General features: G+C 36.1%; 5 protein-coding genes across 9 annotated transcripts in view; 2 read left to right on the top strand and 3 right to left on the bottom strand.

Annotated features, from left to right (window-relative positions):
• LOC106166098 (uncharacterized) overlaps positions 1-887 on the bottom strand; it is an 8212-nt gene extending 7325 nt beyond the window's left edge. Inside the window, exons 1-2 of the mRNA XM_013544530.3 lie at positions 713-887; positions 190-375 (exon numbers count right to left, since the gene is read on the bottom strand). Coding sequence (XP_013399984.2) covers positions 190-375; positions 713-887 — 361 coding nt within the window. The remainder of the gene's footprint in view (positions 1-189; positions 376-712) is intronic.
• A 2110-nt stretch (positions 888-2997) lies between these two features.
• LOC106166161 (putative ATP-dependent RNA helicase DDX23) lies at positions 2998-11783 on the bottom strand. 3 transcript variants are annotated; one of them, XM_013544634.2, is made up of 17 exons: positions 11625-11783; positions 10924-11109; positions 10511-10615; positions 10043-10145; positions 9734-9872; positions 8941-9062; positions 8596-8772; positions 8045-8124; positions 7608-7833; positions 7074-7219; positions 6543-6720; positions 6029-6118; positions 5565-5714; positions 5135-5286; positions 4774-4882; positions 3910-4084; positions 2998-3660 (listed from the first exon to the last, which is right to left on the bottom strand). In XM_013544634.2, exons 2-17 carry the CDS (start codon positions 11043-11045, stop codon positions 3434-3436), a joined length of 2301 nt encoding a protein of 766 aa, XP_013400088.1. In that variant the 5' UTR covers positions 11046-11109; positions 11625-11783; the 3' UTR covers positions 2998-3433. The 3 variants fall into 3 exon arrangements, with proteins under 3 accessions (XP_013400088.1, XP_086869543.1, XP_086869544.1); XM_087013417.1 differs by having other exon boundaries at positions 11502-11630; XM_087013418.1 differs by lacking the exon at positions 11625-11783 and adding an exon at positions 11370-11518.
• Positions 11784-11789: 6 nt separating this feature from the next.
• On the top strand, positions 11790-20595 carry LOC106166172 (BBSome complex member BBS5). Of its 3 annotated transcripts, none has more exons than XM_087013419.1 (11): positions 11790-11959; positions 12614-12696; positions 12943-13008; positions 13349-13398; positions 13673-13753; positions 14410-14448; positions 17268-17450; positions 17799-17957; positions 18476-18610; positions 19014-19100; positions 19713-20595. In XM_087013419.1, exons 1-11 carry the CDS (start codon positions 11904-11906, stop codon positions 19833-19835), a joined length of 1062 nt encoding a protein of 353 aa, XP_086869545.1. In that variant the 5' UTR covers positions 11790-11903; the 3' UTR covers positions 19836-20595. The 3 variants fall into 3 exon arrangements, with proteins under 3 accessions (XP_086869545.1, XP_013400100.1, XP_013400107.1); XM_013544646.3 differs by lacking the exon at positions 14410-14448 and adding an exon at positions 15280-15309; XM_013544653.3 differs by lacking the exon at positions 14410-14448.
• A 1319-nt stretch (positions 20596-21914) lies between these two features.
• LOC106166147 (integrin beta pat-3) lies at positions 21915-45030 on the top strand. The gene is made up of 23 exons (XM_087012934.1): positions 21915-22100; positions 24997-25071; positions 25441-25538; positions 28475-28585; positions 28808-28889; positions 29122-29253; positions 29839-29935; positions 30989-31073; positions 32887-32973; positions 33219-33302; positions 33812-33889; positions 34127-34312; positions 34882-34958; positions 37476-37527; positions 37998-38153; positions 38715-38854; positions 39044-39201; positions 39563-39666; positions 39968-40060; positions 40363-40489; positions 40940-41053; positions 42586-42752; positions 42938-45030. The coding sequence occupies exons 2-23, from the start codon at positions 25005-25007 to the stop codon at positions 43004-43006; spliced, it is 2364 nt and encodes a 787-aa protein (XP_086869060.1). The 5' UTR covers positions 21915-22100; positions 24997-25004; the 3' UTR covers positions 43007-45030.
• A 1473-nt stretch (positions 45031-46503) lies between these two features.
• Positions 46504-50514, bottom strand: LOC147761482 (uncharacterized). Its single transcript, XM_087013207.1, has one exon. It carries the CDS (start codon positions 50512-50514, stop codon positions 46504-46506), a length of 4011 nt encoding a protein of 1336 aa, XP_086869333.1.
• Positions 50515-51837: the final 1323 nt, after the last annotated feature.

The raw sequence follows: 51837 nt of genomic DNA on the forward strand, positions 1-51837 counted from the left end.
AAGGACAAAAGTAATGGACTTTCAATTTAGGCAATGAGCACAGATGAAACATTATAGAACCAGGCTAGGAAGATAATACCCTTACTGTGCATTAAACTTGCACAACAACTTGACAATTTTTAACCAATGTTCTAATTGTAATAACTGTGTTAGTTGTACTAACACAACTGCATTTACTGCCACACCCACCTTGCATTATGACATTATAGATAATTTTCAAGATGCTGAGTATCATGACCACACATGTAAAACCCACAATTGTCTTCTGGTTGAAGACAAGGGAGAGCAGTCCCCTGATGTAGGCCAGCCACAGTGGCCAGTTGGTGTTCACATACAGCTTGACTGTATGGTACTGAACCGATGCATAACAGACACCTGAGATTAAGTAGAAATATGAGTATTCAGTGTCAAGTATAAGTATATTCCTATATCATCATTTAGTCAATTTCTTTTAATTTCTATCTTTAATTTATTTCATGAATATTCACAAACAGAGGCCAGTTGATGTCCACATACAGCTTGACTGTATGGTACTGAACCGACGGGGGCGTCTTGTGAATCCGAAGGTTCATTGGTCCAAAAATCAATTGTATGAACCACTAATTAAGTTTATCTCCCAGTAAACTATACACTTTATTCATGCATTAATTCGGACTATCGAACCTTCAGGCAATTGGTACGTGCTTTTAAATAGTGAAATTGTAAAACTCACCTTCAGCTGTCAAATTCTGCACCCCCGTCCAAGTGTATCTTAAGCCCTCTTCCACCGAGTGCTGGACATCCTTGACCCATGTCCATTCAGTGTCCTTAATTGTCCTAAACACTTCACTGACCACTCTGGTCACCACTGAGCCAATGGCAGAGACACTTATATATAGGTACTCCATAGGTTTATGCTATCATGTAATGCTCATGTAGCAGTATCCCATTCGTAAGTGCAATTATGTAATTATTACCAGGAATCCATTGACTGTGGCTCATCAAAATATTAAAATGAATCCCTCTAAGTTGTATTACCTGGAATTAGATAAATCTTAGCCATGTTTCCCAAAAACTTGTAATAAAATGGCCAAAGTTGTCTCCTTGAAAGTTCTTGACAGCCTGGGTGACAAATACAGTAAATTCTGTAACGTGACAGAATTTACTATTTGTCGAACAAATTTAAATAAAAAGACAGTCAGGCACTGTGCTTTTGTTAAAGCATTAAACCATTAGCTACAATAATCATTCTGCAAACTTTGTCGATACTTTTCGTAGTTGAACTTGCAGTGAAACGAAACTGAAATAGACTGAAGTCAACTGCATTTTTAGCAGACGACACACGCACACATTTTTCAAAACCAATCAATAAAAGTATATTTCTTCGCCGTTCAAATCATCTTGAATACTACCCCATATATAAATAAAGTATACTTTATTTGAAGATCATTGATCTTGTTCAAATATTACTTACCATCTAGTTATTTAGTGTTCTGAAAAAGAAAATTCTACCGGAAGAGATTTGCAGCCGGTGAGAAACGTGCGCAGTCGACCTAGTGCGCACATATTAGTAGATTTCGCTTCCTGTGCAATATGAAGGCGAAAGAAAAAAAAAAAAACTTTCTTCTACCGCACACATTTTATGAACATTTGCTCTATGAAGTTTTTATAAACAATGAACTAGTTTACATTATGGGTCACGGGATATTATGGGGGCCGTAGCGATAGTCCGAAGGTTCAATAGTCCGAAGGTTCATTGGTCCGAATGTTCACTATAGAACCTTCGGACCAATGAACCCTTGATTAAAAAATCGATGAAAATGTTACCACTTTTCGGACCAATGAACCTTCGGACCAATGAACCTTCGGACTATCGAGACGCCCCCGATATTATAACTGAAACTGAAGTTTGAAAGAGTATTGATTTTACACTTTAAAAAAATTAATGTTTATTCATTTTCAAAAATTATTATTATTGTTTTTATTTTTAGGGGGTTATTCAACCTTTAGGAGTTCGGCCTTCACGTGATGCATGATTGAAATAGGCGCCGGCCTTAATTGAGAAAATTAATGTGAATGTGCATTTGACAAAAATGTGAATGTCATTAAGTTTTAACAATTTCGAACTCTTTGGCTAGCACAGAGAGTGACACTTTTTCGTTCAATATTTTATAAATTTAGCTCGCAATCATATGTTGCAGAAGAGTCTTAAAGTTTTTGGTGGAACTTTCTCTTTACGTCCCCGCATCGTTGATTCGCTACCACTGTCAAAAATGTTACAACAAGTAATTTTCTAACAGAAAACATTTCATACCCCCGACGTGCAATGGCACTTTCGTCACACTTATAGTCTGAAGGGAGGTGGCAGAAAATTGCAAATTAAAATGTGAATAAATTAAATAAAACCACTTGACTCTGGAGGCAACCCCACGCTCGTTCTCACTGAAATCCAAGGGAGCCCATGCACATCCCCGAATTTACAGATTTATTAATCCCTCAAGTTCCTCTCTCCTCCCTGCCAGATGTAGTGCACGGTAACCAGGTAACTCCACCCACATCCAACTTGTATAAATATAAAACCCTTTGAGAGACTTAAAAAAACTGGTTGCAAAATGCGTATTCACGCTTTTCTTTGGTTGCAAACTGCGACTTTTCGCAACCGACTGCGTGTTGCGACCGGTTTCAAAATGCGTAACTTAGTTGCTACTTTACAAAATGTTCCAAGAGGATCTGCGAGTTACCACTTGATCAGACTAGTGATAGAAGTTTAAACTCGCGCCAATGGAACTCTTTTTAAAAGGAAGATAATACCGATTGTACATGTACCACTAATCAGATGCGTATGATCTTTTGAAAGGCCTAAGACTGGTTTGCCCATTACACCTTCCAGTGTCAAAATGCAGTTAAAGCTGTTTATATTCCTTGCATTAATTTCAACAATTTCTTCCTTCCTTTTTTCACTTGTGACGCTCTTACTTTTCTTTATTATATGCTACAAAAATGACAGAGAATTGGCAATCTAGCTTAAAAGTTTTCTTTATTTTCAAATTTGGGTCACAAACCCAGACAACTGTTCTTTTTATTTCCAATTGACGTACCCACTTGTTCACATCGCAGAGAGAATCATGATCATATCCCAGTCTTCTCTGGAACGCTTTTCACTTTGCAACTTGTACTATTACATTTCCATTCTGCTCAATGCAGCTGTTCACAAGGTCAACTTCAGAGCCTTTGGAAAATCACAAGTCAACGTACGTCATTAACAATGGGGCTCAACCCCAATACGTCACTATATGATTGTTTCCTACTTTCTCGTTTTTTTTTGTTTTGTTTTAATAGGGATCTAAATTTTCACGTATCACAAACAACAGCATACATCATGCAGTACCCCTTCTTGCTCCACTTTCAAACCTCCCATTTCTGAAGGTGGTTCATTCAACAAAATGCCAGCAACCTATCCCATATATATCGTCTCTTCTTTTCTCTTTTTATTCATCACCGTCCCAGGTTTGTGCTGGGCGTCAGGATGGTTAGCCAGCTCAGGAGGACATACAGAGACCGAACTGGTTTGCAGTACCTGCTTGAGGTCGTAATAGACGCCAGAGTCCTCTTTAGTCAAGAAGGAGATTGCAATACCAGTTTTACCAGCTCGCCCAGTACGGCCAATACGATGAGTATAGTCTGGAATGGACAGAAACGAAACCATTTTTTTCATGAATGGTGTATCTGTATTCTGGAAGACTTTTATTTTAAAATTGCAAATCCAAATTATTAAAATGCAACTCTTTGAACATGTATCACATTTGTAAGCTATATTCAATAAAGTCAATAATAAAAATTATTCGTGCACTGTAGTACTGAGCTAAAAGCAAATCTCATGTCTCTAGCACTTACAAAAAATTAAAGAACAAATGGAAAGTGTACTCTTACCTTCAATATTTTTGGCCATATCGTAGTTGATAATGAGGGATACGTCCTTAATATCAATACCACGTCCTGCGACATCAGTGGCCACCAGAATGTCCTTCTCGCCTTTCTTCAAGCTGCCCAAAGCAAACTCTCGCTGCTCCTGACCCTTACCACCGTGCAGTGTGACTGCGCTGTACTGGAACAGATATAACAAGACAGTCATAGCATTTATCAAGTTTTTAGTTGTGTTCAATAAAATACAGAAAATTATTCCTGCACTGCAGTATTGAGCCAAAAGAAATTCTTGTGTCTTTAGTAAATATTTACTGTGTTTACAAATGAACCAAGATTAAGAAAGAATTTCCAAAACTGTTTTACAGTCACAGCAAAAAATTGTCAGCTTGCAGCTTGGTTTTGACCAAGCAATAGTCAAGAGGGGCAGGCTATTGTGATTGAATTTGTGCATTTATTAGCTAAAATGTGCTGGCGGAGCTATCTTATTTTCTCAAAGGGTTTAACCACAGAGCCATCCAGTAGTCATATGAACAGCCTGTGCAACCTGAAAACAGCCTATGTTACAAGTGGACAGCTTGTTAAAATTCTCAGTACATCCCCCCAAAAAAATTGATATAGCATATTGCACTTCAATACAGTCCCATTTTCAACAGCACATGCATTTGTTTTCAAATCCTGGCTAAACCCCTGAACTCACCCATCAGGAATATAGAACAAGGTCTAGAAGTGGTGGGTCGATAAGCAGTGACTGCCTCTCATTATATAGTCTTTAAGTCAATAACGACTGTTTTATTATCTTATCTAGAGAATATAAAAACCTTTTTTTCATATTAAATATTATGTGAAGTGTGACAGTATTCATCCACTTACTCCCATTTTCTCCAGTGACTTGGCCAGAATATCAGCTCCCTTCTTCTGGTTGACAAAGATTATAATAGGAGGGGTTATGCCTCTTTCTAGGATGGTCACCAGCTTCTTCCTGAAATTTCAATTAATAATAATATTAGTGTGTTAATGATGATGTAATACTTAAGTTTTTTTTCAAATTTCCATTCATCTTCAATAAAACTTTATATTCTTGATTTTTTCTCTCTTTGGCAAATCATCTGATGGTAGTATGACAAATTTCAAGTAAATACATTTCCTCTGGAGCACATTAAAATAAGTTCATAATTACAAAAATATCATAATCACATTATAAAACCACCTCAGGCCCAGTAAAAACTTTTACCTTTTCTCTGTCTCTGTCACCATGTATACAATCTGCTCCACTCTATCTATGGGTTTACCCACAGATCCTATATAAACCACGGCTGGTCGCCTTAGATAGGACCTGGCCAGTCTTTCTACTGCTGGAGGCATGGTGGCTGTGAACATGACAGTCTGAAATTATGAAGATATATTGATATATTAATGATGTTGTAAATCAATTGATCCATGAATTCTGTGTTGATTAAAGCAGGCTGTTTTAAGAATGCAATGATGCCAACATTTTGTTATTCCCTCTCTAAAATCATATCTAATACTTTTATATAAATTTCCCAATGTTAATTTTTATCAATCTGAATGTATTATTACCACTATAAACTATTAATATCATCATTATTATATTTGCATCATAATCAGCATTCAAATTTAGTAAGTATCAAATTAATTCTTACTTGTCTGTATTTCTTTTTGGATGCAAAATTTTCCAGTAGTTTCATGTCATCTTCTGCATCCTCAGTATCAGGCTTCTCATTGGTCACTGGAAGATATTCCAGAATCTTCTGTACGTCTGGCTCAAAACCCATGTCTATCATACGATCAGCCTAATTAATTTAACAAAAAAGAAAACATTAATCTTCGCATAAAGCCTGAAAAAATGAAAAGACGTACAAAATAGTCTCCATAAAATTTGTCATTTTCTTACCAGAACTTGTAAATTATTGCCACCAAGTAATCAAATGGGACAGACTTTCTTGAAGCATTAGCTGAAATCAACATTATTAAATATTGAGTAACACAAGCAAATTTTCTGGTCCCTCAGTGTCCCATTTATGCAATGTCTGCATGTAGCATGAAGAAACGAAGAAGTATTTTGATTGTGTTAGTTGTGAAATTCAGCACAATCTGTCCCACCCACCTCATCCATGACAACATATGTACACTGTGACAAGACCAGGTATCTGTTCTCCAACACATCAATCAGACGACCTGGGGTAGCTATAACTATCTGGAAAGAAAGAAGAGAAAAAAATTCAACAGAAGCAATTTTGTATTAATACATAAATTCTGATGAAGATAATAATGGTGTTAAAGAAGCAGATCAAATGAATAGCTAATATTATTAAGTTATGAATTGAATAACTAATGAGTATAAATAATAATTTCAATCAGTTATTTGACTAACTCCTGTTACAGCAGGACTTTTGTTTTTATTACTTTATTCTTTACAAGTAGACAAATATCAAACAAAAAATAAAATACACAATAATAAATAATATGAAACACAACTTCATTATGTACAGACTCAACATTCACAACAAATTGCAGAAAAAAAAAAGTTATTCCTTCATTACAAATATAAAAGAAAAACTTTTCGTTGGAGGAAAATCAACAGGCAGAGAAAAGTTCAGAACAGAACAACTGTATCCCACCTCGCATCCTTGCCGCAGCTTAAAACCTTGTTCCTCGCGAGATATTCCACCAATCACAGCCACTGTACGTATCCCTAGTGACTGGCCAAACCTCTGGCTCTCCTCCTCTATCTGCTGGGCCAGCTCACGCGTGGGGGCCAGGATCAGGGCATAGGGGCCTTGATCTGCATCTTCAATTCTTAAAGAAAATGATAGTGAGATTTTTATTTCAGCAAGAAATCAGATAGTAATATAAGAAGACAATTAAGGTAAAATGGATATTAGACCTTTTCATGAAAAAAAAAATCACTTTTTTTCTGCAAATAAAAAGTTATAAGTTTTGAATTATTAGTGGCATACTAATAATTCAGCACTTTCCATCCCTGAGTGACTCAAAAATAACAGTTAAACTTTATTGAAGAAAATTCTTCAATTTATCAATTACTTTCACATTATCTTTGCTGTATAACAGCCTAATGTGCACAGAACGTCTATAAATAATACACAGAATTCACATATACAGCTCTCTACTGATAAGCTAAAACATTTTACCTCTCTATCTTGGGAAGGGAGAGAATCCACACTAGCAGAGGAATGAGGAAAGCTGCTGTCTTTCCGGATCCCGTCTCTGCCACGCCAATGACATCACGATTCTGTAAACCAATGGGAATGGCCTGTCTCTGGATAGGGGTAGGCTCCTGAAAACATCCAAGGTGTAACATGATTTAGATGCAAGAAGATTTATAATTTAGCTGTTGGTGCAACTATGTAATTTTTTGACTTTTATCTTAATGTCACCTCCTGTGTGTAAGAATGAGACCCTAATCCTTTATAATACCCATGTTATTAAAGAGAACCTTATCGTGGAAGCCTTTACACTACAGTTATAGTATGATAAAATTATACCCTGTTGCATAAAAATATACTTTTTTGGCACTGAACTTTAGACAGAGATACTTTATGGTACACAAAAACACCACTGTAATGCAGCTTAGATCCACTTTTATATAGCCATCTACAATCTGTACCAGATAAATTGTAGACTTTCATCTCAACAAATAAAATTTCAGAATTTCAGATTCTTACTCTATAACCAATCTTATCAATAATCTCCAGCAACTCTTTACACAGGTTCCCTTCCTTCCAACTCCTCAGAGGGTTGGGGATCTTCCCTCCTTTGGTGGAGATCGTGTAATCTTCTTTGAAAATTCTCCAATCACGCTCTGTCATGGCCTCCAACTCTTTCTCTGACCAATGGCGGTCGTCGAACTTCTGTTTGGCTTCTTTCTTGGTCTCATTTTTAAGTCTCTTCCTTTATTGAGAAACATAAAAGAAATGAATGAATTACATTTAAAGTGAAACAAATTATGTGTCATCATTTTATCATCATATGTATCAATCAATTAATACAGTAATTTTACAGAAAAAGAATGGGATGTGACAAGAAAAAAAAAGAAAGAAATAAGATTGATCTCTAGCCTTTCAATCATATTCTTATTTCATAATAAAATAGTTTTTCTTACTTTTCTTGTTCTTTCTCTGCTTCTGTTCTTCTTTTTTCCATCAACTCTCCATAGAATTGAGACTGGTCTTTTTTCTGTGCCTGAAATGGGGTAAGAAGGAAAATTAAAGCCTGTGAATATATTGACTACAACATTATTACTATGTTTGTTAATTAAAAAAGGGAAAGATAATTTTTCTAGAAAAAGGCTCTGACAGCTCACACCACTGCCAATGCAACTCAATTCTCATTATTACATTAACTGTATGATTAACTAACAACCATCAAAATCTTATGGAATCTTAAGTTATCTCGTTTCTGACCTTTCATGAAAATTTATTAAGATATATTGGAAACTTTTTCAGTTAGGCTGTTAAGGGACAAACCATCAAAGGCAAATACATAACATCCCTGGCAGAAGTAAAAGACCTTAACAATGACTACGATATGATACTAAGTTTCACACTGCAGCTGATCAATTACAACAGTAACGGAAAAATTAAGTAAATAAACAAATAAATAAAAAGAAAAAGAAAAAAGACATTTGGAAGGGATGTGAGTGGGAACAATCACCTTCATATCAATCCCAGCAATATGTCCCCTGCCAAACAGCTGTATGGAGTGTCTCTCCTTGTACAGCGGGTTATAGTCCTGAGACGTGTCCTCCCCCGCGTCCCAGTCAAACACAAACTTCCTGTCATTGAGGCGACGCTGGCGTCTTTTCTTCTTTATCATCCCCAAGTATCTTTCCTGTAACATCAGAGAGATACTTTGAAAAAAAGTGAAAACATTGACAAATTTGATCAATCATTAAAGTGATAACAACTGTTTAAATCTCTCCCTTCTCTCACTGCGTTCACGTCCTCTGTTTAATTGTTTTTTGCCATGGGATCAAAAACAAAATTCGTTAACACTCACTTTAATTGCCTCCTCTTCCTTCTGCTTGTCTTTATCATGGATGGGATTCTCTCTGACACCAGCCTCCTCCTCGCGCTCTCTTCTCTCCCGTCTCTCACGACGTTCACGTTCTCTGGGGTCCTCTGTGTGACAGAAATAAAACATAATTTCACTTCTTACTATCTCAATTTTCTCGGAAAATGGTTTAATTGAAATTTCATAATTAACTAATTTTCTTCATTTTTTAGATCAATCACTCATTTAAATTAAATACTTATATATTTATAAATTCATGGCATTTACCTGTTAAACTATTATCAATAAGTATTAAATGATTTATATACTTAACATGTGTGTTACTCTTACACTATGTCACTTCAATTTTATAAAAGTGAATTTACAGACATGCTGAAAACTTTTCAGAATTGCCGGACATTTGGACTGGCAGTAATGAAAAATTTGCCGGACCAAATGGATTTTTGTCGGACCGGAAATCACTCTATTCGTTTGTAACAGATACCACCAGTACGATTAGGGTAGCTTACTTTGTTTGTGAATGTGATAGTTTTGAAATGGAAGGGAAAAAACGCTTTGGGTTTAATTAATTAATTAAATTAATTAATTTAATTTTATTAGTGAAGTATGTCGAAAGATGACTGTAAATTCAAAATTGCAGTTCTTAAAACTCTTGTCGGTCCTTTGGACCGACCAAGTCCAATTTTCTACCGGTCCAGACAAAATTTCCCGGTCATGACCAATCGGACCGACAGTTTCAGCATGTCTGATTTATCAACTTTCAACACTGGTGGCTCACCATTAGCCTCCCTGGCCTGTTTCAGAAATTCTCTCTGTTTTTGCCTTTCTTCCTCCATCTTTTTTCTCTGTTCATCTGCTGCTGCTTGTCTCTTCTTCAGTGCCTCTTCTATCCTCTGCTCTTTAGTTAAGAATTTTGGCTAAAAGTGGATACAGCAGAAGACATGTAAATACTTCAAATAACTTTCTATCTTTGAAAGAAAAATGGAAAAAGAAGATATTTACAGAGTAAATAGATACAAAGATATTTAAGATATTTACATAGTAAATAGGTGCAAAGACAACACTGTTGGAAATGACATTCACATACCTTGCTCTCTGCCTCTTCCATTGCTTTCTTTTTGGCCAAAAGTTCCTCTAAGGACAAAGGAACTTTTTTCTCTGGTTCTTCTTCTTTCTTTTCTTCCTTTGGCCTGAAATTACATGTACATAATAATACAGAACCAAGAAATGTAAATGTTGATAGTTTAAACACTCCCTTTTATTGACATCATACACTTGTATAATATGATACAAGTCATATAATAATTTATACAATATATATTTGAAGTAGTGGGTGAACATGCCTGTTTCATGTGACTAAATACGCAATTTGATCAATTCTTTTTTTTTTTCCTTATAAACCCAATCACATGGGAAATAATTAATCATCAAATGCACTTATTATCAAATTCTTCAAGTGATATGTGGCAGAAAAATACTACCATTCAACTGTAAATTTTAATATATTTAAAAAAATAATAAATAAATAAAATAAATAAATACAATATTGTCTCACTTGGACTTTTTGTCATCCTTCTTTCTTGGTGACCTAGATCTTGACCTATATTTGTCCTTGTTGCGTTTGGATCTGTCCCTGTCCCTGCTGCGACTCCTTCGCCGTCTAAAAGACCAACATCAAACTCATTAATAATGCTCTGATTACTTCAAATTACCTGACTACAGCTTATCACCTGTTCATCCACGTATCTCTCGCTTTAAGTGATAATGGAATTATAGTATACAAACTGAATTTGGTTTCACTTTCAATTATTTTCTGATAACTTATCACTGGTTAAGACTTACGTAAAACATCATTTGTCTATGACGAATTTTTTCATCTTTTCTATGGACAGTGCTAATAACAACAATTAATCAATTAACCATTAAAAAGTAAATAATAATAATAATAAAATGTGTCATTTTTCTCACCTGTCCCTGTCTCTGTCCCTAGAACGACTCCTGGACCTGTGTCTGCGTGACTCGCCGTCTCTTGACCTTTCCTGGTCTCTTCTGTCCTTCTTCTCCTCCTTCACTCTCACGTCCACATCCATGTCTGCTCAGGTTGGGGGAATTAAGTTACAGTGAACTTCCCTGCGGCAATCGCTCAATTCATAGCTAAAACATTTGAGAGATTTTTGCACGTCAACAACTTTCTAATTGAAACTAATGGGTGTTTTCTTGTCACCATTTTTAAAAGAAAATATACTGTATTCCAAACATTTTCATGATTTCAACTGGCAGTTCCATCAAAATCAAACTAAAATGTTAGTGTACCTTTTATCTTATTTTTCTGCAATTGTATTTGTAGATTATAGATTAATCTTGGTATTAGCATTAAACGTGCATTAACTGCATTCAAAATATGAAATGCACACCCTGGCCCACTACGTCTAAAGACTGACAAAAAAGCTTCACAAGACGGCAAAATACTGTATTTCCCCGGCGCCAGAACAGCGAGTTGTCGGCTCGAATCGTCGTCAACACATGAAACCAAGGCTCTCTCCTACCTGTTTTCGGTATGAATCCGTTTTCTCATTATCATTAAACGTTTAGAAAATGATGAACTATTCGGTCCGTATCTAAATATACATTTCTATCTTTGAAAGGTATTTGAAAAAATGTATACTTACGTAGAATTCACGTTTCAAGCACACGCCGGAAGTAATAAGCTTACGCATGCGCAGTGCAATTTCCGTTTCAATCTTCAAAACAACCTACGAAGTAATACCGTTTTTGTCCCTTTTTCGTGGAAACCGTAACATTTCCAGCATATGATTGCTCAAAGGGTTATCTCTGGAAAGACAGGGCCATTGGTTTAGGTTCGTCTATGAGAAAAAGCTTGACCTACTTCTTAACTTTTGACGCGTGGAATTGTGGGACATTTTTGCAACTACAACAAATCTGACAAGATGGACTTTCAGGGTCTGTGGGAAGATAGAGATGTCAGGTTTGACATAAGTCCGCAGTAAGTGTGTGTTCTGACAGGATTTTAAAATGCTCTCGTGGGGGTTCCCCCATTGATTTAATCACTTATGTGTCAAATACATCGGGTGAACAAAAAGCAAGTGAAATATTACTTTCTTTTATCAATGGACACATGTTGAAGGGTGGAGAGGGAAAGGGGGGGGGGGGTGTTCAAGATCGCATTGAAAAATATCACATAACAAAAAGTAAAAATTGCAAATATAATTTCAAGAATAAGCACATCATATTAATGATAGTGGAGTCAATCGTTCATCGGTGAACATATATAAAAACATTATTTTGAATTGAAATTTAATTTTGAATATAACTTTAGTAATTCAAGCTGAGCGTATACTAGCACGAAAATTCATGCGTTAGCACTCAGAATCACGCTAAGCGTATACCAGTAACTGGTACATGTGTTCTGTCAAAATATGAACATTACTAAAATAAACCCATCTCAGGGCCAGGTCAGATGTGTAGCTAAATAGAATAAAAATGGGGTTCATAATTATATTTTCAAAATGGACACCACAATGCTAGTATTTATTTGAACTTCAAAACAAAATTTTATGCCAATTTATTCACAATGCTCTACTGCATATGTGGTTTTTAAAATTATTTTTAACATGAATCTTAATATTTTATCTAATAGGCAAATGAGTCTTAAGCCAGGGGAGAAGATGATAGACAAGCTGGACTCTATAGAGGACACAAAAGGCAACAATGGAGACAGGGGTAGGTCTAGTGGGTGATTACATGGCCCAAAGATATAATAAGATTTTAATTGTTTCAGTTTTAATTGTGTCATTCAATTAATGAGAATCTGAGGAAGTCTTGGCCCCTGTTATTTTCTGTATGTGGACATCTAATAGCTATTTTGTGCCTTTAGGTAAAACATATTACATTAAAAATGATCATATAAAAAAAATAAAACAACAATAAACTCAATAACCTTTATATACTATAATGTTATAATTTCAGGGAGGCTCTTGGTGACCAACCTCAGACTAATTTGGCACTCAGCCAGTTTTCCCAGAGTAAATCTGTGTAGGTATTTATAAGTACACGGGAGAGTATCTTTAAAGATTTTAGCATTTAAATAAGTATAAACACAAGGTAGAAGTAACTTAATACATTTAAATGTTGATTGATGCTGTATGTAATGTAAACATTTTGGTCCAATAGACCAATTTTATAAAAAACAAATTCTATGAAATCCTGCCTTAGTCTATAATTTTTTTTTATGACTAGACAGTCTATAAAGCTGTTAAATGAAAAAATGTACACATAATTATTGTATTTTAAAAGTTTGGAATTATCCAATGATAGATCAGCTGCATGTCAATGTTTTGAAGTGCTGAATAGAATAATGATATTTTTTTCCTAGCTATTGGGTACAACTGTATAATCAACATATCAACAAAGACGGCTCAATCAGTAAGTAAAATATTATTTGATTCTTTTGCTGTATTTCATTTATTAAGGAGATGTTGTCAGATTCCTGTTTTTTTTTTTTTTTTAATTTTTAATTTTTTTTCCTCAGGAATTGTTTGTGAATATACTCTCACTTTTAAGATAGCATATATACAGTAGGTCATACTGGTGTATTTTTTGGTATTGTGATCTTTTTTTGTTCATTTTTTGTGGTTCATGTAGCATTATGTATGTGTAAAAGAGATATAACTAGAACCGCTTCAAAAAATCTTTTCAGAAACTCCGAGGAACAACTGAGGCACTCTATGTTCTGACCAAGTGCAACAATACAAGATTTGAGTTCATTTTCACAAATTTGGTAAGAGCACTACTTGCACAGTAAAAGTTGTTACCATACAATAAATATCACTCTAGCAGCATTCGGATTTATTTTAACAATTCTTTTTTTTTTTTTCTTTTTTTTAGTATTTTCTAACATCAGGAAGTATTTGTTTGACTGCAGCATTACTTCTATCATTTCTCAGTTAAAGGATGAGCATGTTTACATTTATTTTTATTTTTTCCTTTTTGAAGGTGGGGGGGGGGGGGGAGGAAATAGGGACCGCAATCAAGTGACTGCTTCCTGATGCTTGGATGAAAACATTTTTGTTTGACCAATCTGAACACATAAATTTTTGTTTCTCTGACTACAAATCATGTTCAAATTAAGGTCCGAGTTGTGCGAGTTTCAGATCCATTGCTTGCAGACTCTTTCACATTTGAATGTTCGTGATGTTTTCCACTGACTGAATTGCACTGTTGTTAAATTTGTAATTTGCAAAATGAATCTACCTTCTGATTGATTTTCAACAGCCATTATTAAGTGATATATCTTTAAGTATAATAATTATTTACGACAATAGAACCACAGTATAATTAAATCATATAGTATAATTACACTAATTATAAATATCCACCGCATGCAGGCTATTACTAGTAGATCCCATGTATACATATCTTCTCATGCATGCTCAGAATTGTTCCACACAACGCAGAATGAATGAAATATTGGAGGTAATCTCTCTGTTGGTGCTCACTTCAATGATGGATTAATATTGTGAATACTTGTGTTTTCCAATATACTTTTCCAGATTAAATGCTACATCCTATGATGACTCTGCAAACTAACATGATATTTGAAAGCTTTGTGGTTATGTGAAAACTTATGTGCATTGCATTGGTGTAATTATTAACAATATGTGTAATTATGTATCTGTGAAGAAAACCAGCTTAAATTAATCTAAATCCTCTTAGTTGTCTTGCACATTGACCAGTCTAACCCCCAGAAATGTATAGTGTTGACATGTATCCACAACCCATGCCGATGTGAGATCATTTTCAGTGGTCACTAAAGTACCCGGTACTGTACATGTATATACAGGTATATAGAGAGTGATGAAAGTCTTCAGGATTTATCTGGAAATCTGGATATTTGAACGTTGTATTGTCCCCCTCCCCCTATCACACCCACATCTAGAGTTGCCTGCAGTCTTTGGGGACTGCATTTTCAGGATTTTTTAAAAAGTTTGCTTTCATCTCTGTATATACACGTAGTACTGTGTATGGATTCATACTTGATTGCATAATTATCTGCAATATATGTTTGAGTTTTGTACTGTGTGATTTTAAATGTTTTAATTTTTGAATAAGTTAGATGAAACAGAAAATATTCTATTAAAATGTAGTTATATACAGCAAGGGACAGACTAAAGGGGTGAATTAATGTACTCTAACTACCTATTGTCTATCTTCCCAGTGATAACGAAGATGTGGTTGTTATTGTTACCATCCATTGTTATAAATTAAATGTCGTCTTTTTCCTCTGTATGCCGTCGTTGTCTCTAGGATCCTGCCAGAACACCTAGTCACCAAGGGGTAATGCATTCACATCCCTGTCAGTCGCACTGCTCAGTTGATTTTTTGAAACCTTACATCCTCTTTATTTATTTCATGCCTTGAAGACATACTGCTGCTGAACCATACTTAGATAAATTATTAGAAGCTTGCTCTTGTTATTTAAGGATCCCACTGAGAGAGAGCTGTAGTACTATGAATTATGAATCAAATACACACTTTGCATGTGCAATCAGTGGTATTTATTTATTTATCTTTGTAAATAAATTAAATGTTTTAATTTTCATCACCTTCCCTTAACTGTAGTTCTTCACCCACTGCAAAACATGTTGACCTTTTCCATCCAAAAGGGCAGTTTTTTTTTTTTTTTTGAACCCCTGGATCCCCCACCAACAGCTATACTCTGCATAAGGGCCTGTTCCACGAAACCATTTTATATCTACACTAATACTGTGCTTGTACCCCACCTAGGGTTTCAGAAGTTGCTGGAAACTCAGTGGACACATTCAGAACGGCGGACTAACAGATCTGTGGACCAAATATGGAGACCCACTATATATGCTTTCCCTATAATCTACTAGACACTGAAAAGATTCCCCATGGGGATTATGCAACAAGCATTCAAGTGGGTCGGACATATTTGATCCGCATATCTGTTAGTCCGCTGTTCTGAACGAGCTCAAAGAGTAGTATAATTACAGGATTCTAAAAATTGCACACTCAATTTCCAGTGACCTTTGAAACTCAAGGTGTCACACTCTGACTGTATCTAAATGACATAATGGCTAACTAGAATAATGCCTACACCAGCTACTGGTACATGTAGTGCTTTTTTGCTGCTTGCTTATGGAAGCTTTGCAAGATATTAATTGTTATAAGCTTGAAATGTGGAGTTATGAGATGTGTGCACACTTATAAAGATAACCAGCTTAGCTGAGTTTTAAATCAGTCAGAAAGTTAACAGCGCAGCAGTAGTCCACCTGAAAAGAAAGTGAAGGAAGGTACTTACTGCTATAATTATTTTAGTGTTCAGTTGATAGTCTAGTTTATTTGACCAAGGAATTATATCGGATATAATTCCCTGATTTGACCAAGAGTATCTTTCAGTACACACAGCATGTAATTAAAAAGATTTCTACAGCTTCATCAGCTTTCTGATTGCTTTGAATTAAGCCTAACACTTTTTTTGTGCATTTCAAATTAAGCACCCCAGCTTTAGTGTTAATGCTATTAACAAAAATATGCTTTATGCAGTAGTGCTATGCCAGTGCACAGGCCACATAAGCCAAATAGTTGTGATCTCGAGTCACAGACATGTTGCCAAGAACTGTGTACTAGTACAGCATACAGCATCACATTGCTGCCACATGGTTTTCTTGACTAAAAATTTAGAACTAATCAGTTTTTAGAATATGAGTGAAAATTAGCTAAGCATATTTTTTACTAATATTTATTTATTTATTTATTTATTTATTTATTTATTTATTTATTTATTTATTTATTTATTTATTTATTTATTTATTTATTTATTTATTTGCATAATATGAACTGCATTCTTTTGAAAATTTGTGTCATAAATATGCATGGTTTTAAATTTAATCAATTAGACTATAGGGCTTGCCATACCATTATAATTATGTTAGAACTGCACGGGTGATGACCATACAGTATATATTAATATATTGCTGGTTGCTTTTATTGCTAAAGACATTTTACACAGTTGCTACAGTGCATATACCATTATATAGCTAAGCACCTGAATAAGCATATTAATAAAATTGTGTCAGTATGCTCTGTTCAAGATGTTGAGAATAAACCTTTTATTAACAAGCACAGGTTTTGGTATAGGAGCTTTTGGTGCACTGGTTTTATTTGTTAGTGTGATATTAAAATTTTCCTTCTTTCACAGAAGTAATATACACAGATTTGTATGAAGTAAATTGATATACAGCAACATTTAAATTATTATGTGATCACAGATGCCAGGGACTCCGCAGTTATTCACGTCAGTCATTGCCGTCCACCGTGCATACGAGACGTCTAAAATGTACAGAGAGTTGAAGCTTCGTGGAGCGTTGATCACCAACAAGCAGCTGAGACTGCTGCCCCTGGAACAGGTGTATGATAAAGTCAACGGGGTCTGGAATCTGTCCAGTGACCAGGTAAACTAATGTATGCAGACATATAGCAAGCTGTTTTTAGGTAGTTTTTTTTTTTATAATTTTCCGAAATATGATTGTAAATGACCTGTAAATGACCCACATTGAGAAATGGCATTATGAAATCAAAATCAAATTTTCATTCAAAACCACTCCTCCCTCCCCCCCCCCCTTCCCCCACCCAAAACCTACAGGTTTGGCATGTGCGTTTCTGTATGTGAAAGGAGGAGAAGAGGTGCTTTATCGGCATTCCATAGACTGAATAGAAATGTGATTATATTGAATTAATTTCCCCCGCTGCCATTCAGTTTCTGTAACAGAGTTTTTAATATATTTTTTTCGCGCTGTCAGGGTAACCTGGGCACCTTCTACATCACCAATGTCCGCCTGGTGTGGCACGCTAATCTCAACGAGTCCTTCAACGTGAGCATTCCATACCTGCAGATGAAGAGTGTCAAAGTGAGAGACTCCAAGTTTGGTCTGGCTCTGGTGGTGGAGAGTTCACAGCAGGTAGGATATAGCAGTACAAGGGGAGTGGCAGTTTTACTGGGTTTAGGTGTGTGTGTGTGTGTGTGTGTGTGTGTGTGTGTGTGTGTGTGTGTGTGTGTGTGTGTGTGTGTGTGTGTGTGTGTGTGTGTGTGTGTGTGTGTGTGTGTGTGTGTGTGTGTGTGTGTTCACAGCAGGTAGGATGCAGCTGCAGTATGAGGAGAGTGGCAGTTTTGATGGGTAAAGGTGTCTTTGTTGTGCTGTGCTTACTTGAGGTAGAGTAGCCTGAATACTGCAGTATTAAAAAGAGTAGAGAATAAGTTCATCTGGATATATGATATGATATGATATGTTTTAGGGAGAGTTTATTTTCTCCATCCAGATTAATTGACAATTATGTAGAAATCAAAAGTCGTATTTACCATGAAACTATCATGATAATTAAACAACAATTTTGTGAACAGATCTGTCAGTCGTGAGCTGAATTGGAATCGCAGAAAGCTTGAAATGCTTTAATGATATGACCTTGACCCCCATTGCAGAGTGGTGGCTATGTCCTAGGATTTAGAATCGACCCCACTGAGAAATTACAGGAAACGGCCAAAGAAATACAGAGTCTCCACAAGGTTTACAGTGCCTGTCCTATCTATGGGATAGAGTTTGAGGTAGAAGATAAGGTGAGTTACCATATTGCAGGGGAGAAAGTCAATTTATTGGCCCTGAAAATGAATAAATGTAGATCAATGTAGTGTCAGTATGTCAGTATCTGATGATGTATTACATAAAAGTTGTGCTTAGCAAGCTTTGACTGGGTGGTTGATGTTGCAGACTTGCAATAAAAAGCAATGCAATTACCCTCATGAATTTTTTCTAAAGGACTTCTACAGAACTCTATAGGAATCCTATGCAGGACTCAGTAGGAAACCTACAGGAATCCTACAAGACTCTTTTAAGGATCTTACTGTACTCAGAAGGAATCCTACTGAACTCAATAGGAAACCTAGAGACTCTGTTGGGATCCTCCAGGCCTCTGTAGTATTTCTATCAGAACTATTTAGTCATCAAAATGTCTACTTCCAGCCGGAGCCATTAGAAGATTTGACTGTAGAGAATGTCCAGGATGATGTGGAGATAGAACAGACAGAGGAGCAGTCTGATGCTTTCGCTGTGAGTTCATGTTACAACAGGATGGGTCAATACCTGTTTATTTTCAACAATCTTGTTTATTTTATTTTGTATATTTTAATTATTATTTTTTTTAATTGTTATTTTCCCTGGCAGACATTTGTTGGCTTTCAGGTTATTTCCAGTGTCACAAACCACAATTAATTGTCAAGTAAACAAGTTTTTAGTAAAGTCTGTCACAACTACATTGTTTTAAAGAAGTGGTACATGAAATTAATTCATAACAGAGTGAAAAAAAACAATATCCAAATGTGTATTGTGAAATGCTTGATGTTTAGGATAAACCACTGAGCACATAAACTGAACTACTGGTAGACTGCACATAATTTGGAGCCTTTGGAACCATAGAATTTGTCCAAGCTAAACAATAATATGAATTAGGCAGTGTTCAAATCAACATCAGCTAATATCAGAAAAAATATTTAATTGCTCAAGGTAAAAAATCAGTAAAGTGAGAAGACAAGTAACCAGTTCGCAAAGTCTGCTGTATTTTAATACAATGTATATTAAAATAGAATCCTCAGTCCATGACAATGACAAATGTGTGTCTTTGTTATTCCAGTGATCATATTTTATTTTTTAATCTCTTTCCAGGCCTACTTTGCTGATGGGGATCACCAGAAGGACCGAGATCCCGTGTACTCAGAGGAGTTGGGGTTGGCAGTGGAAAAACTAAAAGAAGGATTCACTTTATCAGGTCTATGGGAGGTGTTATAGCAGGAGTTGACTGAGCTGCCATCTATAGTCTAAAACTGAAAACTGTGTGGAATGTGTTGTAACACCTAGAGTTGACTGAGCTGCCATCTATGAATGAAAACTATACTAAACGGAGAACTATGTGGAGGGTGTTAAAAATAACGCCTAATTTAGTGAGCTGCCATCTGAAAACACACTGAATTAAAAACTGTGGAGGACTGCACTCATGGAATGTATTTTTTTTTATTTCATGGTATTCATTGTTGTCATTCTCTTATTGTTCATCCTGATAGTGGGTCTGTTTGTTCAGTTTTGGTATATCTCAACTTGTTTAAATATCGCAACTTAATTGTATATTCTCATTATGAAGTAATGCTATCCGTCCAGTGAACAAAGACCACTTAATTGGCTACTACCCTGGAGAATATCGAGTATGTTGTTTAGGACATTGTACCATTGGCTGGTTTAAGATTTCATAAGTCTGAAGATAAACAGCAACTTGGTGGTGGAGAAGAACAGAATTTCAGTAAATGTGTGTTTGTGATGCAGCTGATATATAATATCCATTTACTGGGTAGATAAAGCATTCCAAATGCATTTCTTAATGCAAAGATGTTTTTATATCCAGTTATTTGAAAAAAAATCATGCTATCTGTTTTATACATGTATATTTAAATTATAAAATTTTGTATATTGCACTTTTATTAGCCTTAATAGGTGAAATGAGAAATTTTTATGTATATTTGTGGGTATTCATAAATACCTGTCTTTATAACAACAACTGGTTTATGTTTTGAATTGATAATTCATTTCTCAAAAGTGCACGTTCTCAAAATCAAGGGTCAACATGGCTCACAAACGTTAAATGTTTATATGTCCTTGAATAATTAATAATGAACATTTTAAAGACTGATTTAAAACCACTGCAACTGCTACAACACAATCTGGTTATTTGTAAGCTTACCAATGTTGTTTCTAAGAGAAAGATAAGCGATTTATATAACCCCCTCCCAAAATGAAAGTATTCCTAAAATTATTACTCTAAAATTATAATGGAATGGTGTGTTTTAAGACACTTGGTTTTAGAGTCCAAAAGCCCACTGTATTTTATGCTAATATTATACTTATCAGTTGAAATATTCACAGACAAAACAAGAGTGGTCCTTTATTAAAAAGCTGGTCATTTCACATTTTTATACCAACAGAAGTCGTACTACGTGCACATGATTAAGTTGTATCAAGTCTGTTATAACTCCTTGGTTGTAATTAACTCTTTATACCATTTGTTTAAAATATTCTTTATGTCTAAAAAGACTGAAATTTGATGATTAGTTACTATTAATTTTTAACATATTATTTATTCATTTATTTAATTTGAGGGGGTGGGGGGGTGGGGGTTCGGTTTCGTATGAGATCCAAAGGAGGAACTGTGGACCATCAAACATCGAAGCTTGAAATAGCTATCTAAATAGCCCCTAACGCAATGGCTGAGATCTCCTCTAACACAATGGCTCTACTTCATTCATTGATTGTCAGGTGCGTGTATATATAATGGTGAAGTTTACCGCAGTTTGCTCGGGCACATCACTGGTCCGGCTAATAATGGATGCAAGAATAATGTTTTTGGTATTTTAAAACTGAAATCTCAGAAACAGTGCTGTTTGTGAAATTAATGCAATGTATGCTTTCTCCTCCCTAATTTCTATTTCTTTATTTTTTTTCATTAGCATAATTATTTAATCTGATTTTATCGTAAATGTTTTATTTTTTCACAATATTATTTTTTATCTTTTTGCTTATTTATTATTTCTATCAGCATCATAATTTTTTACAATAGTCAGATTGTGTCAAGAGGATGTTCAATATAAACACAGGCACTGATTAAACAAACACCATCCCATTAGCCTACATGTATGTGATTCATTTCCTTAGAGCAACATAACCGCTTAACACAACCTAAACAGGAGGGGTGTTTAACTAACAATTTCTTGTTTTTGTTAAGTTTACTTCCTTATTTTGGCACATAGTATCATTTTAATATGATGAGGATATTTTATAATGATAACATTGTAAGAGATGAGCCAAAAATATTCATTTCGTGCAGATATTTTGTAGTATTGTAAGCGGCATTTAATCCCAACATCCGGCAATAAGGAAGCTCCTTAGAAGAGTAAGACAATAGCTCAGCGAGTCATGATTTTACTTTAATCCAGTATTCTTCCAGTTGCAAACATATTACAAAACCTTAGACTATTGAAAACACCACATTTTAGACATTTCTCGAAGGTGAGTTGATAATTTTTAGCAGTATTTCTAGAGGAAGCATGGAAATAGTTCCTGTTTAAGTGTAGTTAAGGCTGCTCCCAGTAGTATAGTAGCATTACGAGTTGAAATGCCATTCATATAAAACCTTAATGTCTTTAACATATCCGATACTATATGGTGTGGCAACTTGCAGATGATATGGTACCATTATGAAAAACAATGAAATCATCGCGGATAGGAGATTTGTGAGACTTTTTCTAGTTAAGTTTAATTTGATAACGCCTCTTTAAAAGTTTAATTAAATGTCGAGCGGATGAGTGACGGGCAGCTTGAGGAGGAACTGCCACTAAACTAATGGCATTAACATAGTCCCATAGGATTGTTACATACGTATCCATGTATGATATGATATAAATCCAAAAAACCTCATCTGGATATTTTCAACCTTGACAAGTACTTTTTTACACTTATTGTCCTCTAGCTTGCTCACTATTTGCAGACATAAGATTTACTGTGCAATCATGAAATTCCAAGATTTTAAACTAATTTGCCATGTATCATAAGCCTCTCTCTCCCCCCTCCTCCCCAGATTCCAGGTGGATTAAATGTTTTGTCCTGTGTTAAATGGTCTAAGAATATTTCAACCTAGTGTCCAAAAGAAAAGAAGAAAAAAAAATTGTTCCCTTTCATACATGTGACCTGCTGATCAGTGGGTGATTGTTATAATGTCACTTTGTCACCAATTGTTTATTTTATCATTTGGTGAAAAAATTAGAGGTCTTTTCAAAGCAGGGACACTGAAAACCCAGGCAGCCAGTTCATAACCACCCCCTTTTCTCCTCACCTTCTCTTCTCCCCCCACCCCCCACCCCACCCCAAATGCAGCCCCTTTCTCACTTGAGGATTGACCCGCATTTTAATTTCCAAATAATGGCAACTATGCAAAAGTTGGGCTAAATTCCAGTCCATAGAAGCCCTAGTTTAAACAGGCATCAAAAGTGAACCAAGACTCAGGTGAACAGAACTGATTACTAGTAAAGATATAAATCTCAGGGTCTGGGCTCACCCCTCCCAGGTGTGTTTTGTGTGTGTTTAATGTTATGGACAGGTGAAACATGGTTAATCATGGGCTTCAGGCCAGCTATGGATATTTTTTTCACTATCCCTATTTTTGGTGTAGTTTTAGTTCAGATTTATAAAGACTTTTTTTCAGCAATTTTGCTAAAAGGATCCTGAGTCCCAGAGTACTTCACCAATTTTGAAAGCTTACATATTTTTTGTATATAATATGGGACCAAACAATTAATTGGCCCAGTATCTTGGGGAGAGGGCAGCTGAGGACACATTATAAGAAATTTATTTAAAATTGGGAATCTTCAAAATTTGTATTAATTATACTAGTATTGTGTACAGTGCAATGTTTTAAGTTCATAAGAAAAATAGTACAAAACCTTGTTAAATTCGTAATGCCTTCAGTTAGCAAGGATATATTTTTAGCTGAATCAGCTCCTGACTTAGAACAATAACCCCAGTCTCAAGGTTAATATCTTAAGACAGTGCCAGTCTGAGAGTTAGGATTTAATTCCAGACGAGTGGCATCACTTTCCTGGGAAACAACTAGAGTTTATGTCAACAGTGACATCTATAAGTTAGTTTGAGAGCAGTTTGGAAAAATATTAAGTAAATCTGTGAGTTATGATTATTGCTACAATGCTAAAACTAATTAATTATTAATTATTTATTATTTATTTTTTATTAATTCAATTTTTGATATTATTTTCATTCATCTTATTTCAGTTTGTTTTCAGTTATCAAATATTTGTCTTTATGTTATTTATTTATTCTTTTTGTAAAATTGCTTGTACTAAAATAAGATTCTTTTATGTGAAATATGTATTGAATCCTTAAAGTAGACTAGTACTCGTACCTTTTGTAAACACAAGTGCAGGTCATGTCTTTGTGACTGTTTTTTGAGACCAAAGAACAACAAACTGAAAATTCAGTTAAATCACAAGGGTCTGTGCTGTCTGGTTAAAATAAGAATGATTTAAAGAGTATATTTAGGCGTTTGCTGTGACTTAAGGCTGGGGAAAAAGCTTGTATTATACATTGGAAACAAGAAGAGGAGTATTTATCTGTTAAACTGATTGCAATCAACAAGAGCCCCATGTGGTATTGGATCGATCTACATAGACCAATAGTTCAGTGGGAATTAGCCCTAATGGTCATTACTCCCAAATGTAGATCACACGGCTAATACTCTGACCAAGCTGCTGCCCATTGCTAAATGCCAGAGGGGAAACACTACACCATGTAGAAACTGAGCACTTCAGTCCATTATCATATAAAACATCCTGCATAGTAGAGAAATACTACCAGTGCAGGAAGTCAGAGGCACATATCAAATACAGATGTGGGGGGAAATTTTGCAATCCTTTTTTGTCATTTGGTCATAGAGGACATTATTGACAGAAAAAAAATCTATAGTTTAGATGTTAAGGTAAGCTGACAGACAGAGTTCAGATACCTGGCTAAGGCTAGGTGGTCAGTAGGCATTTACTAGTATGAAGCAAGCATATCTCCGATCCAGCTGGTCTAGGGCCACATTCACAACAGTGGACTAACTAGTCCGAAGATCAAATATGGCTGACACATGCTTGATTATGCTTGTTGCATAATCCCTGTGGGGAATCTATAAGTCAATGTCTGTAAAGGGATTGTCTTATTTGATTTGTGAATGCACCAAAAGTTTCATGCAGAATATAGTATTACTAAGTCTAGGTAATTGGTCATATTGGGCATGTGGAGCATTTTTATCAATTGGGTGAAATCATTCAAAGATAAAACTTTTGAAGCTACTCCCACATCTTTAATAAATTTTGAATTCTTCAATATTCTAAACTTCATCTACTTTCAGGAACCAACATGGAAGTTTATATATATGCAGTTGTTTGTGTGATTCTAATTGGATCAAGTTATGAACAGACACAGAGTAAGTCAAGTTTAATTTTTTTTGATAAGAAGGAAATTGCCAAATTTGATCAAAACTTTATATTGAATGATGATAAATGATAAGAAATTCGCAAAAAAAAAAAAAAGGTATATTCTTGTCTACAGTAATTTAAATACATTTTGACTGAAACATGCATTTAACTTTAAAAGCTGTTTCAGAAGTAGAGAATGTGTTCATGTTAAGTATACTATTAGCTATAAATATTTTCAAAGTTTCCACATGGAATTTGATGAGCCTTCTTGTATTTGTGGGAAGCATGCTATTAAAAATAAAAATTCTCACAACTGATACATTTGTCATTTGGACATTTGTTACTTGGAATCACATGTTGTGTTTCTCGATCTCTAGAAAATGCCAAGGAGCTCCAGCTGAACCCTTGCCTTGGCCAACCAAACTGTGGCAGCTGTATTGGTGCGGGACCGCTGTGCGGATGGTGCTATCAGGCAGTAAGTCTTGGACTCTAGCCTCAGTTTCAGTATAACTTCTTTGTTTTCAAATTGCTTGCTCATTTGTCGCATTTTGATTTCAGTGGCAATTGATTATGTTTGTTATGCAATTTGCAAATGTGAGTTGAGTCAGCCAACTAGTTCATATATCCTACAAGTCATGAAAGATTTCTGATTGAGCATTTGTGATTGGCATGGTGAACTATAATCAGATTTTGTGTTGAATGTCAGAGTAGCTAATTATATAAGTGTGCGCATATGGAGGTTGGAAAATGGAGAACCTGTCACACATCGAACCTGAATCTCAAGGTTACTAGAAGTTTTGATGTGATAAAAAAAGAAATGAATAAATTATAAATAGAATTTTTGGAAGGAAATAATCACCTTTTCATTCACTGTCATCAAAAGAAAGACATTTTACAGAATTATTGAACAAAAGTTGATGCGATACATTTTGGTGCAAAAAATAGTGCAAAAATATTATGATGTTAAATAAATTAAATAGTTTCAGCCAGCTCATATACACATCCCACTGATTATTTATTTGAAGACTAGATTCATTCTCTTTTCATCAGAAAAAGAGAATAATTTCCAGCATTTTTGTATGAAAAGAAAAAATCTTAATGACAAAAAAATGTGTGGGTCATTGCAAATTTTACACAGTCATGAATTCACCAATAATTATTTGACGCGAGGTTCATGCCAGTGCACTTAAAAAAAAAAATTAATCAGAACTCATATTCATCATGACTTTGTAAATATTTCAGTCATGAATGCCTGTGGTTTGGTTTTAGTATAGAAACGTGTCAGAAGTTATCTACATTTTGTTGAAACTGACAAAATAGCCATGTTCACTCAAACTTTGATGAACTATTTGACACTAGCATACCTTATTGTAATCGAACTGGTATTTGCACAGTAGCACTCCACAATATTAAGCATATATAGATCTTCACTTTTCCTAACATGCAAGTTGTGTGGGGAATACTTCATAAATGGTTTACAACTAAATTACAACAGGTAGCTTCTGCTGTATCATTTAGAGCTAGGACCCAACAAACTTATATGTATCCTATCCAGGGTTTTTGCGATTTTCTTTGAGAAAAATTCATTACTTGACCTATTCAGTGTTTTATATTGTTTCTAATTACTGGGAATTTTAAATTAAAGTCAATTAAGATGAATATTATTGAGTAGCTTTGTGGGGTAGACATGAAAATATGACTTACAAGGGTCATTTTCAGATGTGTAGGCATTACCTTTAACTTGTCTGATAGACTTTATTTAGAGTCGAGCAGATTTTGAACCTACTGTGAACATGACCTGTTATTCATTTGCCATGGAAAAAAAAAAAAGAAATGTTTTGGTTTTAGGGATGTGTTGGGGTGAATGAGTCAGGTTATTCACCGAGTGTGGAGAACTGATAACAACATCAGCACAGAGTAATATAGAAACAGTTGCATTTTGGTTTTGCTTGTATTTGGGTTGCTGCTTGAGCTGAATCAAAAATTTACTTCCTATTTTGCACTTGTTACATTATTTTATTAAATGATTGAAGAAAAGATTTGAACTGAAATATTTAAAGATAACTAGAATAAAATAAGATATATTGATGAAATGAATGAATTTTTGTCTTAAAGATTTCACTCAAATTATGTAAGGCAAATTTGAATTTAGTTAGAAATATTATTTTCAGTTGCACTCAAACAAGAAAATACTTGTTAAAGAAAACGTGGGATCCAGTCAAAAGTTCACCATGTTAACTGTTCTTGGTGTTTCGCACCTTTTTTTTGGCAGCTTCTTCCTGTATGAAATATTGAAAAATGAATTTAAAGCAGATGTGTGGTCCTATCAAATCATACAAGTTTCTCTTAAATTAATCGACATGAAAAAGTGCCTTTTCTCCCAAAATGATTTTCTGTGGGTAATGCATGTCGTTAAGTTGAAAGTTAATCTTAAGCATGTTGTGAGTTACTTTCTTGCTTACGGTCTTTCTTAAGAAAATACAGGCAATTTTGTTATTCAATTATCAGATGAAGTGTGGAAAGAAAAAGACAAAACAGTAGCACTAGTTTGCAATATTTTAAAGTTATTTTACAAAGTTACTAGTATGCTTGATATCACTTACTGGTTTCTACATAATTTGAAAGTCCATTATGAGTTTATTCTGTTATATTAATCAGTGTTTCTCAGGTTTAAGCATAGTTTAAGATAAATTTTAGGAATTTCCAGGTTAAAGTATTAGGTTGAGACATTTGGTTTACTTAAAGGGATAATAACTCTTCGTATGAGATCTATACATCACAATAAAAACATTGTGAATAACTCATAGAAATATAATATTTTCTGTTTTACCACAAAAACGGCGGTTATAGCTATTTTTTCTGATATCTGAACTTGTCTTCAGACCACGTGACCTCTATTGATGGCTATACTCTGTTAAAATCTCTTAAGAGATTTTAACCAAAAGACAAACTTTTTAGAAAAAAACCAGGGACTAACTTTGAATGTAAAAATGTATTCATTAACCATTGGTTAGTATGGGAAAATTGTTGTTTACTCCAGGAAAATTCATTTTTGGCCGAAATGAAGAGTTATTATCACTTTAATAATTTAGAAATTCAGGCAACAGGCCCATGTTTCTCTTTCACAAACTCATATGAATAGTGTGTCTGCAGGCTTTGAGGTATAATATTCAGTAACAAATTAGGCTACTGTGCAAACATATGTACTGTACTACACTTCCCAGCTGTCTGGGGATTTCAAATGCTAAAATCCTACACTGGGAGCCATGTTTCCTCTGCCATGCTTGATTTGTTAAAAAAAAAGGAAACAAATCAACCATATTCTGCTGAAATGTATCAAGTGTGGTATGGCATAATTAATTTTGACGTAATTCTTTAGATTGAAAGTATAAACATTTTGTAATTTTTCAGGGCTGGGAGGAGAAACAGAGTTCCAGATGTGACAAAATTGACAATCTCATCCACTATGGCTGTGATATGACCTTCATCGTCAGCCCAGATAATGTGGTCGACTATATTCAGGTTAGTTTTTTTTTCCAATTTTTTTCCATGTTGACACTGTATGTGTCTGCATTTTTTCTGACCTTGTGTCTGTTTGTGTTGTTGGGCACCCTAGAACTGCCAAACTGGTTTTGAGAATTGATTGGAATAATTGTCGCTTGGCCCTCACAATTATTATTATTATCATTATTATTATTATTATTATTGCTTTAATGATTTCACAGTCAGATTTATTTATTTCAGAATCAACCCCCCAAGGATCAAGACGAGGCTGGTCCTCCTATACAACTTTCCCCACAAGTCATGAATCTCGTCCTCAGACCAAGTTAGTATTCATCAGTGTGGACGCAGAGTCCACTGCAGCAGTAACACTGACCTGCACACATTTTGGCCACTGCAGTTACAAAGATGAAAAGTGTCCAGTGTCCCATGTTAACTCTGTGCCACACAAGTTTTTATTTTTGCCCAAATCCTCTTCATTGTAATTGGAGAGAAAAAAATATATTCTTATGTTTGTTTTTATATAAATGTCATTTTTTAAAACCAATTATTTGTAGACAAACCGGTGACATTTGAGCTTACGTTCCGACTGGCAGAAGATTACCCCGTGGATTTGTATTATTTGATGGACCTGTCTCAGTCTATGAAGAATGATAAAGACAAGCTGGCAGCGTTAGGAAACCAAATATGTAAGTACAGTAGCTTTTATATGTGTTTTTTTTTTCCTGGCTCAGTTTCAATTAGTTAAAGCTGTACATAATTTTCAATGCAAACAAAATGGGGAAGATTGTTAAGTGTGGGGAGGGGGAGGGCTCAGGGAACGAATGTTTTGTCTCTCTTTGCTCAGAAAAGTTTACTACACTAAAAAAGGAGAATTTCACTTTAAATTTTTGCCATTTTCCCTCTTTTTGGGGGTGAGTTGGGGAGGGGTAAAGAGAGAAAGATAATGGGGTGCAAACATTCTTCGTTTGCCCCCCCCCCCTTCCTTTGCAATGCCTTCAATAGAATCTAGTAATCAATATTAAAGAAATCTAGGAGTAATCTAAAGTGAAAGAGTAATAACTTACAGTCAGGGGTGGATTCAGAGTTATTTTCTGTCAGTCTTCCAAATTATCTTTGTTGATTCATCCTCCTTTTTTGACCGTCTTCCGTCAATCCGCCCCTGACAGTTACTGTACACAAAGCAAAATGAGTTACTAGGAGACCCCTGATATAGTTAAAATCTTCCTACTTAATTATAATAATATTTAGATAATTATGTTTTTCTATTTCAGCTGACCGTATGAGCAACATCACAAAAAACTTCCGTCTAGGGTTTGGATCATTTGTAGACAAAGTCACCATGCCCTGGATTAGCACTGTGCCAGCAAAGTAAGATTTGAAGTGGTGATGTCAAATTACATATTGCAGGTCCCAGGGCTTGCTGAAATCTAGGTGTATTACATTGCAGGCCCTGCCCAGATATTGCAGACCCGAATATTTTTCTGAAACAATCATTCACTGGTATTGGGGCCATTGTCCATTTGCTAAATATTCTGTTGAATATAACTGTTGAATGGGGGGTTAAAAAATAATAATGAAAAAAAATTCAGGAAGTGTACTAATTGACAAAACATTATGCTCATGTGGTAGTGGGGAGTTGAAAGTTATAAGGGGTCAGGGGCGGATCCAGAGATGTTTTCTTACAGTCTTCCAAATTGTCTTTTAGGCCATTCACATTAGAACGTTAACCGCGGTCGAGTTTACTCCGATTAAACCGCGGTCAACCAAACCGCGTCCATACTGCGTTCACACTAACACCGGCAGCGATCAGTAGCGGTAGAATCTCAGCAAGCGTACTTCCTGTCAAGCATGCGCTCTTACTAGAATCTGTGCAAATTGGCAAGAGCTCAAGTGACGATACATTTGTGCGCATGCGCTTCATATGTAGACATCCGGTCTTGACTGTGGTCAGGAGTTTACTCCAATTATACCCACCTCCCAATCTGGGTTTATTTCGACCGCGGTCAGGGCTACTTCGTCCTTTCACATTAGAAAAGTTAACCGCGATAGGACCAAGGTCAGGCCTTGACTGCGGTTAAAAGTGCTAGTGTAAATGGGGTATTTGTTGATCCATCCTCCGTTTCTGACCGTCTTCTGACAGAAAATATTAGATACCCGTCAATGTAAACTTGAAAATCTGACCGTCTTCCGGAAGACCCAGAAGACAGCCTATATCCGCCCCTGGAGGTCCATTTGAGTTAACAAATGCACAGATTTCATCATAACTGCCAGCAGGACTTCCTTGTTGCTTGGCATTTGGCCAGAAGTTATCAGGAATTGCCATAACTGAGATTTATGAATTGGATTTCTTGGCAGATCAAAAATATTCCAGATTTATAAGATATGAGAAATCATTATATCAGTATTGTTATGCTTTTCCAGGCTCATTTCTCCATGTGATGGATGTGCTGCCCCCTATGGGTTTAAAAACCAACTACCCTTGACTGTGAATACTTCCCTGTTTGCTGTAAGTACTCTGTTATTTGATAAAGAGTTAGAGAGAGAGAGAGAGAGAGAGAGAGAGAGAGAGAGAGAGAGAGAGAGAGAGAGAACCAAAACAGGCAGTTAATCATGGATATCATATCATGCTTTTGTAAAAATCAGAGACAACTTTTTCTGACACAATCTACAATGAATTTTGATTTTCTTCTGAAGTTGCCATCTGTTTTGGTATATAGAAAACCCATCATTCTTTAAGAGAGCATGTAAATATTATATTATATTATTTCTGTCTTCCAGGGTGAGGTACAGAGGGCTCCAGTATCTGGTAACCTGTATATATTATATTATTTCTGTCTTCCAGGGTGAGGTACAGAGAGCTCCAGTATCTGGTAACCTGTATATATTATATTATTACTCTGTTCCAGGGTGAGGTACAGAGAGCTCCAGTATCTGGTAACCTGTATATATTATATTATTTCTCTGTTCCAGGGTGAGGTACAGAGAGCTCCAGTATCTGGTAACCTGTATATATTATATTATTTCTCTGTTCCAGGGTGAGGTACAGAGAGCTCCAGTATCTGGTAACCTGTATATATTATATTATTTCTTTCTTCCAGGGTGAGGTACAGAGAGCTCCAGTATCTGGTAACCTGTATATATTATATTATTTCTATGTTCCAGGGTGAGGTACAGAGAGCTCCAGTATCTGGTAACCTGTATATATTATATTATTCTTCTGTTCCAGGGTGAGGTACAGAGGGCTCCAGTATCTGGTAACCTGTATATATTATATTATTTCTGTCTTCCAGGGTGAGGTACAGAGAGCTCCAGTATCTGGTAACCTGTATATATTATATTATTTCTCTGTTCCAGGGTGAGGTACAGAGAGCTCCAGTATCTGGTAACCTGTATATATTATATTATTTCTGTCTTCCAGGGTGAGGTACAGAGAGCTCCAGTATCTGGTAACCTGTATATATTATATTATTACTCTGTTCCAGGGTGAGGTACAGAGAGCTCCAGTATCTGGTAACCTGTATATATTATATTATATTATTTCTCTGTTCCAGGGTGAGGTACAGAGAGCTCCAGTATCTGGTAACCTGTATATATTATATTATTTCTGTCTTTCAGGGTGAGGTACAGAGAGCTCCAGTATCTGGTAACCTGTATATATTATATTATTTCTCTGTTCCAGGGTGAGGTACAGAGAGCTCCAGTATCTGGTAACCTGTATATATTATAATATTTCTCTGTTGCAGGGTGAGGTACAGAGAGCTCCAGTATCTGGTAACCTGTATATATTATATTATTTCTCTGCTCCAGGGTGAGGTACAGAGAGCTCCAGTATCTGGTAACCTGTATATATTATATTATTTCTCTGTTCCAGGGTGAGGTACAGAGAGCTCCAGTATCTGGTAACCTGTATATATTATATTATTTCTCTGTTCCAGGGTGAGGTACAGAGAGCTCCAGTATCTGGTAACCTGTATATATTATATTATTTCTATGTTCCAGGGTGAGGTACAGAGAGCTCCAGTATCTGGTAACCTGTATATATTATATTATTTCTCTGTTCCAGGGTGAGGTACAGAGAGCTCCAGTATCTGGTAACCTGTATATATTATATTATTTCTCTGTTCCAGGGTGAGGTACAGAGAGCTCCAGTATCTGGTAACCTGTATATATTATATTATTTCTCTGTTCCAGGGTGAGGTACAGAGAGCTCCAGTATCTGGTAATCTGTATATATTATATTATTTCTGTCTTGCAGGGTGAGCTACAGAGGGCATTAGTATCTGGTAACCTGTATATATTATATTATTTCTCTCTTTCAGGGTGAGGTACAGAGAGCTCCAGTATCTGGTAACTTGGATTCTCCAGAAGGAGGCTTCGATGCCATCATGCAGGCCACAGTGTGCAAGGTTGGTGTACTCCCTACATTGGTATAATTGAGCTTTCAATATGTAATGCTGTATTACGATATATGATGCATGATTTCATGACTTATAACAGCAACCAAATGTGATAATGCAGTTTTAATGACCCACTTTCATCTCTGGTAAATTACATGGTCTAATGCATGTGCACGCTGTCTACAAGCTCATGGTCCAGTTTTACCTGTAAGTTGTCTTGATATTAAAGCATGTTGTATTATATCGTGTTCTAGGAGCAGATCGGGTGGAGAGACCAGTCCAGGAAGATGTTGTTGTTTTCTACAGATGCTACCTTCCACTATGCTGGGGATGGAAAGGTATTATGGACGTTCTTGTATTGGGGATATTTTTGGTTATTATGTTACAGGTCTTTAAAATGTTGTGTGACATCTTAAATTCTTTGGATTCTGTGTTATGAAAATGTGTGTTACTGGATGGAAATTAACAAATTAAATGACTATGAATATTATTGTGCACCATTCAAGTTGAGAGAAAGAAAATCTGGTACCTCCTTACTGCTTACTGCTAAATATTATGACTGACTTAACTTAGTGAACAGAGTGTGCCATCTACAGTGGAAAACAGCCTGTTCTCTCAGTATGTTCAGTCTTTTTTAGCCAAAAAAAGTGTCAGATAATATTTCTTGCAACAAGTGAAATGTTTTTGTTTTAGAAAGATTTACATTTATTTTACAAATTTTAGAAAAGTTACATAATCTTGAAAGGTTGCTTCCAGTGCCCGAGATTGAAATAGATTAAGATTCTGATTTAGTGGTTATAAGTTGTTTTAATGTGTGTTTTAAGAGGTCTATTTCTCCGTATTCCAGCTAGGAGGTATTGTCACCCCCAATGATGGCCAGTGTCACCTTGATGGCACGGGGACATACACTCACAGCACTCTCTTGGTAAGACACAGCTTTGATACTGATTTTGAAGTTGAAACCTTGTTAGAATAATTGCCAGTTTTGCCAATTACATCTCAGTGGAGAGCAATCAGACAAAGCTGCAACAAAAGTTGGCTCTTGGAATTATCATTCACAATTACCCTTATCCAGTTATTGTCACAGTGACTGCAATAACTGTTAAGCTAAGTTGCCATTTTGCTTTTCATGTTTGTTAACCATGTCACGCGACATTTCTAGGATTACCCATCCATCAGTCAGATACGCAGCAAGCTATCAGAGAACAAGATGAACCTGATATTTGCCGTCACAGCTGAGCAGAAAGCAATCTACGAAAAACTAAGTGATCTCATTGAGGGTTCCAGCACAGGAGAACTGGCGGATGATTCCAGCAATATTGTGGATCTTATTCAGCGGAATTATGATGTAAGATAATTTACTTTTATTATTCTATTTTATTACTTTGCTTGGCCTTATGCTGCTATGAATAATGCTTGCTGGTGAGTTTTCCAGAAAAATAATTTCAGTTCTCTTACACATTAAGCTACTGTAATAGTTTCTTCAAAGCAACAGAATTTCTATATTTTTGTGTCTCTAAATGCTTTTATCATCAGCCTCAGGTAATGGTTACAGTTGGTATTCCAGCCTTTTTTGTCTGAAGTGGAATAGTTCTTGTTTTGAAGAAACTACTCTTTGATTAGCAACTATGTTTATATCATAACTGATAAGATTCTTTATTGATCTAAGTTTAAATATTTGCAATATAGCTAACACTAAATTAAATGCTTTTCACTGTTGCTAAGGTTTTACTATTGAAAAGGGACATACGTTTAAAAGGCTAACATAAATAATAAAAAATTAGACCTTAATATAAAGAACTGCATTCATTTTAAAGTGGAAAAGGACAATGGATTTTAAAAGGTGAGATAGACAATGCAGATAATGTCTAGCATTCTTGATCTCATGGTATTCTATTTTATATTTGAATGTTTCAGCTGATTACTTCCAAGCTAGAGTTGGTGGCCAGTAGTATGGAGAATATATCTGTCAGCTTCAGGTCCAAATGTCAGGGGTGGGTAACAGTTTAAAATGGGGTACTTAAATACAGGGTGACCCCAAGTTATGGACTTTCAAGACACAAATAATGTAACTTTATGTCAAATTTCAGGGGTGGGTAGCAGTTTAAAATGTACTTAAATACAGGGTGACCCCAAGTTTTGTACTTTCAAGATGCAAATAATGTAACTTTATGTCAAATTTCAGGGGTGGGTAGCATTTTAAAATGGGATACTTTGATACAGGGTGACCCCAAGTTATGGACATAACATTTTTATGTACAGACACAGATGTGTCTGTACATATTGCCATCACCTGCGTCTGTCGTCGCCGTCGCCGTCACCGTCGCCGTGCACTTTCAGCGTTAACACCATAAGTGGAAGACAGTTTTACTTTTTGGCTTTATATTGACAGAGCTGATGAATATTCATAAAACACAGGTCAAATTCGAAAATCAGCATGATCGGGCCATTATTGTAGAATTTATGCTGTTTTTTCACTTTTCAGCATATATGCAACACTGTTAACACATTTCAAGGAAAACTCATAGGCCTGTTGTCATGAAACTCACAGGAGTAATCAATCTTACTAAAACGCAGGTCAAGTTCGAAAATCGGCATGATCGGGCCACTATTTTAGTAGTTATGCTGTTTTTTCACTTTTCAGCATATATGCAACACTGTTAACACATTTCAAGGAAAACCCATAGGCCTGTTGTCGTGAAACTCACAGGAGTAATCAATCTTACTAAAACGCAGGTCAAGTTCGAAAATCAGCATAATCGGACCATTATTTTATAAGTTATGCTGTTTTTTCACATTTCCTCAGATTCAATTCTTAGGCATGTTAACAGTCTCATTATTTAATTAATAAGATAAGTAAAAGTGTTTGTTTGACATTTCCTGCATCTTTACAACATTGTTAGTTGATTTTGTAAAAATGATGGTAAACTTGTTATCGTGTATTGTGTAATAAAGTTTCAAAAATGGAAATAAACTCATATCATTGCAGTTTGTAAGATTCAATCATTCACTATGTTCAGAAACTCAGAATGGAGGAAATTGGACATTTGACACTGTTCTATTGATATTTTTCACATCTCATCAATTTTCTTTGTTGATCATATAAAAATGGCAGTAAACTGTTAATTTTGTTTTATGTTAAAAAAGTGTTAAAAATGGAAAAAAAAACATTTCAGAACAGTGCTGTCTTGTTTACATTTTGGCATTTTCAAGTTGTGACTTTGAAGTTCCATGGGCCTGAAGACCTTTGCTAGTCACTTTTTCTGAATATCCATAATACTAATATTTTATTATTAAAAATTGATGGTCATTATGCTGTTAAACGTTATGTAATATTGCATCAAAATTTGGTAAAAAATATTTTGGGCACTGCTCCTATGATGACCATTTAAGAAAAATCATGTCACTTACTGTTCTCAAACTTACAGGAAAGAAACATGGGACTAAAATACAGCTTCAGTAGGCAATGCAGTCTGTTTGGTAATTCTTTCTGCTAGTTAAACAGTTTTTTTGTGAAAATTTAATTTTTCACATATTGGCATTTTCAAGGTGTGACTTTGAAGTTCCATGGGCTTGAAGACCCATGCTTGTCACATTTTCTGAAAATCCATGATACGTATATTTTATTATTAAAAATTGACGGTCATTATGCTGTTTACCACGATGTAATATTGCATCAGAATAGAAGAAAACACAATTTTGGGTGCTGCTGCCATGATGACCATTATGGGAAAACCATGTTACTGATGATTGCCAAACGTTCAGAAAAGAAATACAGGACTAAAATGCAGCCTGAGTTGGAAAAGCAGTCTAATTGGCTTCTTTTTCTGGAAGTTATACATTTTCAAAATGTGAACTTGAACTGCCATGGGCCTGAAGCCTTATGCTTGTTACACATTTTACTTACATTGGTATTACCTGTTGAGCATAATTAAAATTTGATGTTGAATTTGCAGTTTAACATAATGTACTTTTGCATCAGAATTGACAGTAGCCTATTTTGTGCATAGTTATTTCCTGCTTTTTGTCTGTACATTTGACAGCTTTGCTGCCTTGTTGACATTTATAAGATCCCAGTGTGGGTATCAGTTAGGCTGCTATAGGGTGACCCCCAAGTTACCAACATTGGATTTTTGACTTTTCAAAGATCTGAGGGTGGGAATAATTTGTGTTGAGCTAGGGTGAGCCCAAGATATGAACTTTCAAGATGCAAATTACGTAACCTTTTGTCAATTTGTTAACAATATCAGCTCATAATGTTAGGGGTAGGGCAACAGAGTAAAATCTGCTGAGAAAGATTTTAAGACATGGAAATTCAGATGTTTCTCCTTCACTTAAATTTAATGGTAAACTGATGTCTTCTTCATTATTTGCCCTCAGTTAGTTAATTTTGTAATCAATAAAAAAGATGAATATTAGAGAGGACTTGTATAAATTTAATTTGTACAGTAATTTGAAAGTATAAATATTATACCTAGTAATGGACAATGTTTTTTGTAACTTTATTTCAGAAACATAACCAGGGACACTTCTTCCTGTGATGGTATGAAAATTGGAGATGAAGTAAGGGAAAAAAATCATGATCAACAATATATGAAATGTTATAAAATCAATATTATACAAATCAAAGATTTTGAGCATGTTGAAAGAATGCACATCCTTGTTTTAATTTCTCAAAAATATCATGGAAGCAATAAAATTCACAGAATAAATTTCGGCAAAACCATCTAGTACGTGGTATTTCCTCTTTGTGTTGAGTCTGACTGTGTGTCTCTGTAGTTAAAGAGGATATATGTTTAACACAGTGTCACTCGATTGACTGAAATGTATGGAAACAAATGTTGCCAATATTTGTTGAATTTTGTGCATTTGTTTATAAAAAGCACATCAGAAAATATAAAATAGGTGCACGTACAGATGACTATTGATAAATACAATTGGATGATTCAAAAATTAAAATCTAATTGTACATTTCCTTGTTAAAATTTCTATGTACCTATGACAGTCCCTTAATGTCAACATTTATCTTGTAGGTAACATTCGAGGTCACAGTAGAGGTCAAGTCTTGTCCCACTGACCGCCAGCAGAGAGTGAGGAACATCACCATCTCTCCCATAGGTTTGACTGACCAGTTAACTCTCCAGATTGACCTCATTTGCGAGTGTGACTGTGAGAAAACAGCCAACGAGGTGAGTCTGTGCTGCAGGAGGAGACAGGCAGGAGAATTTAGTGGTGCTCTCTGTGGTAGTCCTAACGTCACTTTGCTGGTGATTTTGTAGTGTTACAGATGTCCATTTGTGCCAGTTAGACCATAGAGATGAAAGTCTCAGATTTATCTGGGAATTCTGATTTTTAGGCGTTTTATTTTTGCCCTCAAAATCACCCATGTAGAACAGCAGGTCTTTGGTACCAACATTTTCAGGGTATTTTTTGAAACCTTCACTTTCATTTCTGAGATCATTTATTAGTTTTTCTATTTTATTTCACTGCTGCATAAGAAAGAGACAGGGGTAAGATTCAAATTGAGAATGAATTGAATATTATGAACTTATGATAGTATTGGGCCAAGGGGGTTACAGTACAGTTGTATTTCTGAGTAGTCACATTTTGTAAATTAATTCAATTGCTTTCCTATGTATCTGCTTTGAGGAACAACATTTCTGGAAGCTTGTGGCCAAGAGGACCAGTTGTATAAATTTTTTTGGCTTAAAAGTTTTTGTTCCTATAAATTGATTTTTTTCTGCCAACAGAAAAGAAATGCATCAGAGTGCTCGTACCATGGGACCTTAGAATGTGGCATGTGCACGTGTGATGAAAAACGCTACGGAAAATTCTGTGAATGTGACGGCACCAATCTCCAGAGTGAGGATTATGATGCTGCTTGTAAAATGTGAGTTTTTTGTCATTGAGTAAAGTTTAAAAGATCCAGAAAGAGAATGGGCAGTGTTTCCGTGCTATAATGTGCTCTTGTATTTTTTTTTTCCATTTTTCTCCATCTCAAGACTTACTAATTAACGCGTTCTACTGAATTTTATTGTTAATGATTTCTGTTGCTTTGACATGTAATTTTGTACTTCAGGACCAATGATTCCCTCACCTGCTCTGGTCGTGGAGAGTGTCTGTGTGGGAAGTGCTATTGTAGCGCAAGGACCAGAGGATCCCAGCAGAAATTCAGCGGCACGTTCTGTGAATGCTACGACTATGACTGCCCGCGACACAACAAGGAGTTGTGTGGAGGTAAGGGCATATTTTCTTGATTTTAATTATCCCCTTCTTATGTTACTTAAACTTTGATATATTTTATTTCGATAGAAGAAAATGAAATTAAAATAATACAATATGTTAACTCGGCATAGTTTGCTGTGAAGTTGAAGTGGAATAAAAAATACAAAATAGAACTAGATGATAATATAATAACTAGCTATAGGTTCCTTGATGCATTTTCATACAGTTTTCAGTTGCAAGAAATTATTATGATGAAACAATAAATGCAATGATAATGATAATAATAATTATAATAGATAATAAATGGCAATTAAATATCAGAGTTATAATTATATTTTTGATAAATTCTGACATGAATATTTTGTACCTCCAGGTCGCGGGACGTGTAACTGTGGTCAGTGTATTTGCTCCCAGGGTTACAATGGGTCAGCCTGTGAGTGTCCAACCAGTCAGGACAGCTGTAAGGCCTCCAATGGGGTACGTCCAGCAGCCGTGTGCTTTCAGAATCGTCCTTTTTTCACATTGGAGAAAATCAGCTCTAGTTTGTAATGCTATAATTATCATGACTAGTGATAAATAAATAAATATCTTGTTTTACATGTTACAACACTTACATGCCAACTCACAAACAAACACACACACACACACACACACATTATAACAAACATAGATGTATACATGCATGCGCAAACGGACACACACACATATACTGCATATATATGAGTATTGCTGTTGAATAAAATTGAAATTGAATAAGAAAGTTGATTGATTTTTTCAGGAGCTGTGCAATGGCCGTGGAAGGTGTGAATGTGGCAAATGCAAATGTGATCTGGAGTCATTTTACAGAGGACCTACTTGTGAAGATTGTCCTGTGAGTAGTGCATCTTTCTGTCACATGTGAAACAATGTCACACAAGACACAGTGTCATATCTCGCCTCTCAGGCTTACGTCAGAAACAGTTGTTTTTTGGGCAGAAAAGTTTGTAAGTGCATTACATGTATCAGCTGTCATAAAACAAATTAGCTCTTGATATATGAAGATAATAAAACGCTTGCTTGGCCTGAAATCTCCACAACTGAACTCAAAACTGTTTTAATAAAACATCATAAAACACCTGCCTTTTGCTTGATTTGCCAGCTGTAACATTATCATAATGTTTCTCTCACCTCCAGACTTGCACGGGGAAGTGTAATGACAACAAGGCATGTGTTCAGTGCCGAGCGTTTGAGTCGGGACCTCTGTCTCAAGAGGAGTGTAAGGCCAAGTGCCCTGAGATTACCATGCAGGATAATGTGGAAGGTGGGTTTATTGTGTTGAGATATCTGGAAAATATTTAATGTTTTTGGCTACCCCCTAAGCCCCTGCAACACTACAGGAATGAGAGGATTTAAGATTTCTGACTTTTTGGGAGTTGGAAATGCTGCGCCCTGACTTTTTCACTAAATAGCAGTCTCTTCCCCGAACACCAGTTCTGAATTTTGGGTCTCCTCTCTCAAATATTTAACAAAAGAAAAGGTTGCCATATTTAAAGTTGAATAACACCGATTTGTGAATCTGATGTTGACTACCAAATATTTAGATGTATGTTATTATATTATCATTATTACTGTAAGAGTCTAGTTTTCTGCAGGTGTAGCTTTGAATGGGCAGTGGCTACAGAAATTTAAAATTTTTTCACAAATTTTCCTATTAAAACCAATGCTTTAGATAAGTTTTCTTGTGGTTATGTACCAGTGTGTCTTATTACAGAAACGGCAGAGGCCAAACTTTGCCAGTTTAAGGATGACGATGACTGCCAGTTTTTCTTCACCTACGAATACGACGCCAACAACCAAGTCATCATCAAGGCCCAGAATACTAAAGGTGAGGCTTTTCCCTCCTAATTTACCCACGCCAATGAGGAAGGTCATGTTTTCATTAGCACCTGTTTTTCTGTTTGTAAGTGAGCAGGATATCTCAAAAAAGTTCTTCCCAGATTTTGATGAAGTAGAAAGTTTTTTCTCTAGCACTAGTGTGTAGTACTGTAATCACCTTAGCTATTTCAGTTCCCTTTTTGTCTTGGAGTGAAAAATTCCTAAAGTAGATTTCACCTTTACACTCCGACCTTTCCAAATACTGGTTCAGACACTGTTTAATGCACTCTAAAGTACAGGTAGAGATCACCACAATTATAACACCTGTGACCTTATCTTCTAAAGGGGTCACTTTGGCCACTGAATTATTGATGTGCAAAAACTGGTTTGAAAAAACTATCATATGATTTTGATGGAAAATGCTCCTTGTTGCCAGTGGTCTTCAGAGGTAACAGCAAAGATGGTTGACGTGGAAGTTTTTAGTAAGGTTCTGAGTATCCAGCATACTGGTGCCTGCTAGTCTGAGAGGCACCTGTTGGAGTTATGCTTGTAATCTTGGTTTAGAGAGGCACTGGTATGATGCAGTTTGTGTTTCTTGGATAGCCAAAGATTATGCTGATTTTGTGAGAAAACAGGGTAAACAAGCATTTTTATATACATTTGAAAAAATTTATGTCAGTCCAGTATTTTAGTTGGAAAGAGTCCTTTTGTTGATCCTTTTGAAACAAAAGAAGGAAGAAAGTGCATTGCATCTTATTTTGAAATAAAGTCAGCACCTGGACAAGCATCAATTAGTTCTGGGGTGTAAGGTCATTTTGAGGGGAACAGGGTGCGAGAATCCATTTGTAAATTTTTGCTTCAAGGCCAAAATTATTTTGGAAAGTTCTGGTTTGCAGAAAAGCTAAGTATTATAGACATCTACCTGGTTACTGGTCATTATGGTAACCCAATTGAATTTTGACAGTTACTGTGGAGTCTGGAATGAAAAGGGTTAGGAAGGAAGGAACTTAAAGGTTTTTTAGGAAGATACTGTACATTCTGTTTGCTGATGACCAAATGCTGAGAGGTATAGTTTGAAGTACTTTATCCCAAAGATTTACTGATGGTATAAATATGGTTTTCTCGTGTAACATTTGATAAGTGTGGTATTGGAAATGTCATATCTGTCTGCTGCTATTACTTTTATTTCAGTTCTTTTATTTTATGAATGCATTTTTTACATTGTGACAGGTGTGACAGCACAATGAAAATTATGCCAAATGCCATTACTTTTATTTCAGTGTGCCAGTCCAGGAATATTTTTTTCTTCATTAATTTGCAATGTGACAGGAAGATCTAACACACAGCATACATAACAATAGTTTTACACACATTTAATGCTTAGTGCCATTACTTTTATTACAGTGTGCCCTTAGCTCAGTTTTGTCCTTCTGTTGTAGTGTGTACTATATACGATTATGCTGACTGCCATTACTTTCATATTCAGAGCATACATTGTGTACTGTATACAATTAAACTTACTGCCATTACTTTCAATTTCAGTGTGCCCCACCCCAGTGAATGTGATGTGGATAGTGATAGGAGTGATAGCGGGTATTGTGCTGATAGGACTGGCACTGCTTCTGGTGTGGAAGGTTCTCACCACAATACACGACAGGAGAGAGTTTGCCAAGTTTGAGAAGGAGAGGTTAAATGCTCGATGGGACACGGTAAGTAATGAAGAATAAAGTGATCGCTAAGATATGGATATTTACCTAAATCAATTTAATGACACTTTCACCTGAACTATACATATCAAGTAGGCAATCAATTTATTTTAAATAAGGTTGCAACTTGAATTTTATTGAATGAGTTTATGACCGTTGAACTGTTTCTATCTTATTTGCTTGTTTAGGGAGAAAACCCCATCTACAAACAGGCAACGTCCACATTTAAAAACCCCACATATGCTGGAAGTGGATAGAACCAGGAATACAGTGAAGTCAACGATAGAAGTCTTAAACAGCTCTATGCAATGTGGACATGTGTAATATGTATTAACAGTGGTGCTCAAGTAACAGTCCTCTCTCACAAAAATAAACTTTTTTAATTGAATTGAATTTGGATGACCGGGCAGGACATACAGCAGCCATTGTTCAGTCATAGAATTTGTCCCCAGTAATGGGAGGTAAAGGTGGATGGTGCTAGCAAGGAGGAAGCATTCATTTTATGAAAAAAAGAACTTGGTCCTCAAAGAAGAAAAAATGCTTGAAATATGAAGTTTTTTAAAAGCCATCTTCTTGGCCTCATTTCTATAGAATCTGCACATATATTTTTGGCATATTAAAAACACCATTGTAATTGTCGTCTATACAGTGCATTACTTAGTGTCTAGCTTAATAGCCTCTGCATAATTTCTTTGCCTAATATCTATAGTCATTGCTTATATGGAACAAATCTTGTGCAATGCATTTTTAAATTTTTCTATAACTCAAAGACAATTCTGATGTACATGAATTTACAGTACCCTAATAGTGGTAATCAGAATATTTACAGTACCCTAATAGTGGTAATCAGAATATTTACAGTACCCTAATAGTGGTAATCAGAATATTTACAGTACCCTAATAGTGGTAATCAGAATATTTACAGTACCCTTATAGTGGTAATCAGAATATTTACGTCTGTGGCAGAGCTATCAAGTAAGCTTGAATATTACAACATATGTAATATATATTACTACATATGTACAGTGCTCTCTTACTATGAAAAAAAATCCCATTTCATGGGGCATACATATATTTTATGTATGTATATCTAGTTGTAGAGAATTTATTTATAGATATTATACTAGCCAAGTGAAAGATATTTAGTCTGTACCAAGTCTCTTGGTATATTTGAGCTATACCTGTAAAGTTGGTACATGTGTGACTTTGCTAAGAGATATACAGTATTAGTAGAGGTATTTTTGTGAGTATAATGGCCAAGGACATAAGTTGCACAAAACAGCATAGTTATTACGCATTAAAATGAAGAAGTGTTAAGAGTTACTTGTATTTAATATCATAGCAGTATAGAGGAACAGTTCTGCCTAGTTTACGAAATGTTGCCATGGAGAATTAGTAATTGATGTGGCATTCGTAGTGAAGTGTATATTTTGAAGTAGAAAAGCTGGAGCTTTGTGACTGGTAGATTTTCCTGATGTGATAGCTTAGAGTTGGTTGTAGCAGAATATATGAACGCTGTTGCCTGTTTCCTTTTTGAAAACACTGTGCAATTAGCCTGCATTTCAATGTACAAATGCTTTTCTTTAAATTTGTCCAAAATTTCATATGTTTCTTACCAAATACTACCCATAGTGGGCAGTGTTCTAGGTAAAAAATAGTTAAAGACAATTGCTCTCGTAAATTTGTATTTTTTACTTACATTTGCCAAACCCAAAGATGTTTTTTTATTGAAAACCAATCTGAATACTCATAGATACATCGATTGTATGTATTTGTATGTGTGCTTACAGCCATGTGTGCTTGATTTGGTGTGTTGTCAAGTTTTGAGTCTCTTTTTTGACTTTTTGATGTTTTTAACTTCAGTCCCCATTTTACAGTGTTCCCATTTTCAAACTGCCTTTGTACATTTTTAATTTTTTCTCCATATTTTTCTCTTGTCTCACTGTTTCAACTTAAAGTGCATTTTACGGGCATATTCTGCCTTTTTTTAAGAGTAGAGAGATGTTAGAACTTTTGTGGGCATGTGTTTAAAAAAAAAATAGCGAATGAAAATTTTATTCTTCACTCAGCAGTAAGGTTTTTGAAATGCTTTAGGTAATGTCCAAACCAACATGCTAAACTCAAACACCTTATTGTATCAGTCAGATGGGCTTCCATATGTTCTAGCATGGTGTACATTTTTAATACCCACCCAACCACCACCCAACTCTTTTAACAATGGCATTGTTTTATGGAGTATACCATTTATCAAGATTTTCAATAAAACTTATTTGTGTCAAAATTTATCTTTTGACATGCTTTTCCAAGTTTTGCAGGTTTTAATAGAGGCGAGTTGAAATGTATGGTCTCTCTAAAATAATTGTTTTATTACACGTGGTGCTGTGTCAAATATAATTCATTCAGGTCATGTGACCAAAATAATTCACAATATTTCCCAAATTATGAGAGAACAATTCTTATAAATTAGAGCTAGATGTGACGCCGCTACAATATTGACAGTGGACCTGAGTTAATTTTTTCTAGTGACTGCATGCATTTTGCACTGTAATGTCGGTAATAAAGAAATCGTTCAGGTATGGCTAATTAAATCCATGAAAGATGCGCGTACGGAATAGGCTAATTCGATGGCGATTGGGTGTTTTCTCTGTCTTTTTATATAGCAAGTCCAAATGGCAATGAGCTATACATAAAACACATGATGGAGTACAGGTATGTATGGAGGTAATGGATATTCCAGACATTTACAACAGGTGCGAGATGTCAGAGCAGAGCTGCACCCTGAGGTTCACAGCCTTGAATTCACACAGTTCTTTCAAGGATGTTTTTTTTCACTTCCGGTTGTCTGTTCGTTTGTTTATTCATCACCAGCTTAACTTAAAGATTATGGCTGCATTTTGATGAAATTTTCACGTTGAGTCAGAAATGCGCTAACTTCACAATGATTAGATTTTGGTGATGATCTATTTGTTACTGTTAATGTTTAATAAATTATATGTCTTGGCGGAGGCATGCGCTATTTGGGTGCTTTTCTAGTTCTTTTTGTTTAATGAAATATGGTATTTCTAAACGTTAAAGTGTGGGATGCATGGTTGGCACAAAACCCTGAGTAGCCAGGTATTAACATGAACGTCTTTTATTGGGATTGTTACGAATAAGCAAACTTCTTTAGTCTTTTTCACATCTATTTTATTTGCTTGTCATTGAAATTGTCACGTAGAAACTGAAATGAACAAAATACATCAAATTAAGAAATTATCCTTAAATTATGTTACAATTACAACTTATAAAGTTCTTATTAACTGTTTAAATTACTAAATGATTCATAAAGTCTTACCTCATTGCGGGAATTAGTGACTTTTAATGATCAGAACATAACTAACTATAAGCGCGTGCTCTAGTCAAAAAAGTAAAACGCTATCTCCACCGATGTGCATAACAGCTAAGACGGGCCAAAACCTTAACATGGCTCCCCTAAATTGTGAAAGCAATTTACACAATATACACCGTTTACCTTATCATTACGTATAAAAAATATTTGCTCGGAAATTATTAAGAATTACCGTACCTTAAACACTTTTAAGGAACATCAAAACTTACTGTTAATTACCGTATTAAAACATAAAATACTTTGCAATCCCATAAACACAAATAGCTCGACATGTAACTGTCTTTAGAAAACAAAAGTGTTCATTAAATCTACACAAACTGTAGCATAGAATCATAACAAAACTGACATTATTGTCACAGTTAACAGTTATTTTGGCTCCTCGACAGGGTCTTCTCCGGTCAACAAAAGAATTAACTTGTGCACTGGTCTCTCATATGTAGAGTCCCTAACTTTCAACTTGACCTTACGCACATATCCATCTGCACTTTGAAAGGTTTCTGCTATGCGACCAAGTGGCCACTGATTTCTTGGTGCACTGTCATCTATCATGAGAACAATATCTCCAACTTGTACATCTTTATGTTGTTTGATCCACTTTTTTCTTTCTTGTAATGTAGGAAGAAATTCCTTTCTCCACCTGCTCCAAAATTCATTGGCTAGATATTGAACATGTCGCCATCTTCGATGAAGATATGTGTCTTTCCTTATGAAATTCCCAGGTGGTGGCATCACGACCTTAGTTTTCAGGGTCAGGAGCTGATTTGGAGACAAAGGCATTGGAGAATCTGGTGACTGTGTATCAATGTAGGTCAAAGGTCTACTGTTAACTATGGCTTCTGCCTCAGCTAACAATGTGGACAAGGAATCATCATCTAAACGGTCACTGTGAGCTGTGAGAAGTCCTGATAAAGCATTTCTGGCTGATCTGATCATCCTTTCCCACACGCCTCCCATATGTGAAGCATGAGGAACATTCATTTCAAACTGAATCCAGTCACAATGGTCTTTCAGAAGTTCTCTCCTGATCTTGTCCTGATCCATATCCATAAAGGCAGTTTCTTGCTCTCCCTTAACTCCAATGAAATTGGTTCCACGGTCTGCTCTGAGTAGACGTACTGGTCCACGCCTGCATACAAAGCGTCTGTAGCAGTTAATGAAAGAATCTGTGCTGAGTGAATATGCAACTTCTATATGAATAGCACGTGATGCTAAACATGTAAACAAAGCACCATATCTCTTCATCTGCTTTCTTCCCTCCTTCACATAGAATGGTCCAAAGAAATCTACTGCACTGTAGGTGAATGGAGGTGCTGGTTCCAGTCTGTCAGCTGGAAGATCTGACATTTTCTGACTCTGTGAGTTTGCTCGTAGCTTACGACAGGTCACACATTTCCATATATATGATCCAATCTTGGCACGGCCAGAAATTATCCAATAGCCACTAGCTTGGACTTCATTAAGAGTAATGCCACTTCCTGAATGTCCGCATCGTGTATGATAGTGGTCAATTATGAGATTTGTGACGTGATGATGCTTAGGCAGAATCACTGGGTGTGTAAGCTCTCTGGGTAGATTTGCCCTCTTTATACGACCACCTACTCTGAGTAGTCCATCTTCACATAAAAATGGGTCTAGGCGGTATAGTGAACTGGTTTTCTTGATTTGTTTGTTGCGATATCTTGCCTGTTTTCTCTCTGTGTGTTCACTGTTATCTTCTCTGTTAATTGCTTTCAGTATTGCAATTTCCTTCTCAAATGTAGCAGTCTGTGTTGACTTGAGAATGATCTTTTCTGCCACTTGTATTTCTTGAACATTCAACGGTTCATTGCTGGTCTCAACTGTGTTCTGCTGTGTAGATTTCCTGTTCTTAGCTTGTTTCAGCTTCTGTATGAATCGTAAACACCACGTAACAACTCGTGTTGCTCTGTTCCAGGAAGAAAACCTTTTCAATACATCAGACAAGTGATCATGGTTGGTTTCTACTTTAGTAGCAAATACACTGACTTCAGATTTGCGTACTTCTGGGTCATCTGGTGCTAGTCTGAATTGGGTATTAGTGGTAGATGGTGGTTCATCAATGAGCAGAAAGTCTGGCCCACTCCACCACTGTTCATTCTGTAGTAGCTCTGTCACACCTGTTCCCCTGGAGGCTATATCAGCTGGGTTGTCACTGGACTTAACATGCCTCCATTGCGATGGCTGACTGACTTCTCTAATTTGTTGTATTCTATTTGCTACAAAGACATGAAATCTCTTAGCATCATTATTGACATACCCTAGAACAACTTTGCTGTCAGTCCAATACACATGGGTGATGTCCTCATACTCTAACTCCTTGGCAAGAAAGGTCCCCACCTTTATAGACATCACTGCTGCTGACAACTCTAGGCGTGGGACTGTCACTGGTTTAGAGGGAGCTACCTTGGACTTGCCCATAACTAATGTGGTTGCTATTCTTCCTGTGTTGCTTTTAAGTCTCAAGTAACTGCACTGACCTAGGCCTTCTACACTGGCATCTGAGAAGTGATGAAGTTCTGCAGTAGTCACTTCACCAAAATCATTTGGCTTATAGCACCGTGGTATATTCAACTTGGTTAAGTTCAGCAAATCTGAGCGCCATCTTTCCCATCTGCATCTAATACTCTCTGGCACTTGATCATCCCACTCTGCACCGTCTCTGCATAGCTCTTGGAGAATTTTCTTACCGGCAAGGATGAATGGTGAGACAAGGCCTAAAGGGTCAAATATGGAACTTACAGTGGAGAGAATTCCCCTTCTTGTTAATGGCTTATCATTGATCTGGACCTTAAACTGAAAACTGTCCGCTTCTACACACCACTGTACTCCTAAAGCTGGGCATATTGGCATTGTGTCTCTGTTAAGGTCAATGTTTCTCATTTCTTTGGCTCTCTCTGACATTGGGATTGTATTCATCACTTCACGGTTGTTTGATACTAGCTTGTGAAGTCTTAGGTTACCTTTGTTCAGCAGCTCTCTTGTTTCTCTAACAAGACGTATAGCTTCTTCACTTGACTCGATGCTCTTGAGTCCATCGTCTACATAGAAGTCATTCTTAAGAAAGGCAATGACGTCTGGTGAATACTCATCTTGGTAGTCCTCTGCTAGTTTCCTCAGTCCATACAATGCGCATGCTGGTGAACTTATCGCTCCAAATATATGAGACGTCATTCTGTATGTGATGGGATTACTACTGAGGTCACCGTCTTTCCACCATAGGAACTGTAAAAACTTTCTATCCTCTTCTTTCACTTTAAACCTGTGAAACATGTTCTCCATGTCACCCATGATTGCTACTGGCTGCTCTCTAAACCTCAATAAAACACCTATGAGCGAGTTATTCTGATCAGGTCCTTTCAACAGGCAGTCGTTTAGCGCAACATTTTCATGTTTTGCACTGGCATCAAACACCACTCGTAATTTCTCACGTTTCTTGGGGTGATATACACCATGATGTGGTAAGTACCAACCTCCATCTTCATGAGGTGATTCTTCTGCATAGCATTTATCTATGAGGTCCTGCATAAAACTGTTATAGTGCTCATAATACTTCGGGTTGTGGATTAGCCTTTTCCTTAGCTGCTCTAGCCTGATCTCAGCTGCTGGTTTGTTGTTTGGCAATGCTGGATGTCCATCTTTAAATGGTAGTGGCATCTCATAAAAACCCTCATTGAAATGTATGCCTTCCTCCATAATCTTCATGAACTTCTGGTCTTGAAGGCTTAACTTCTCATCTTTCTGTTGGTCGAAACCTTGGTCAAAGAGACTGCAAACCTCAGCGGGGCTGATCTCTGTCACTTGTGTTCTAAAGGCAAAGGCATGTGTTCCAAAGCTCTTGTTCTCATCTATGGGTCTTGATTTGTCCACTGGCCCTACTATACCCCAACCTAGGTTACATCTGTATGCATATGGCTCCTCTCCTCTACCATGTATGTACTCCAGACCTCTAATGGCTTTCATACAGTTTACTCCCAACAGCAGTCCTACCTCTATGTCTGGGCGATAAGGAGTAATCTTATCAGCAATTGAGTGCAAGTGTGGCCATTTCTTAGCAGTTTCTGGTCTGGGTATCTGTGATCGCTTAACTGGAATGGAGTCTCTGGAGTATGTATCTGGGAGCTCAATCAATGTCTCTTGGTTCAGACCTCTCACAACAAGTCCTCTAACTTTCCTGCTCGGGACGGTTTTTTCTCCAAGTATGGTTGAAAGTCTGATGTCTACATGCTTCCCTTTACATTCGAGTTCACTGAGGGTCGAGGACTTTACAAAGCAGGCATCTGACTGCTCGTCTAGTACTGCATATACCACTGAATAAACGTCTGGATTATCCTCGTGGTGCACTACAACTGGCACTATCATGGAATGCACATTCTCAGAACTGTGGGTGGTATGGCATACAGCTGCACCCACTACTTTACTAGTGTAATTGTCATCATGTAGAATTGTTGGATGATAAGAGTTACATTTTTGGCATTTCATTTTACTTCTGCATTCATGTTTTCTGTGACCATATGCAAGGCACCCAAAACATAACCCATTATTCTTTATAATGCTGATTCTTTCATCCATTGTCTTTTCTTGCATTTCTGGGCAATGGTGAAGTTTATGTTGTTCCTTGCATAATATACACTTGTGAATGTGTCTTTCGTTGCTGGATGCAGAGGTACTAGACAGTACTGTTTGTGCTGGAACTCTTCTCCTTGGTGCTGGTATAGGTCTCTCTGGTGGCGGTGGAACCTTTCCAAAAATGGGGTCAGCCAATTTTCGTGCTTCTTTCTGCACAAAATCGACGAAAACCTGAAAGGTTATCTTCTGTCCCCTTTCCTTCCTTTCATATACTATGCTTCTCCATTTATCATGCAATTTGAGCGGCAGCTTCGTCATTAGCCTCTTAAGGTTATCGGGATACTCGAGGACTGGAATGGCATCTATTTCTTTTACTGCATATTCACATTCCCTTAAAAATATGCCGTATTTGTCTAATGCGACATAATCATCATGCTTTATCACTGGCCACTGTTTGGCACGATTTATATACGATGTCGCAATCTGTTCTTGGTCCCCATACCTTCTCTCAAATTCCTTCCATGTGGCCTTGAAACCAATGGATGCATCTAAGTGAGCGAATCCTAGCGTAATTTCATGAGGCTCACCTCTGGTGTATTGCAGTAGATAGTTCAGTTTTTCATCGTCAGAGTCGCATGTTTCTATGATTCTACTTTTGAACTGTCTCTTAAACAGCACATATTTGATCGGGTCACCTTCAAATACTTGAATCTGAATTCTTGGTTTACTGAGTTCCTTTGCTATCGTAGTTTGCTCACACAAAGTGAGTGGGGCACAAGATGTTAGTGCATTTTTGGGCGTAGATGTCTTTTTTATATTTGACTTTGTGAAATTAAAATGCTTTTCCAACTCACACATGGTTTGGTCTATATCCGACTCTACCCTTTTCAGTTCTGCTTGCAGCAGTAACATTTCCGCTTGTGTTGCCATCTTTTCTAAATACTATGCTGATCGTCTTTCACTAAATCGTCGCTCAGTTTCTATTATCTTTCACTAAATCGTCGCTGAGTTTCTACTGTTACGAATAAGCAAACTTCTTTAGTCTTTTTCACATCTATTTTATTTGCTTGTCATTGAAATTGTCACGTAGAAACTGAAATGAACAAAATACATCAA

This window comes from Lingula anatina, chromosome 5 (assembly GCF_051362555.1).
Source record: "Lingula anatina isolate TDL-2025a chromosome 5, LinAna3.0, whole genome shotgun sequence".
In the NCBI taxonomy this organism is placed as follows: domain Eukaryota; kingdom Metazoa; phylum Brachiopoda; class Lingulata; order Lingulida; family Lingulidae; genus Lingula; species Lingula anatina.

Bases quoted from the DNA above. Each gene is read 5' to 3' on its own strand.
- LOC106166161 (XM_013544634.2), bottom strand. From the start codon at position 11,045: ATGGATGTGGACGTGAGAGTGAAGGAGGAGAAGAAGGACAGAAGAGAC. The intron at 9,063-9,733 runs GTGAGCCACCAG...TCTGTCACACAG, and splicing joins ACAGGCCAGGGAGGCTAATG to AGGACCCCAGAGAACGTGAA. The intron at 7,220-7,607 runs GTAAGAATCTGA...GGATGTTTTCAG, and splicing joins TTGATAAGATTGGTTATAGA to GAGCCTACCCCTATCCAGAG.
- LOC106166172 (XM_087013419.1), top strand. From the start codon at position 11,904: ATGGACTTTCAGGGTCTGTGGGAAGATAGAGATGTCAGGTTTGACATA. The intron at 12,697-12,942 runs GTAGGTCTAGTG...TTATAATTTCAG, and splicing joins AGGCAACAATGGAGACAGGG to GGAGGCTCTTGGTGACCAAC. The intron at 13,399-13,672 runs GTAAGTAAAATA...AAATCTTTTCAG, and splicing joins CAACAAAGACGGCTCAATCA to AAACTCCGAGGAACAACTGA.
- LOC106166147 (XM_087012934.1), top strand. From the start codon at position 25,005: ATGGAAGTTTATATATATGCAGTTGTTTGTGTGATTCTAATTGGATCA. The intron at 28,890-29,121 runs GTTAGTATTCAT...AATTATTTGTAG, and splicing joins GAATCTCGTCCTCAGACCAA to ACAAACCGGTGACATTTGAG. The intron at 41,054-42,585 runs GTGAGGCTTTTC...TTTCAATTTCAG, and splicing joins CAAGGCCCAGAATACTAAAG to TGTGCCCCACCCCAGTGAAT.
- LOC147761482 (XM_087013207.1), bottom strand. From the start codon at position 50,514: ATGATAGTGCCAGTTGTAGTGCACCACGAGGATAATCCAGACGTTTAT.